The 72,089-nt window shown below is 39.0% G+C and overlaps 4 protein-coding genes across 4 annotated transcripts in view; 3 read left to right on the top strand and 1 right to left on the bottom strand.

The window, feature by feature from the left end:
* Window positions 1–29,289: 29,289 nt before the first annotated feature.
* Window positions 29,290–37,403, bottom strand: LOC120575459 (phosphatidylcholine transfer protein). Its single transcript, XM_039826257.1, has 6 exons — window positions 37,227–37,403; window positions 36,223–36,340; window positions 32,703–32,782; window positions 32,369–32,540; window positions 31,634–31,701; window positions 29,290–30,015 (listed from the first exon to the last, which is right to left on the bottom strand). The coding sequence occupies exons 1-6, from the start codon at window positions 37,353–37,355 to the stop codon at window positions 29,941–29,943; spliced, it is 642 nt and encodes a 213-aa protein (XP_039682191.1). The 5' UTR covers window positions 37,356–37,403; the 3' UTR covers window positions 29,290–29,940.
* A 3,225-nt stretch (window positions 37,404–40,628) lies between these two features.
* On the top strand, window positions 40,629–43,802 carry tmem100a (transmembrane protein 100a). The gene is made up of 2 exons (XM_039826239.1): window positions 40,629–40,873; window positions 42,418–43,802. The coding sequence occupies exon 2, from the start codon at window positions 42,507–42,509 to the stop codon at window positions 42,903–42,905; it is 399 nt and encodes a 132-aa protein (XP_039682173.1). The 5' UTR covers window positions 40,629–40,873; window positions 42,418–42,506; the 3' UTR covers window positions 42,906–43,802.
* A 19,952-nt stretch (window positions 43,803–63,754) lies between these two features.
* Window positions 63,755–64,100, top strand: LOC120574892 (small integral membrane protein 36-like). The gene has a single exon (XM_039825397.1). The coding sequence runs from the start codon at window positions 63,766–63,768 to the stop codon at window positions 64,066–64,068; it is 303 nt and encodes a 100-aa protein (XP_039681331.1). The 5' UTR covers window positions 63,755–63,765; the 3' UTR covers window positions 64,069–64,100.
* mmd (monocyte to macrophage differentiation-associated) overlaps window positions 64,081–72,089 on the top strand; it is a 16,862-nt gene continuing 8,853 nt past the window's right edge. The window contains exon 1 of the mRNA XM_039825392.1: window positions 64,081–64,206. Within this exon, the coding sequence (XP_039681326.1) occupies window positions 64,169–64,206 (38 nt within the window). The 5' untranslated portion in view covers window positions 64,081–64,168. The remainder of the gene's footprint in view (window positions 64,207–72,089) is intronic.

The raw sequence follows: 72,089 nt of genomic DNA, 5'->3' as shown, positions 1-72,089 counted from the left end.
CACCGCCGCCCAGCATGGGGCCCCCACCATCCCTCCACATGACAGCCCAGAAGACAACCTCACGCTGGCTTTACTCACCCTCCTTTGTGCATTTTCAACACAGGGATACCAGACAAATTATGCTTAATGACCGGCGGTGGTTGCCAGAGGAATGGCTGCTTTGTTGCCAGTGCCAAGTGTGTAAATGTTAGAGTGCAACCTTATACAGCCACCATCGGCCCTACTGAGCAGATGCCCTTTCTGTTGCTGGCGTAAATAGTTTCTCTCTTTAGATAATATAATTAAACTTACAAATTAAAAACACAAGACCTCTCCCTCATCTTAACTGATGATTTTGCCTGTTTTGTTTTAGTCCTTCTTCTGTTCCAATTCCATGTAGTTGTTCTTGTGCAGGTCACAATGCTGCCTGTTTGATGTGTTGAGCCTAATTGTTTCATTGTGAAGCACTTTAACTTTGTTTTGAAAAATACTACGTAGTATAAATAAATCTCACTCGCTTATAGAGAGAAAAACAGCAATTAATGCCCAGCCAGGATGGTGGTTGATGGCTCATGAGAAACTGTTTGCAAAACAGAAATCAAAGGGAAATGTGTTGTCTACAACAAAACAGACAGAGCTAGCAGTTTGTTTTGCCTCCATGTACCTTAATATTAAACATTTTGGAAAGGAATGAGATCAGCAGCTACCACTTTTACCACATCTTATTTCCAAGATGAGACTATTTGGTCTGCCTGTGATGTAGACATGTTTTCTCCACTATCAATGTGATTGGTTTGTTGCTATGGAAATATAAATGTGCAAAACACAAATCAACTGAGTGGCAAGTTAAAGTCCCCAGTCAGCAGCCTTCCATGTCAGATATTTTTAGTCGACAAATTATATGCAAAGCAAAAATCGATCTCAGCGAATCTGCATGATTCTCTAAAAGATGAAGCTGGTGATGTTCCGTTTTTCTTATCGTCTACAAATGCCATTAAAGCCCACGACCAAGAGTGAATATATCTTCTAACACAGTGGTTCCCAACCTGGGGTCCGGGCACCCCTTAGGGAGGCGGCAAAGATCACAGGGGGTGCGCAAGTCTTTATCAGGTTTAAGGTTGAGGTAAAAAAAATATATTTGCACATGTTAAACAAATTATGATAATACACTAGAATATATAATGTATAGAAAAGTCTGTATAAAAACTATATATTTTTGTTCTCGCTTAAAATTGGAGGCAGGTTACTTAGTAGGCCAAACCTCCGGGACCTCTTAACCTGGGACCCTTGCTGTCATCAGGTCAGCTGCTAGCTGCTATCATCCACGGCATCACTATTTTATGAAGGAAACATGGTGGAGAAACGTAGAAGTGCTGATAACTCCTTTGCTCAGCTTTTCTTCGACATAAGTGGGGGCGGCCAAGGAAAAAAGGTTGGGAACCATTGTTCTAACAAGTAGTGTGTGTGTATCACAGCCTGCTACAATATATCTTCTTGCTCTGTGCCATAGAGCTCCATTGTTGATAAAAAGACATCAATGAGTTACGCTGTGGCTCTGGGTCACATGTTCCTTCATTACCACGAAAACACACACACACACACACACACACACACACACACACAAGTTTACTTTGACTCAATCCCACATACACCGTCCTGCTGCTGGGAATTCTCACAGAAGCAATAAATTGTAATAATCCACCGCTGAAAATAGTCCCCAACAAATGCACTATTTACTCCTGTTTGAATAACGTCAGCTCCAGTTTTAGGGGATTATGGAGCCTTAGTTTTAAAAGATTAAACATATTTGTGAGCTGTTCTTAAATACCTACAGTATGTCTTCAGTAGAAAGGAACAGGTTGGGAGCCACAGACAGGGTAAGACAGTCAGAAAGTTAGAGTTAAATAAGTTAAAGAACTTATTGCACTATGCTTTCATTGTGTGGAAAAGATATATACTGAACTACTTTAATGATGAATATAATTTTGCATTAGTTGTTTTTCTAGATTTCTTGTTCTTAAACTTCAGATCAAAACGTGTTGCAGAGTTTTTGCTGTGAAGAAAATGTTCCAAGCTCTGATTTATCTCCCGTGGAGTTGAATTACAAATCGACTTTCAGAACAGGAAAATGTTAATTGATTTCTAATCAATGTAACTGAGCCGTGTGGGTAAGGCAAATACTACAAGCTAGGATTTCGACTAATTCCAGGAGTCTGAAAAATGAGGAGTGGCAGAGAGAGGAGACTTTTTAAAAAGCTGGAGTCAGTCTGATTGCTCCCCAGGGAGACATTTCCACCCAAGTGTCCCACAAATGACATGTTTGTATGTAACGTAATATGCTTTCTTTGAGAGGTGACGCTTTAGTGGGAGACACATTCTTCCCAAGGGCCCTGCAGTCAAACACAAAAAATGTGTTGGTTGTTTTACTTCATCTTTCTTTTGTCAAACATAAAACTACTAGTGAGAGCTCATACCTGCTCAGGTTGGCTGATTAAGTTTGATTTATACACCCTGCAGATTCCCGGAATTCCGAGCATAAAAAAGTCACTTCATTTTACGTTCATACTGCATGTAGAATGTGAAGAAACAAATGAACTACTTTCAAAGTCTGTAATTTAACACTTTACTTTAAGTCCTTCCAATTGACAAGCCGTATATAAACAATTATGTAGTTATAAGCAGATAAAAGTGTTTATTAATGTATTGGTCAACAACTTCAACTCTTCGTCAAGCACCCCTCAATGGTGGCTGGTATATAAACAGATGATAAATGAAAATAGAAGGTATAATTATTGAGAGATACTGTACATTAATATACACTTAAAACGTCCCTATAGCTGTGTACAACTACATTATAGTGTGCTTTTCAACCTCAAATCAAATGTTTATATACTTCTTATGAATGCTAAATAGCGGAACTTAAAGTGTTACCCTGATTTTTTTTAAGGGATTCTTGTGGGCAAATTTATTGGACTATGAAATCGAACATCTGTTATGCACACAAGCAAATTAACAAGCAATTAGTACCAATGAGATCTGTTTTAGTTTAAATTAGACCGTCACATAAACACAGAAAGAAAGCAGTTTTCCACTGCTTCAGGCTGTGTGCTGTTTGTTTTCTAAAGCATTTTTCTCACGCAGAATGAAATAAAAAGACGTCTTCCACAGACACCCAACATCCAAAGCCGACACTGGTTGCATTCATGTATTTGATAAAAGTCAAAGTATTTAGTATTTTAACCCATGTTCATTTTTGGCCCTGATGTGGCTGCAAAAGTGCCCAGATGCAGAGAGAAAGGAGCATTGTTGACAGCATCACATTGGTTCTACAACTTATTGTTACCCAAAGACAAAAATAAAGGTAAAGACATGCAGGAGCCCAGCAGGTAACAAGAAATAAAAAGAAACGATACAGCACACAGCAGAGAAGAGTAGTTTGCCTTCACAATTTTCTTCAAAGACATGGGATCCACAAATGTTTTAATTTCATGGACCGCCAAAAAGACAAACACTTAACCATTGGATAAGATCTAGTGTGTGCTGTTTGTTGTTGTTATAAATGTATTGCTGAACTGTAGATGACTGCCCTACTTGAATTCCACATCAAGGACCACCACTACTCTACCCAACTACACTTACATTATTTTATGCATCAGTTTTGTAGGATGCTTGGAAGTTTACATCAATATTTTGTAAATGATTTGAAAACATAATTTCAACCTTTTTGCAAATATGGATCAAAACATCAACCAGTTAGTCTGGCTATCACCAGACCAAGCTCAATCTTTTAAGATTGAACATTAGTCTGGGGAGTCTGCTCTGTATTTTCTACTGCACAAGATCAACGGGCATAGTTCAAATGACTCTGTACGCAACTGGATTGTCCTTCAACCAAACAGACCAATGATCCGGGTGACGTACTTTGCAGAGCGAGGCAGAGCGAAAGCCGGTCGGTATTAAGGCAAACACATCCTTCTTTTGTAGGAATTGTTCCAGGGCAAGTTTCTGTTCCGTTTTCAGAGAAAACTTGCCTTTGAAATCTTTTAAAACTGCAGTGACGGTGGCCGTCATGTTGAATGTAAACAAAAAGCTGCTTGCCTTCACTTCTCTATCGTCATCGTGTTAAAGCCGCCGATAGCGCGCCAGGTGGATAAGCCAGTTTGTGATTGGTTCCCGACAATTTTTAACGGAAGCAGGATAGATAAACTTACAGGTTTCCAGCCTGAGCTGCAGGGCGAAATCAAATCGCCGGCAGATCGGGCTATCAACTAGTATGACTTTGCAGAAACACATCACACAGTATTTAGCATTCACAGGGTTGCATCAGTTTAGATCAGGGGTCAGCAACCTTAGGCACGCATGCCAATCTCAACCAATGGGACACTAGCAATAAGTGTGCAAGAGAGTTATTTTGGAAATGTTCCAAACTGCATGCCAAAATGACCTCTTTCACAGCCATTGGCAGAAGCACAGCCTGTTATTGACGGTAGTTGGATTGACTTTTTTCCCATCTGTATTCGAGAACTGCCCTACTTTGCCTCTGGCTAGTACCCATTGCCTTCTTCACAAAATTGCTTGTTCTGTATTATAAACTTAAAACAAAAAGTAAGGAAATTTGTGTTTGGTGGATTATTTCTCTGTGGTAACAATGCTTTTTGGCAATAAATGTTATACCGATGGAAAGCCTGTTTAGTTCCCTTTCAAAAGGTGCCCCATTTGTAAGGAACATGTATTTGTGGGATGAGCAGCAGCGCATAGTATGTGGGTTGCGCTCATGAAAAATTTGCCAAGTCTTCTCTGCCAATGCCAAACAGCTTATTCTGCAATTGACTCATTTGGTCCCTACACAACCACATGCGCTGACTTGCGACAAATGCTGGTTGAAGAATGGGATGCCATCCCACAGCAGTGTGTGACCAGGCTGGTGACCAGCATGAGGAGGAGGTGCCAGGCTGTTGTGGCTGTGTATGGTTCTTCCACACGCTACTGACACTCCTGTTTGTGAAATGAATAAATTGTTAAATTGACAATATGTCTTGTTTCTTTAAACTTCAATCATCCAATCCACCAAACACCAAACGAGTCAATTGCAGAAAAAGCTGTTTGGCATTGGCAGAGAAGATTTGGCAAATTTTTCATGGGTGCAACCCACATACTCAGCGCTGCTGCTCATCCCACAAATACATGTTCCTTACAAATGGGGCACCATTTGTAAGGGATCTAAACAGGCTTTTCAACGGTATAACCAGGGTGCGAACTACGGGGAGCTAGGGGAGCTTGGCTCCCCTTAATAAGACATGGGCTCCCCTGAAACGGGATTTGTGAAATTTTGGGGGTCTCTAAAAATATTGACAATGTGTCATGTTGACGTGCAATTTCAGTTTTTGTAATGTGATCATCGTGGATTATTATGTGTAAAACTGCAAAAATATCATTCATGCATGTCGGCGATTTGAACCTAATTCACTTCAATAAAGATAACTATACATGCTATTCTGTTATGAGCATCAAGGCGGCGTGGGCGCGGTGGTGCAAATTCAACTCATGTTAACCATAGACAGTATATAAGAAGATGTTAACTCAAAGATTCGTAAAAAAATATAAACGTTGGAGGCCATTAATCGGGCGGCAAAATCCTTGAAATCCATTCTGCAGTAAGCATCATATAGCCATGGCAAAAAGAAAACAAGGCAGTTTAAGTAATTTTGGTTTTACTAAGAAATTGTGTAGCGATGACGTTAATAGCACGACAATTCACCTGCTGCAAGCCCTGTTAGTTAGCACACCTCCCCGGGGTGACAACGCAAGAAGAAGCTGAAGAAATAATGTCCTCTCTGGCTGAAGATGATCCTAACCCTTCTCGCTCCTCTCTCTCCCGTTAAATTGGAACAGCCAGCAGTGGCTGAGAGAACCGGAATATCCCAAACATGGCTGTTTGTTAAGGATGGAAGCTTGGGGGGCGCGTCGCTAAGGTCTAATTGAACGGAGGAGTTCCGGTACTCTTCGGTAGCCTGAGTAACTTTAACCGTTGTTCATGTGAAATCTCAAAGACAGCCTGATGCTTTGTTTATAGACTATTTGTGGCTGGCTGTTTGCTATTTGACCTATCTACTCCTGTCGATAAAGTATAATAGGGTAAATCCTTTAGTGCATACACTTGTAGCTGTTATGTATCTTTGTAAAAGTCATGTGTAAGTCGCAGTTTCACGGACCCCCCACATGGAAAAAAAGTGGGCTCCCCGAAGGCCGGTATAGCTCGAACACTGGGTATAACATTTATTGCCAAAAAGAATTGTTACCACAGAGAAATAATCCACCAAACACAAATTTCCTTACTTTTTGTTTTAAGTTTATATACATTACATACAGAGTGCAATTTGTGAAAAAAGCAGGAGGGGATGTTTTTTAATCATGCACAACAAAACAAAACATACAAGAATGAAATCCCTCTTGCAATACCACCATGGATATAGTGTCACTCGGCCAGACATGCCAAACACTTAAATATGCACTTCAAGATTCAATGGAAAACACAGCGCTTTCACGTCGGACAGCGGAGTTCACTTCGCGGCGAAAACAAAATATTCACCCAGGAAACGCTCGTTCATTCCTAGGGACCTTTTCTTTTTCTTCTTTTCTCTTTTATATATTTATAATGAAATAAAACAGAGAAAATCAGGATATCTTCACATTTGAGAACACTGAATGTTAAGTAAATAATTAATTTGTCATCAAAATTGTTGATTGATATCATTTCAATTAACTAATCGATTAATTCACTAAATTAACTTGGCACTAGGTTTAAGTCCCAAACACACGTGCTGCTGCAGAGGGTTATTCCCTGTGTTTGTCTTCTTTGCCTACTTGTAGCATGTCAAATGTTCTGCAGATAAATGTTGTTCCTTTGGGGAAAATCTAGATTGATAGATGGTCTGCCATGTTGTGGGACGGCAATTTGGCATGAAATGGTGCACTGTCACCAAGGTCCAGTGATCAAAGGAGTCACAGGGGGTCAGAAGGACAGTTCACAGTCTTCACAGCCACACCAGCCCTCCTTCAGAATCAATGGATATTTTTCCATCGTATCCCCCGCAGTGTGAACTCTGGAGGTCTGACTTCTGGCTGCAGACAAACCATTTCTGGAAACACTTTAAGTTCCCCTTTAACACATTGATACGTATCATATAAACAATTAATACATGGATAATAACCCATTAAAATGTTGTTTTAATCAGATATAACAACTATAACTGGACACCTATAACTGGATTCTGGTGTATATACAGATAATGAATGACAATATAATAAACGACAGGTGTTATGATATTAAATATATCTTCACAGGAGAAGTTATAACTGTTGACATTAGTGATCACTTAGTAAGAACTTGATTTAAAGTGATGGTTCGGAGTAATTTCACCCTTTGAATTTCACACATTGGGAGAGTTAGCGTAGAGTAGCGTTATCAGCTGAATAGCTTAGCACAGTGGCTAATGGACCCACATTTGTAACTCGTAAATGACCCCACTAATAATGCCCGAAATGATACCAAACGTCTACACTAGTACAAATAGGTTTTGCACTCATAAAACAATGGATTTGAAAGTTTGTAAGTACACCAGATGTTTATGTAAATAACACTTGCCTGCTGGCTTCTGCTCTCTGCTGTTGTTGTTGCTGCTGTTAGACGAGTGCTTAGGTCCGTCTACAAATTACAACACCGAAAGAGATGCAACAAAAATATTTATTAATTTAACTTTTTTAGTAAGTAAGTGCTGTAGTATAACTAGCAGGAGACAAGTAATAATTGAGGTAAGTTTGGAGACATTACCTTATTTAATCATTAAATTAATAAATATTTTTGTTGTATCTCTTTTCGGTGTAGTAATTTGTAGACGGCCCTAAGCACTGTCTAACTGCCGGCAGCAGCAACAGCTGCAGCAACAGAGAGCAGAAGAGAGCAGGCAAGTGTTCATAAACTTCTGGTGTACTTACAAACTTTCCAATCCATCGTTTTATGAGTACATAACCTATTTGTACTAGTGTTGAAGTTTGGTATCATTTTGGGCATTATTAGTGGGGTCATTTACGAGATACAAACATGGGTCATACCTCTAGCTTTAAGCTATTCAGCTGATAACCTACTAACCAATAAAAAGCTTCGTGAGTGTGAAAGTCATAGGTAGAATAATCGAACCATCACTTTAAGTGTTATAAACTATGTATTCAGCTTATAAATGCCAAATAATTGGATTTAAATTAAAGTATAAATTCTTTTTGCACTGTCTTGAGATCAATTGTTAATTTAACACTGCAATGTCGTCTTCTTTGGATTCTGTGTTGATAAGGTTTGAGTTTCTGTAGGCAGCACTCGAATATCATTGCTCAGTTCAGAATATTTTCCCCAGGAAGACCTACCTGACAGCTGGTATTTACAACTACAAACAAAACCCTAATGAACTGGATACTGGATGAAATCACTACTGTGTGTTATTAGCAAAACAGATATATGCCTATTTTAAACTATTCCTTTCATTTTGTTAGTTTTAAGTTGAGCACACGTCATTAACCTGGCAGAGGGAGGTTGTTCAGTAGCTCCGTCAGATACAAGCTCATTGGGGATCAAAGAAATTCTCGGCCAGCATGGGTGCTGTTTGACTGTGAAAACTCAACGTTGTGTCCCTGACTAGAAGGGATTCACTGTGAGATAGAGACAAAGAGGGGATCAGTGGCCTGCCCGGCTGAGGGCAGGGAGGGAGCGAGGGAGGGGGTTGAAAGCAAACAGCCTACTGCCAGTGTGATATATGTTTAAGCCCACTGGGTGCAGAGCAGAGACACCCAGCTTAAGATCTTTAACTCGTCTCAGCAACTGGGATGGTCGATCCCTTCCGACTCTGTGACTCAAGCTGGTGCTTTATTAAAGAAAAACAGAAGCTGTGCTTAAATGCCCATATGAAGACAAAGACGAGAGCATTGTCTCCGTTTAAAAACCTCTGTAATTTCAGCAAACTTTTTTTTTTTTCATTCTTGGAAACAAATATAAGCTTGTACAACTTGTGTTATTGTACATTTAAAACTAATTAATAATAAATAAAATAACTGTTACCAGGCAACATTCCTCACTGTCTTTAAAAGGGTTAAATTATGTAACTTCTGCTAAGGGTTTTTATTGCTAAAAAGTGATACCTCTAAAAAAAACTATTTTTAGACAAGAAAAGAATGTGCTTACCAAGTTAAAAGGGCATATTGTTCAAATCCATGTGAATTTGTGGACTAAAATACCAAATAATATACTGTAGCAAAGGACTGGGAGTGAAATCAGTATATACCATACTTTAGGACATTTTCTGAAGAATCTGATAAACCATCCATATGTAGTGCATATGTAGGGATATCTAATCTGGTCATACCATTGTTAATGGCATCAAAACTAAGAAATCACTATGATGACATTTTCAAGACAGAATAAATGCTCATTTAGCTGTCAACCAAGAATAATGGCGCTTACCCACTGCTAGTAGCAGCTCTACTCGGCTCGGCTCGACCGCGTCAGCCCGTCCTCCTTTTTCCATAGCAAATTTAGTACTGCCTCATGCGTGAGGCGAGTGCGGCTGGTCACCATAGCGCCGTCGCAGGAAACTGCCGTGACTTAAGGCGACACACACAGAACATTGAAGGTGTGTTGTTTCTGATTCTCGGCTTTTGTGGCTGTTGCCACAGCCAGAAGACACAATTTGTTTCAAAAGAAGCTGGAGGCAGCAAAAAAAAACACCGCTGGCTAAACAATTTAAAAACGGCGCCGTTTGTTCACTACACCCCCGTCTGTCGCTAGCAATGATGACGCAGTGATTAGTGACCATTCTCTCCGACCAATCAGCAGTCTGCAGGTTTTCATGTCACCTTTTGGGATCGCCTCAGCTCGCTTGGAACCTCGATGGAGGTGATACTAAAAAAAGTACCTGTTGGCAGGTACCAGGGACTTTTTTTCATAATGGAAAACCAAAAAAGGCGAGTGGAGTCGAGCAGGTACCATGTAACGCCATAATATCTCCTTGGGTAAAAAATGACTCAATTCCTCCAGAAATCCACCTCACAATAGGCTGATTCAGGTTCAATGTTCTTTATTCAATCAGTGACTATGTTTAATGCACAAAATATCCTATTTGTGCCCTTACTCTGAAAAAGACAATATTGCAGCTGTGCAAAATCAGATTTCTTCAAAGTTTTCCACCGGTGGTGGACTTTTTTTTGACTGTGTGAACACAGCCTCCCTCTTTTATTCCTTCAACCACCTTCTTGAAAAGGTGGGCATTGCGATATTTGCACATATCCAAGAACCGGTTGATTAAATAATGTTTAAAGATAGGTGTGTTTGTCCTTCCCACCAGAAATGTGGGATTTTCTTTGGGGGTGCATTTCTACCCCAGCCTTGTAAACTCTTGGCTAGCTGGTTTGCATACAACGCACACAGCTGACCGTGAACAGGCAAAAGGCCTTACACTGTCGCAAACTGCTGTAAAAACCCCAATTAAGAGACATATTCTGAATGAGTTATATAGTACATGTCCAAAGAATGCTCTTAAAACCTGAATAATGTTGGCATATCCCACGTCTTAATCACAAAATGCTAAATTCGGAAAAAGGCCTTATTGGAATATCCAAACGGAATGTGTTGTTTACAGTATTGTATTGCCATATTTGGAATAAAAGTGGAATTTTAGTGTGCCCGTAAACATAGTCACTGCAAACTTTTGTATATACTAATACCACTACTAAAACGATTTACAGACAGGGAAAGTTTAGGGGTTCATTATTCAAATGCTTGTGGTAAAGATTTTGTAAATGTATAATCTGTGGGTTTGATATTTCATCAATCAATTTTTTTTATGGTGTCATAACTGAGAAATTGCTATGAATAAAATACTTTTTCAAGATAAATACAGATTTGTGGCTCCATTAAGTAAGGAATGCCTCTGGAGGTTTTGGGAAATGCATAATGTATGGGCTATATATTTATAATTATTGGATTATATCAGCTTTTTTGGTGTCATAAAAGAAACTGCTATCATGACCAAACACAGGCCCATTCAGCTGTCAACCAGGAAAAATCTTTTGGTCAAAATTGGACTGAATTCCTCCACAAATTCACTTCACAATAGGTTGATGCAATTTAAATTTTCCCTAGTGAGTCAGCGTTAACTGATGAGGAAACTGGAGCGTTTAAAATTGACTGAAACAATGATTCGTCTTTAGGATAAATATGACATGAATCCACCATCATCTGTCCATCTGTTTTTTATATTCAGCCCGACACTGCTCTGCTCTGCGCAGCTGCTCTGACCCATTCTTAACTGTGCCGTGAAAATCCATCATACCGTCTATGAACATTTATTGCCATAATTCAGCTTCCCAGACACTGAAGTATGAAAATAGTGGCTCGGAGACAGAGGCCCGGTACCCGACCCTGACTCACAGTTACAATTCTCTACCTTTTCCTCTTATTTAAATGTCAGTCAGACGCCAACTGTGGTCTGCAAGTAAAGAGGGGGGGTGGGGGGAGACTGCTATTTGCCATGCTGTAACAATTAATTAGAAGTCCCTCAAATTACCTGAGGAGTCCAGAGACAGTCAACTGAGAAGCTCCCACAAAGTAGACCAACTTAGACCACCCAGATCTCTTAGAGAGCACTGCTGCTGTTTATATCAATCATTTTTAAAATAATAGCAAAAAATAATAATATTGTTTTGTATAAGGGGAAGCTTGCAGCTCAAAAACGCAAATCAAAAATCTGAGGAGTTTTCTTTTCTTTTTTAAATAACAAAAGGTACTGGATCTTCTGGCCTTTGCAGAGTTTGCAGAATGGCAGCTTGACAGACCGCAGTTATTCTACACAGCTGATTTATTTAATATTGTTCCCCATTTCATAGAATTCTTTGCAGCAACAAACAGCCTGATCTGGTGAGGACAGACAGGAAAGTGTTGACGGTGAAAACTGAGGAGTCTGTGGTCAGGTTGTTTTTAGTGTCTTTGGGATTCTGACTGGCCGGGGAGCCGGCTTCTGTACTGTCTGATACGGCTTCTACTGTGCTTTCCTTCCTTTTAACACGGTGAGGCAAAATCTGCACTCACTCTTAGACTTTAACCAATCTGGGATTTGGATGGCTGATACATAAGCAACACTCTGGTCGTCATTGAGCTAAATAGTAAAATTGACTTTTGAATGTCAATCTTGGAGGTTCAGCTCTAAAATATTGAGTTACTTCCAACTCTAACAATTAAAACTATAATATTGGTTACAGGATTAATTTTGTGGGGTTTTTTTGCCACCTATTTAAAAAAAAGAAAAGGAGGAGGTTCTCTATCTTGTTTATGTGAAGACTGTAGTGAAGGTTTATTTCTTGTTGAGAAAGGGACGCTGAAAAGAGAGCAATGTTTTGGGTTTAAACTATATAATATTGTATTTTTTACTCATTTATTTATACGACGTTAACCACTACATTTTAGCGAAAGGAAGTGCTGAGTCGTAACCAGTGACTGTAGGTTGTAACCACATTTCAAACATGTCAACATGATGGGAAGTCCTCTGTATTTGGCCAGATTTAAAAGATTTTCCTTAATTAATTCCGTAATTAATTCCACAATTTCTAAAGGTAAAATGTCTTAATATAAACCAATAACAAACAGAACCAGATGGCATTCCTATGAGAGTGATGTCTATCCATGGCTGTGTGATTATAGGACAGTGTAACTGGTTGAGAATCTGATGAGGGTCTGGGGAGCCGACAGTGAATGATGTGCTGCCGGTCATTCAGACACTGAGATTGGCGTCTCCAAAGGCTTAAGGAGAAGAAGAAGCACGCTGGGGTTAGACTAAACAAAGCCCTGTCCACCCCGGCCTCTCTGGGGACTACAAAGGGCAAAGTTCCTCCTCTCAATCCACTTTCAATCCTGACCAGGCCGCTCAGAGCAGGCGGCAGGTAAAGAGTTCAGATTATACGGTAACACGTATAATCACTGCCGTATATTATAGGAAATGATGAACATCCTGTCACTTCAAAGATGTACTCATCTGTCAGGTCAATGCTCGTTTAAAATAAACACCACAGGTCATTACAGTAATCAATGCAAAAAAAACACACACGTGAGGTGATTCTTTGGCTGTTTTTGATGTTAACAGACATCACTCAATAAATTCCTATTTAGATTGATGACAAGATTATGAAAGGATTTTGAAAGACACGACTCGTTACGTTTTGAATAATGTTTTAATTTACAGCTGAATTTTGATAACTGATTTGGCTCAACTTTGCCTGGTTCCAGCATCTAAAGTGTGAAGTGTGTTTTATATGATTGTAGTTTAAACATCTTGGAGTTTTGGACTGTTGGTCGAACAAAACAAGCAAGTTGAATTTGTCTCGCTGGGCTCTATAAATTTATGGAAATTTTCATCATTTTCAAGAGGATTAAAGTACTCAAAATACTGAAAAAAAAGTGGTCTGGGACTGCCTCCACACGGCTCTCACAAACCCTTCCCCAAGTCGTCAAATACCGACGCTTTGTCACGGCCCTCCGAGTCTGATACTGAAGAACAAGGCACTCATATGCACTAACATGCATGTGCAGCCGGACGGGCTATCAAAACAAAGAGAAGAGAAACTCAGATTACAACCCACACAGAGGGAGTGTGACTTCATTCTCTACTCAGGACGCCATTACTCCCATTATAGCTTGACAAAGCAAATATTGGTTTACTGCTATATTAACGTTCTGAATGTCGAATACAGCCCCTTTAACTGGTTAGCAAAAAAAACATCTAATTAATAATGAAATTAATCATTAGTTGCAGTCATATTACAATTTCAAATATGTTACATTTTAACCAGTGGCAAATTTTTGCTCCAAACTTCACATAACATCAACTGAATTAATTTTTAAAAAGGTACGTCGGAATCATGATATTGTGACATAACCGGTTGTGAAAGAAAATTATCTTTAATCGTTTGATATTTTTCACATGAAGGATCATAGGGCTGGGTACTGAACCTTAATACATATGTCTATAGCACTGCGTATTGATTTATCTTGTTCTCTGATCAGATAAGTCCTGATTTAACTCAAAACTGCAAATTTAAGACTGAATGTTTGGACATGAAACATTTGAGAACGCTAGTATCTTTTGTTAAATAAAAAAGGGTTTTGTAGAAGAATTTGTTTTTTAATTTGTCAAGGTAAGGTAGTGAAATTACTAATTTTTTCTATGTCAAAACTCAGGCATCTTGTGAGCACAATTATCAAAAAATGTCAAATGATACTCAGCCCTAGGTATATATCTCGAGAATTATTGTCTAGAGTGAGAGCCAGAAAGGAATGAAGAAATATGCATGGGGAGATAAAAGGCTGGTTTTGATCTATGATACAGCATGCAACAGTGGACATGGGAGGGCTGATGTTATCACCTAAGAAAAAGGGGGGCCTTAACTACTCTCCATCCAAAGTCTATTTAAATTTTCTTTAAACAACCTCAGATTTGAGCTCAACTCATTCCATATTTCTTGTGAAGATTGGTATTCCAAGGTCAAGCATTTTCCTCTCACAATATTTATACAGTTCAGCCTGCTTGTGATTGTGTATATATCCTTATTTTCAAGAGTGTGTGTGCCACTAACAGTTTAGAGCTGCAGAGCTAAAACAAACTACAACATGTGGACTCATCCCATGTAATAACCGTGGCTCCAGACTCATCCAGACAAGCCTGAATGGCAAGCTCTGTGAGAATCCAGTCAGCAGCTTGAATTCCTTGTGAGACGGCTTAATAACTGTAGAATTAAACTAATTACAAACACAAAGTTAACGGCGGCAGAGCGGATACGTGCCAAGCTGAGAGTCTGGACCGCGGCCTATCTCCTAACTCCAAAAGCATGCAAACAAAATAACCAGATTAAATTGAGGTGGATTGAATAATTTATGTACACAAGTGTTATTTTGTTAACTCGGTTTTGCTTGTGGATGCAGGAGGTTACTGTTCCAACGTGAAATCAATCAAAACAAAATGTGGAGAAATGATTCTACTCTGGACCTGACGCTGACCCCAGACGCAAGTGTGCAATGCAGTTGATTAGGACGCATATTTCCAGGAGAAAGTGAAAGAGGCAGAATTTCTGTTGCCGTGGCTGCAGCCATTAAACACTTTCGATTCCTGCCGGCATGTGTGGATTCAAGGGCAAAGCCGTAATGAGCAGTGGCATTAATGATACTGCAAGATGTGCTCCCGCTACAGCCCGGATTACTGCAGTTAACTGGGTCTGTAATGGGGTACTTTTTCAAGCGCGTGTCTGAAACGAGCCGACGAAGAGCAGGATTGAATCATATCTAAGTGCATTACTGGAAAGTAGCGAGAGGACGTGTAGTCATTACTGCTCATTACTGCCGTTGTATAGAGAGATCGGGTCAGGCGAGGTCTTCCAACAGGTTAAGAACACAAATATGCAGCCTCAGGTTGCAATTCTGACATTTGCTTTTAATTAATAAAGCCTTGCATTATGCACTTTCAGAAGCTGACTAAAAAGGGATTTCAAAATTTCTAATTATATCGTTTACCAGTGATTTGATAGTGTGGAATGAACACCCTCGGAATGAAAATAACAGTAATATTGTCACAGCCATTGTGTGTCCTCCCCAGACTCCCACTTTGTTTGTGAAAGGCGACGATATAAGGGGTGACTGTCCTTTGATTCTGGGAATCCGTAAATCTGTCTGCAGGCTACAATGAGACATCTCATTTGAGGTATTTGTGTATTTTGGGTTTATTGGTCCCAAAATGCCCCCTATCCATCTCTGACCAACACAGCATTTTTTTTTTACTAGGGAATACACTGTTGAGAAGTTTATAGAAGAGCACTTAAGTTCACAGACGGGTTTACTGCTGGCTCCGTATGCTTGGTGTGAAATAACAAACATTTCTCTTAAAACCGTTTCACTGCTCAATAGAAAGTGTGGGGTTACTGAAACCCACATAGCAGTGGAGACATATAGATTCATATCTACACACATCATAAAACACTTTTTCTTCATTGGTGTCTTCGCAAAGTCATTCTTGGTTAATTTGATAATTACGGTGTAAAATGCAGCATGCAACAAACCACGGACTAAAGTGCCACCTAAGGCTGAAAAGGGCATTTAAAGAAAATGAGGTACAAAAGTTATATTACCAACATATGATTATATGTCAAAACAGTAAGAGCACATCAATACGTAGATTGTAAAAGGATAACAATCCACTGAACAGCTGCTGCAGTTGGAAAGGATCCTGCTTTGTTATTTTTATCATCTTTATCTCTAAATATGAGATAAGGAGAATTAGTCAGTGTTGACATTTCATGCCTAGATATTGACTAAGACCGTTGGTTAAAGCGTAACTCTCGCCAAAATGCAATTTACTGTCTTTTTGTGAATTTACACGAGTCAAACTTTCGTTTAAAAGCATATTTAGGACTGAAGCGTCACTTTTCGGTCAAATGGCCTGAGCTATTTTTAAAACACTAAGAAGGCTCAACACAACATGAAACTATGCTTGAAGTATCACCAGGGGCTCTACACCTTAACGAAAGCATTGACAACGTTGTTTGTGTACCCAGAGTTTACTGAAAAGAAAGGCTTTGAACAACAGCTCTTGTTGTTTCCGGCCGCTACCACCTCAGCAGTCAAAATGAGTTGATATCTGAATGCGAATGAACAGACTCCATATGAGGCTCCTTTTTCAACTACAAGGTCAATACTGTTTTTCAATAATGACAAAACAACAAATAATCCGTGCATTTATATGGAACTAAGCTTTAGGAGCTTTCCATCTTTACTCTACTCCCTGTTATGTTGCATTCGGAAATCAACAGTTTTTGACTAATAAAATGGCTGCGGGCGGAAACAACAAGAGCTACGGTGAGTTGTTCAAAACCTTTTTTAGTAAACTCTGGGTACACAAACAACGTTGTCAATGCTTTCGCAAAGTTTCATGTTGTGTTGAGCCTTCTTAAAAATAGCTATTTTGAGGCTAGCATAAAAGTGCCTCTAACACTCCCATTCAAAAGGCCATTTGACCAAAAAACGAAAATACGGTAAATCTTAAAAGAGGCGCTTCCGTCCTAAATATGCTTTTAAACGAAAGTTTGACGCGTGTACATTCACAAAAAGACCCTAGGTTGCATTTTGGCGAGAGTTAAGCTTTAATAGGGGCCAAACGGGGCAGTGACTTACATTTACCCAATGTAAGGTACTTGTAGTATTTGGTTATTATGCCACACATTCCTGAAACAAATAAGTATCTTAACTCTGAGTAACCTTTACAGCAGCATTTCATTTTTTCCTTCCAATTTTTGTTTTTCATTCTTTTAAACGGCCTGTCCATATGTCTGATCATTTCTATGGAGTAAAATGAGTCTGATGTTGTGCTCATCAACAGATAAAAAAAATGGATGGATGGATGGATGGATGGATGGATGGATGGATGGATGGAGGAAATAACAACTGAGCCAATCAGAACATTTTAGCCAGAATTAAGAAAGGGTGCCAGGGCCAGAAAAAACATAACAGAGAAATTGGCCACAAAAATGGCAGGAAAGCATGGATGAGATTGTCAGGTTGTCATAAGTCAACTTACACACAACAACAACAACAATATCTTTCTTCAATCAACATGACATACGTTATGTTAACTGCTCCTAGCATTAGCTACTGCAACTTCCATTTTAACTGAAAATGGCGTAGATGGGTAATAATAATATATATAATATGTCAGTCACACATCTGATAGTTTAGGGCAACATACTCAGTTTCTGCTAATATGCCCAGGATGTCTGACTTAATAATAAATGTCTGGAATTGGAAAATTTCCACCTTTGGCTTCCCCACTGATTGTATTTAAAAAAAGACACTGTGGCAGACAGCCAGACAGATTACAGAGCTGATTGCAACATTTGATTGTCTCCTTTGTCCATAAACAAAAAGGTTAATGCATCAGAATAATTTGAAAGATGCTATACTCACTAAATACAAAGGGCTTTGATAGCTTCAGTACAGGAATGTGCTACATAATTAAACCTGCCTACTAAACGTATGACTTCTCAATAAAACTACACCGGTCATGGGTTGAAAATTGTTTCATTTTTCACAGAGAAAAACTTCACTTTGTTTTACTGCAGGTCTAGTATTTCTCTGCTGTTTCTTGAGGAGTATTAGTGTGATTTAGTCTAATCCAAATAATCACTGAAGGTAAAGCTGTGCTCCAAGAAAAGCACTTGGATGGTGCCAGAGCAAATCATGCTATTTATCATTCCACGGTAAACATGCCCCTGCATTACATGCATTTTTAACCAACACCCTTATTTTCTGGGTGCTTTACACCTTCTGCCATTTAAATAAGACATTTAGCATATCAGCACGCACTTTGGTTTTATGTGCATGGTTAAGCAAAAATCATCTGCAGGAGGGATAATAACATAATTTGAGGTGTGGGATGCTGGAAGTTTCATTTAGTCAAGAGTGATGAATCAACTCAGTCAGGAGCCAATCGCACTAAATCACACACCTAGTCATCATGGAGAAATTATACTGACATTTTCAAGCTAGTGTTAGTAAGTTATGCCGCTCCATGTTCCTCTTCTGAGGAGGAAATGGGGCATGCCGCACTTTGGCCTATCACGAAGAAGAACTGTCCTCTGATGACAAAGAGCGGAAAACTGACAAAGCTGAGAGAGAAAGCACAGATCCTTCCTCTCAGTATCCCAAAAGAAGCGCTTCACCTACTTTATGCACAGCCATTCATGCTGCTTTGTTTCAAGCTGCTTGGCTGACTGTGGGTCTGGCCTGCTGATTGCAGTGATAGACATGGAGGAATCTGGCGCTGGCTGCCAGAAACCACAGAGGCAAAAGGAGAGGACCCTCAGTCTGCCGTCGGGCTGTGCCGGTAGGGAGAGGTAAACACAACTGGTCCCTCCTTGGTATGCAGGGCTTATGTTGGCCCAGAGAGGAGCTGCGACTCAGAGGAGGTGCCAGTCTGGGGTATGCTCAGTAGAAAACCCAATTATATTTAATGAACGCAACAACAAAAAACACCCAGGAAAACAAATAGCTGGCATTAACCGTGCAGTCTGAGAAACGCAGCCCATGAGCATTACTGTCATGCAATCAAAACCATACTAGCACAGACAAGCAGCAGAGTTTAAATTTAGAAATACATTCACTGTAAGTGTACCGTAAAGATATGGTCGTCTTAATTGCAGTGTATCTGCCTCGCACTGTTTTTTGCTTGCTTTCTTATATTAATAAAGAGCCTTTCTACAGGATAGACAAGTATGTGGATGATAAAGTCCTAATAAGTAGCCTACATTCTAATCCTGATTCAAGTATCACAAAACAGCTTTTAACGTCATTGTTATCATTTATTTGATTAGTCTGTAAGAGTGTCGTGCATCCACACTAAGCTGGCTAAATTTGAAAAGCAGTCATTTTCTCTTTGTCCACTTTCGGCCGTGTTTTATTAGTGTAGATAAAGGGAATCAGAGCTTTTGAAAAACAAAGACATAAGCCTGGTCATTAACTCTTTTACATAAATGTAAATATAGCTGAGTGGAGTTTTATTTCATTTATTTTTTACACTGTATTTTGTCAGACAACTTTGAGATCATGAAAGATGATTGGAGTCCCTGGCTAAACACGTATGACCCAAGATCAAATCACTATTTTCTGCTTGATCAGTGTTCAGACAGAACATACACACGTTTGCCTGTGTTAAATCACAGCATATGTGTTCACAGAACAAGAAGAAACAGAATCAGTAGAGTATTTAGAGTATGCGGGTCGCATGGTGGTTTTGTTGTTTGTCATCCTACACAGAGCATACAGATGAAGAGAGAGAGTTAACCATTTTCCTGTTGTTCTTGTGTTAAATGTGGAGGGAGATCTTTACAACAAAAAAACACCTGTAAAAGCTAGTTTGGGTGCATGTGGTTTTTGCGTTCTCTAAGAATTAAAGAGTGAAAATCAAACTGTATCTTTAACTCATTAAACAGGTACAAAACTGTTTTGTTTGATTGCTTTACAATGGACTAAGATCTTTATTGAGATCTTACAGCATTAAGATGGTCGCTACAGAAGTGTAAATTACGCGTTATTATGGATCCCACGTAACTTCTAGGCAAGTCCCGCACTACGAAGCAGGCCGATTGCTTGGGGTTAGGCATTGACCTCGAGCGGTTAAGGTTAGGATAGCCAATTGGTCAGGGGATAGGACCTGAACAAATCGGGTTACGTTACCTTGCGTAAGCATGGACACCTGGGCCAATAGTAGCGTGTGAACGCTATTGAAGGGCGGGTCTTACCTAGAAGTTGCATGGGTTCCATAATAACGCCTAAATGACAGGTAGTGGATATTTATAAAGTAATTTAGTTATTTGTTTAATGTTTCTCAAAAAAAGGAGAAATATAAAGTAAAGAAAGAAAAGAATAACAGCATGACCTTCTTGTAGTTTCCTAAATGCTCACATAGATCATATCTAAATTACACCGCCTGAAGACAACTAGCTCTTATAAAAAGGAAACCACTCACCCACTTAAGCTTCGTACAGTTTGATGAATTATCATTCTCTGACTTCAAAATGTTCAGCGTTTGATTTACTCGACTGATTTACTCGAGAGAAATACAGCTGTGCTACAGTTACTAACGTTGACATCGAGCTGTATTAGGTTGGCTGCATTCAAAACTGTAGCTTAAAGATTAATGTAAGGCAGACATCTGAACATTATCAGCTGGTATCTTTCCAAGTTTTTCTCTTGGTTAGAATAACATTTATTACATTACATGCGTCTACAGACAGGCTGAATGTGTAGAACTGATTTCTCTATAGTGGTGCTGGAGGGGTTGAAGGTTTTATAGTATGATTTTTTTTTTAAAAACACTGAAGAACTGAGCCAAAAATTTTGCCAATAAAACATACTAAAACAATGTTTATAACACTACAGTTCAGTCTTTCGCTAAAAGAGAACATGGGCAGTTACAACTACTGTTAAATGTACTTCATATGAATGTACCTATGACTAGAGATGCATGAACACAAGTTATGGAAATCTGACATCTAATATTCCTAGGTTTGTTTACTTATCCGTTCATTTGAAAATTTCCGAATCAGGAAACATTATTTTATTTAGTTCTTCTGAAGCATTAAGCATGTTTGTATTGCCCAAACTGATGCCTCAAAAAAGTGTTTTATATCAGTACAAAAACTCCGGTATCATACTGGGAGTGGTCTGAAATCAAATTCAAAACATGCAGCCCTACCGGTGACCGAATTTCTTTGGATACAAGGCGAGCCAAAAGCAACAAGATTTTTACTCTGCTGAATTACGGAAAGTGTTGTTAGACATTGCACTGAACAGTTTATTGATCACTTGATTGACTGTACAGCTAGGGTAAGAGACAAAATATTCAAATAAAAACAGTGCAGACACACAAACACATGTGGCTAAGTTCTTTTACCCTGGCTCTCACCATCAGTGTTTTTATGTTGGTGCAGGGTAGTGCAGGGTACAGCCCTGATGGATATAAGGGGGCTAAGTCTGGCAATCTTTGTAGCTTTTCTGAAACCAACAGTCCATCAAGCACACCCACTCTGCGCACCTATTGGCCAGGTGTGCAGAGGTGAGAAAGAAGGCAGGATTTGAACTTCTGTTTTTTTCTTGTCACAACTACTACATCAATTTTGTGTTTACAACAGAGTGCAACACCATCAATGGCTTTGGTAGATTCTCTAGAAGTGTGCACTGTTGCCCTGACATGAACAATTATCAGGTCTCCCCCTCTCTTTGAGAGCAGCTACAACACGTTTGCCTTCAGATGTAGTCAGACAACACGTCATACAAACTACTTTCTTTGAAGCATACCCTTGCCTTAATGGTAGGGTTAAACAATAACATTTAAAAAGAAAAAAAACGCTAACTGATCAATTTATGACAAATGTACCCAATTACTTAAGTTAACTGATGTACTTACACTATAACACTTGTGGTTTGGATGCAAGAATGTCAGCCATCAGTGTCCTGACATCACAGGAAATAACAGGGTTTTCTTTCATTCTGTGATGGAGAAGAAAAAAAAGAAATGTAAGCACTGAAATTGGTATTTCCAGTTCCCCCCCCTCTATAAAATGGGCTCATGCCTAATGGGGTAGAAGGCCTTCCACCAAAATATAGCTGATTTGCACAGCAGAGTGAAGAAGAAGAAGAAGAAAACACATTAAAAGCCTATTCAGGGTCAAGGATTCCCTTGAGTACACCAATATCTCTAATAGCAATCTATTAAAAATCATTTTAAAAAAACACGTAGAAAAATAGGCTTCCAAGCGGAGCCATTACTTTGTTACCTCTGGCAGACAGCGAGGCACCTGGGAAATCTGAGCTGACGTTAAGGGGGAGCAGCAGTCCAGCAGAAAAACTATATCACTTTCTTAAGCTAATTAGCCCTGTATATTACCAATCAAAAGAACCTCACTCTTAAACACAACGGCCAGCCAAGAAATATATTTCTCTTCCATTTGTGAAAGACTGGCAGTGGAAAGACTCCAGGACTGAATATTATTCACCCAAGGCATTCCAGGGGATAAAATGTTGCATTAAAGTGGGATTTAAGGGTCTGATTTTTGTCACTGCTACCACTGTTATTCCCAAACAAACGGATGAGAACTTTGTTGAAACTAGAGCTCACCCTCTCAGATCAAATCAGTCAGTTGACATCAAAACCTGAAATTAAGTAAGTACATCATCACTGCTACATTAATAACTCACTGCCTAAAAGTATATACGTATATAGGTACTGTATACTTATAAATAGATTAGGCCTGCTGACAATGGCGTTACTCTGACATTAATACTACAAAAAGTAGACAAATACAGAGTCATTACATTTTCTTTTTCAATAGGATACATGCTGATAAAGTCAGAGCAGTATACTTATCTTATCTGCCATTTTACTTTACACTTTGTAGTTTTCACGTTGTTGAAAGAGGTGTAGAATTATATCTTTATACGATAATAAAACAGCATGTTCTATTATACTTCTCGTACTTACGGAACTCCCAAAAACAGTCTTTATTTATATTATCCGATATATGTACAGTAAGTAGTCTCATTTCTTACAGTATATTCTTGGATCAATTGTAAGATACAGATTGTTTTTCCCCGCTGACGCATGCTGCATCTAACTTTATTATGTTATGTTATTGCATTTGCCATCTTCCTATTAATATATTGTGACATCTTTCTGATAGTGTGTATTTTTACGCTGATAATACAGCATGTACCTTGTTAATGGTGAATCTTTTTCAATAGCAGAGTACTTACTGGCCTAATATGGCCTTTCTCTGTCTCTATCTATCTCTCAATCCTTTGCTATGCCCTTAACTTAAAAGTGAACTGTTTACAAATGAGGCTAGAAGTGTGACTGTTATGGTTTGCATTTGTTTAAATCTCGGAATTAAATGTTGCTAATTTTCCCAGATATTCCAGGCCTGCGTTAAAGCAATGTCTACAACAAAAAAAGAAATGTAGAAGCTGTTGTTGATACTTAATGCATTGAAGAGTTTGATGTTCATCGTAGAGTACAGTGCACTGTTCTCAGTAAACCATACACAAGACTTTAAACAGTCAGTGTACAACTTCCACCAGCAGAGGGGGTAAAAACATCACAACTGCCTACATTTCCAGCTGGAGTTTGACATTTGGTGCAAATGCATCCTCATACAGAGTGGCTTGTATTGTATTTTATTTTCTTGTATGTAAAACAGAAAAATATTACTAATGCTGCCTGGAAAAAGTAAATTGTTGAAACCGAAACCCAAATTATCTTCTTCTAGGATGTCCAAATTGGACCTGCATATTATACTTTACTTTTGTTTTTTGAGAATACTACTAAGCTGTCTGTAAAATGTAACGCAGCTGACTTTTTTGTGCATAACATAAGCAGTTTTAATAAACTAATGCAGAATACTACAGTATAGGATTCCGTAAATAAATAAAATATTTATTATTAGGCTTCCCCTTACATAAGGATGATTTCCAATTTTTACATGTTCATTTTGCATGCACAATTTAATACTTGGTCAAGTCTTCATCACCATCTTTATTATCTTCATCTCTAACCAGATACTATACAATCCTTCCTTTCACTGAACAAGCTAAAGTTAAAAATGATATCAAATTAAGCTAAAAATATTTCTATTTCATCTCTATCAATCTAGTCCCCTTCCAGTTTCTGGTTTTTGTTACCCCATCTCTAACATCAGACCTAAAAAACAAAAGCAAAAGCACCTTTCTTCTCGTCTTCTTTTGTTTGCGAAGTTAATGCAAATTTATTTAAATCTGCAAACAATGTCCTCGGTTTTGTTTTAACCAAAAGACCATCAACGGTCTAGAGGTCTAGATACTGGACTGCTGGTAGGTGGACAATTTTGGACACGATCAACTGCAACTTTAAGTTTGCTTTGATCGTGCTTGGTCTCCATTGTTCTTTAGAATGACAGGAACAGAGTCAATGTAAAGATCCAGTCACTCCATTATGGTAGACAGACAAAAAAGGGGGGGGGGGAGTTTAAAACATAATAGACCACCAAAACCATCACTACACCACCAGCAAAGTGACCTCATAGGAAACAACGACCATCTTCTCCCCTCAGGAAACATCTGGGCCAACACGTCAGTCTCACAACTGATCAGCAGAGAGAAAAAACAGGGCAGGGGTGAGAGGGCGTGTCACAGCCTGGTTTCACTTTTTCAACTCGGGGCAACAAGGAAATGACTCTGTAATTCATGGTTTCCACTGAGAAGTCCTCTGAGGCAGCAAAGAAGTGGGCTTACACCGTACTGTATATCAGGACTTTTCTTGAAAATTATCCCCCGCTGATGGATATTATACGGTTTATTAACATATTGTGATCAATACTACTACACACGTCCAGGAACACTGAACTTTACGCAAATATAGGTATACATTCTCATCCAATTCCAAGTAGACAATTAATTGGTTATCAACTGCTCACTGCTTTTCTCCATTATATATCATTATATATTAAACTGAACTAGGACTTTTGGTCTAACAGAACAAGCAATTTGAAGACGTCACCATGGGCCCTGGGAAAGTTATGATTCTGACGTTTAATAGACCAAACACTTCATATATATATATATATATATATATATATTCATCATATATGATTAATTGACAAAGAAAATTATTGTAAATTACAGCTGTAGATGAATATGGAAAGTAACTGACAGATCAATCAATACTGAAGATAATCATTAGTGGCAGGCCAAATTACTATCCATTTTTATATAATTATTCTTAGTGTTAGTTTTACTGCTACTACATCTAATATTACTGGGTGGAGAAGTATTCAGATGCTTAAGAAAAAGACAACAAAGTAAAAGGCCTGGATTTGACAGTGAAATGGAATGTATACATTATATGGCCAAAAGTATGTGGAAAACCCAGGTTCACAATTTTTGCTGTGGGGCTATTTTTCCTGGTTTGGGTTTCAAAGTCTTATGGAAAGCCTTCCCAGAAGAGAGGAGACTGTTCTAGCGGCACATTAATGCCAATGGTTTTGGAAAGAGTCATTCAGCTATCACATATGGCTGCAATAATGTTCATGTGTTCATCTCTGTGTCACCAGAATGCAGTGATAAAAAGTCGGTTTCAAATCTGGTGAATGTTTCAGACTCACCAGTGCACTTCTGGCTCATCATACAGCTGCAGCAGCCACACCAACAACACTAGGCACCAAATCTTCTCAGGATCTGCTTCCATACTGTGTTTTTTCGACACAAAAGACACTATCACAGGATCTCCTGATGGGGAAAGAAGTTACATCCACATCTGGCTCTGATTCTATATTTCACACCTAAGTTTAGACATTTCATGGGAGGGCTGGCACACCTGGGAGATCACTTGTAATGAATAAACATATCTGTAGTTTGGAATTGGCAACATTTGGCCTATAAGTAAAACCACACATTAAGGGAGCAAACAGGCTTCTAAGCCCAGATGCCCACAGTATTCAGATTCAGAAAACGTTATAGTCATGACAGAAAATCGTCCTAGATGTGGCCTCAACATACAATGCAAAAACAAAACTCAGACAGTAAACATACAATAGCTTATAAAAAATAAGTTACACAGGATAAAAATACAATGTACATGTGTGCAAAGTGATATAGTGTTTGTGTGCGTGTGTGGGTTATTATTTCATCATAGTCCCCATCTAAAAGGTAAACTGGTTCACATTCAGTGTTGTATATTCATTATTTTGTCATGCAGAATAACAAGCACACATGTTTTGGCTGATGTCTTCATTAGTGTGGAGGACTCCAATCGTCACAGTCAACAAATAAATATCCAACTCATAAGCAAAGTATAAATGCATTCTTGTAAATTAACATATAATATAATGGCTGCCACCCCAGAACCTAATGTTAAATGTTAAGTTTTACATCTTCCAAAAAGTTTATCAAGCAGTAAGATAACATACCTGTTCATATTCTAACTTTATTAGCTCAACAAAATGTGGTATTAAATCATTAAAATATAAACAACAATGGTTGGGAAATTTAGGGAAACTTAGTCAAGCTAACTATGTTTACATATTTTGTTGGAAAGTCAGCCTGGTTATCATTAGTAGTCAGCTTTAGAGATAGCCTCCCTACTTTTAATGCTAGCCTGTCTGATTAGCCTTGGCCAGACAGTGTATTTTATCGCAACTTTGTGACTATTTTTGTCACAAACAGCCACAAACACATGGTGTAGTCAGGTAGCTAGCATGCCACAAAGTTACAGGCTTAACAGTGAGCAGTAAGATAGCTAGCATGCTAAAGTTTAGGTTTTTACAGCTAGTAAAAGCCCTGAAAATGAATCACTCCTATCCCCAAAACAAAGAAAAAGACCATACAACCATATATAAAGCCTACCTAAATCTCTACTCTACAGTAGTCCATGAAATAACTAAACATAGCCTAATAAAGCCTATACTTAGCCTACCTGCAGCAGCACCTCCACCTGGTCAGGAAATGTGTGCCTTGACAGGCTCGCGCACAAAAGAGGCTGTCTTTACACGTGCCTGTGCGCGAAGGACACGGTAGGCCTACCTGTTGATAACTAGGCTACCATGATTAAGACTTTTCTAGTGTAGTGTCTAAGTATATAGTATAATAATAGTATAAGTTAATGTTGAGAATTCAGTGTTTATCTAAGATATGGATGAAGTTAATTATTGAAATGTGTAATTATTTAAGTTGTCCGGGAGGAGGGGTCGTGTTTGACGTAAACATAAATTTGCTCCCTGTGGATGTGCTACTTGCGGTTCTGCACGTGCGTGGGAGCATTATTTGATAGGGAATAGTGTTCGATCAAAATATGCTACACCTGAAATCTTAATATTATAATAGCATATCGAAATATGCTCCACATATTCTTACAGTACACTTACCCATGTTTGTAATCAAAAACATAAAGATACTGACGGAAATACACAGAAACACGCATAGGGTAGCATTTTAGGACAAGGCAGCATAAATTGTTAGAACACTTTTAAAGGGTTTTAAAGGACTCCAGAAAGTGTTAAGTTATTCTGAGATAATGAGCAAATAAACTGAAAGATTTGATAAGTATTTATGAGAAAATTAGACTTTCTTAAAGCCTTAAAGTCTAACTCAAATATTTTTTTTCTGCTACAGCATACAGATCTGCTTTATAAATTGCACTTCCTGTACTCAAAAAAAACATGACAAATAAGTAAGGAAAAAATAAAGAATAAAAAATAAAATGAACAGTAAACCTATAACAAACTTACATGTCCGAAAAATAGTTGGCAGAGGTATACACTTTCATGATCCTACCCCTTCTCCATAACTCAAACAATTAACTTAATATTTATACAATAAACAAACAACCATCCCACTTCTATTACGTACAAACCAAATACCCACCCAGTGTTAATCAGATATGACTTAAATAATTACCTCACATTCATCCCATAAGTCTTAAAAATTATTTTTCTGTACATCGTCTCAAATTGATTTATATTTAGACTTTGCTGAAGTTATATTCCAAATTCACACAACAAATTGTACACATACATGTACACACTAATATTGGTAATTAATGTTTTAATTAACTCTCCCTCTAAAATTATAACCCCTTGTTTGTCTGGGAACAATTTTTGTTTGTTACCTGAATTGTTTGTACTTAGCACAGACCCCAAATAATGAACCTGAAAAGAACTACATTAATTTGGGACATCCCTCCTGTTGTGCAGCTCAAGTCTTTTCTACCAGATACTGTGGTTAATGCTGTCACCTTACTTAAGAATTATGCATATTCGACAGGTTTGTGTTGGAGTCTTGCCTGACATGATGTTAATTGTTGTCTATTAATGCTATACGCATATTTCAAAAGTGGCTGTTGATATACTGTGTTGCTGGCATTTTGTTTCTGCAGCTGGTTTTTAAATGCGATTCAAATAAGGTTTCAATTTACTATTAATTTTCCATTGTTTTGTTAAACCCATTTACATAAGGGTAGACTAAATAACAGAAACCAATCTGTGTAATACAGTTCCACAGCACTTCAAACTACAGCCTCCAAAATGATCATACCTATCTAAAACAGTGTGAACACACACTAAACATAACATTATAAAGAGAATGTGTTGTATTAGACTACATTCGTTTTAGCTAGCTGAACTGAGTGTATCAAGTTTATTCACAACGTCAAACACTGCAATGTTTACTGTAGCAGTAGCAATAAGTGTTTGCTGAGGTTACCATGGTAGCATCCCATCTGTGGGACATTACAGTGCACACCCATTGACCTTTTGAAAGCCATCATTTTACTTGTAAAGCGTCATTGTGTGTGAGAAAAGTTCAGACAGTTTACAGTGCTACATTTAAAATGAAAGTTTATTAATTTCAATAACACAGCGATATTACACAGTAATAGGCTTTTCATGACCAGATTAAACCATTTTCACCTGTATTAACAGGATCACTGAAATCAGTACAGCCTAAAATCAATACAGTTATATCTCAGATACTGTATCTTTGATTGTATGCACCCATAATAAATCAACATATATATATATTATATATATATAACACAATATGTATATTGTAAGATATATATATAAGTCTGACGCCTTAATTGGTTTAGTTTTTAAGAAACGGCTCTGTTGTTAACGTGCGTCTTGTCGGAGCGGGAATATATATATATATATATATATATATATATATATAATCATAACATGGCCTTTACATAAGTAATGAACCCTTGGAAATGACAAGAAAATCACAAGAAGCAAACATTCCTCCAGAAGTACAGATTTGTCATTTTCACTTCATTATAATTAATGAATGATTCCAATGTTACCAAAATTAAAGTACATAAATCAAATGACTGTATGTTGCATCTGTCATATTTACAGTACAGTAAACACATTTAAAACAATGAAATCCTATGAAAGAAGCTTTAGTTTGAACTAATCATTGTTTCACCATATAGGCCGAAAAGTAATACAGTGTTTTGTATAAACAATTTATTTAAAAAAAGGCTTAAATAGCCAATGAAAGCTCCGAAATCCTGGGGGGACTTGAAGCTTACAGTGATTGCACAGAAAAGACAATACAGTATTGATTAATACAGTACAATGAAACAGAATTGATTTCACACCAGCCTAGTAATGAGAACAGCCGGTCATGCACGTCATGCCTGAGTCAACAGCCTGCTACAATGACAAGTATAGCAGCCCACACCGTGCCACATTCACCGCATTCAGAAAAGTCAAATTTGATCCCACAGCGTCAGAGTACCTCCCAAAACTAAAACAAGGAACGTAAAACTGAGCCCTTGTGCATGAGCCAATTGCAGTTCATTTCTTCTGGCAGAAGTTGCTGTAATTGCTGCAGGCCTTCTGCATGTCTGTTAAGAAACCTGGAACCCCAGTCTGTTAAAGACAAACACACAAAAAGCGTCTATCAGTGAGCGTCATGAACACATGTGCCAAGAAGACCCACCCATGTGGGGCAACAAAGAGTGGAGCTTGTTGACATCACCCTGCAACACATCTGCTAACAATAATGATGGAAAACCATAAGGCAGGCAGCTCTGCAAGGCCTGTGAGTGAACCCTTCTAACACCCTCTTTAAAGACATCATCAAAGATCTGTTTGAGTAGGTCAACAGCCAACATGTGCACATTTTGAAGATTGCGACGCGCTGCAGGGAAATGGTTTCTTCACGGCTTCCACATGTCAATGAAAGTTTTACTTTTGATAAAATATATATATATTATTTTTATATAAAGTCTCAATATGCTATATCGTACATCCATTTCAAGGCTTCTTTTGTAACAAGGCTGTCCTCTAACAACACCAGTACCATTAAATGCTGTTTTATCTTTTGGCAAGAAACTCTTTGATTTTCACAAATGCGTAAATCCACACTTAAGAGTACAACCACACTAACACAGCTACATTTAAAAGCACATCTGTGTTAAAAAAATGCTCACAAGAGTGGATATTTCTAAAAAATGTCAGTCTGATGTTTTATGTTGATATTGGAAAACCGACATTTCAAATTCCTATTTTCGCCGAGTTCAGTTGTCTGACAAGAGAATTAGAAACAAATGTAAATGAAAACGACTGAATTGTGAGTTCGGCTGTTGTGCAAGAGGTTGGCTGTGATGTGTTGTTCGATGACAGAAGGAGAGCAAGGAAGAAGAAATGCAGCTGTTTTCCTATTGTTGTGGAGTTGCGTATCAATACACAGCCACCTCCTCAATATTTTACACTCCTTTCCCTTGCGTAAAGCAGAATAATCCCCATAGAAATCTCTATCTCTGTTGAGAAATATCTCCAAACAAAGCTGGTTTACATAAACTAAACCCACTAAATCATGCCAAAGTTTCATGGGAGATTTGCTTGTTAATTCCAAAACATGAGAATAAAACAATTTACAGACTAAAGTCTGCACTTTAGATGTTTAAGTGAAAGCCAGTCATGTTAAGTTACACTTTATGGATCTCAATAAGGGCATTCTGTAACTGTTCAGCGAGGTCAGTGCCCCCTTAAGCTAGCAGTAGTCTCGCATTGCCAGACCTTCTTCCACGGCGCTGCGGAGAAGGGTCTGGCTAGTTGACACAGCATTCCAGGATGGGAGAAAAACGTGCTCTGGTTTATTGGCATTTCTTTAAACCAATCACAATCACCGAGTGGAGCAACGGTGCCTCTGCAAAATAGCCTCGGGAAGGAACTTGTTTTGGTGGAACGTGTGTAAGTTCAAAAGTTGTTTTAGTCGTGCAACAGAAAACTCAGATTGGACAGATAGTCTAGCTAGCTGTCTGGATTTACCCTGCAGAGATTTGAGGAGCAGTTAACCATAGTCCTCATAAATCCACCGGAGTTTAGAATGCCAACACAAAGAAAGCAGAAGGTAACGGACATCTGGCCGAAAATGAGAGACATCTGGCAGAATTTCCGGCGGCACCGGAGCAATCCCGGAAATTAATCGTCATTGATACAGACTAATATTGCAGTAAAATGAAAGAAACATGCATGCACTCACGCTCGCTGCCCAGTTCACCAGCCAGGTAGGAATCATGCCACCAGGGTTGTCAAAGTAATTCATGAAAACTGAAACAAAACACATGTTCATTTGTGATATAAGGGCTGCAGCAAATAATTTTTTCATTAATCAATCAATATTTGTTTTTCAGTTAATAGTGTGATATAAGAAATGTAAAAGAAAATGCTTTTTTACAAGTTTCCCGAGCTCATGTTAACAGTCCAAAATCCAAACCGAGGGTCGGGTGATAGTTGTATCAGGACAATATAGTAACATTATGTTATTGTATGTATATTATTGTTTAAATTAACAATTTCAAGCAAATCAAACAAATCTTATAATAGTTTTTTCCTATGTTATGCTTAACACTGGAACAAAGTTTCGATCTATTGAACATTAACTTGATTATTTTCCATGTTTTTGCACATATGTGCCTTATCCTAATGTATATTAACATTGGAAAAATATTAAAATGAATATCACAATATTAGTTTCAGCCATATTTCCCAGCCCTATCCAAACATATTCAATTTACAATAATAAAAAACAAAAAAATGCCAAACGTTCACTGGAACTTTGCTGGATAAATGGCTTAAACATCTCATGGATTGTCCAGTTAGACTGTCAAGCAAATTAATCAGCTTTTTCTTTTTTAAGATTATTTTTTGGCATCTTAGACCCTTATTCGATAGGACAGCTTAGACATGAGCTGCCAAGCGACCCGTCACGTGTTACCTTTAGTTCCACAGCCTCCATCGCTCTCCAAGGCGACGCTCTGTTTGTAGTCTTTGACCCGCAGCACGCCGCTCTTTTCTGCACACGGTGTCTGTGGCGCACTTCTGGCCAGGATAACCCAGATCTTCCTGCCATCCACTTCAAGGTCTCTCCGCTCCCTCACGTACACATACTGAGGTTCAAGCTGTTAGGGAAGACACTCTCTCAATTTGCTCTCAATTATAGCCTGACTTCAACTCTATAAACCGTACTTGATGCTCAAAGAGAAAAAGCTTTAGTGTTCACATTTGTTTGTCTGCGTTACTGACTGTATCTGTGTGGACCAGAAGGATACGTCTCTGTTTGACAGAGGAAACGGGTATTTTACTTCCCAGTAGATTGCAGTCTGTCCATTGAAGTCCTTCTCATAGAGCTCTGAATAAAAAGAAATAACAGTGACATGAAGTAAAAAAGCAGCTAAACATCAGTGGAGGGATACTTAATATACTTGAAAGGGATTTAAAAAAAATAATGCTCTATAACCTCTGAGGATACTCTGTTATTTGTTGTTTTTTTCATCTCTTATGATTAGGAAAGGAAAAGAAATGCTGGTAAAGTTCAAGGCATACACTCGAAATACTGCCCATGACCAAATTATGCAATTGCCGCATAAGTAATAGTAAACAAGTGTCCCCCCCGCCCTATGCAAAAGTTTTTAAAGTACAGTACAGTTTCTCATGCTCTGCATAAAATGACATCCACTAGCCTAGTAAGTGGGGGGAAAATCTCAGTCATTACAAGCTGCCTGCAACCAAAGACATGCTTTCTTACTCTTTATAATACTAACGCAACATTTTAAAGACAATCATCAAATTAATATGTAGCTTTAAAAGGTGCCCTGCCACACAAAAACGTTTTTACTTGCATTTTTTAAAATGCAAGTAAAATATGTGTTATGTTATGTCGTGAATGTGAAAATGAACTGCTACCTCCTCGGTCACCTCTAGCCACTGAAAAGAAATAAGCGGAGAAATCAGGCCAATTACAAAAGCTGGTCAGTCTGACGTGGTGTTGCCTGAGCTCATTACTATTCATGAGCTTGCCCAGTTGCGCTGGGTAAAGGATGCTGATAGCCAGGTTCTCATTGGCTAGCTGTTAGCCAATCAGAGTCAAGCAGCTAAACTCGTTGAATATTAATGAGAACTGGCACAAATCGAGCTGAGTTTTTCTGCAGGCTTTCTACTGTATACCACGCTAGAATGGCTTGAAACAAGGTAACCAAGGCATTTTTTCCACAAAAAATGTTACAGAGTCCATGGTAGAACTTCAGACATTACCACAAAGTAATGAAATACGTGTGGCAGGGCACCTTTAAAAAGTAAGGGTTGGTCCAGATCTGTGGTCAGTTTCACAAAACTATTTCAGACTGGCCTGTAGTGTGAGACAAGTCTTCATTTTGCTCTTAGATTAGTCTAAAGCAAGTTAGACATTTTCCCAAAAATAAAGCATAGAGTTAGCTACCCTCTCCAGAACTAAGAGCCATGTTTCCATGGTAACAGTTGGTAATACCTGCTGACCAGTGGCATCAAATGACAAAAAAATTATGTGAAAAAAATGTGGCTCATAATTTGTGGTTTGTTAACAATGTTGTCCAGCGAGCAGTCTTGTATAAGGTACTTGAAAGCAATACTTGAGAAAAAGTACAAGTATCTTCCCAGAAAATCACTTTGGTAGAAGTTAAAGTCTACTTTTAGAATATTATTTGAGTAAAAGTCTTAAAGTATCTGATGTTTACTGTACTTAAATATCAAAAGTAATTTTCTGATATTAAATGTACTTAATTATGAGAAGTAAAAGTAAAACAAACTTTGATTATGAACTTTTATTTTATTTTGTAGTAACGAGTAACTAAGCTGCTTAGGGGAAATGTAGTGGAGTAAAAGTAAAAGTTTCCGGAAATATGAATAACGAAGTTTAGTACAGATACAGTACGTGAGAATTCTACTTAAAGTGCTCATATTATGCTCATTTTCAGGTTCATAATTGTATTTAGAGGTTATATCAGAATAGGTTTACATGGTTTAATTTTCAAAAAACACCATATTTTTACTGTACTACACACTGCTGCAGCGCTTCTTTTCACCCTGTGTGTTGAGCTCTCTGTTTTAGCTACAGAGTGAGACATCTCACTTCTGTTCCATCTTTATTGGGAGTCGCACATGTGCAGTAGCTAGGTTAGGACTACTAGCCAGTCAGAAGCAGAGTATGAGGGCGTGCCACGCTAGCAGTTAGGCGAGCATTATAACGTGTGTTACCAAGTGACGCAAGTTTGTCACAGAAGTAAATGCTGGACTACAATAGAGCTGTTTGGAGCAGTTTCTGAACAGTGTTTTCTGTTGGAGATGGTAAGTCCCTTTGGGGTGGACTTTGTCATTGTAACTTTCAGAAGGTAAACATTTTCTGCTGGAGTGAGGTGGTTTGAAGTAGCTTTTCAGTCAGCCATGTTTTTAGTTTAAAAAAAACTAAATCCTACTTAAGATATAGTCAAAAACTAGACTTGTGAAGCAGATTAATTATCTATCTGAAGTCTCACTTTAAGTTAAATCTGAGCCAAAGTCTATCTTTGAGAAACCAGCCATTGTTTACTTTACTTCCTTGCCTTGCCTATGATTGTTGTAGTTTTTTTTCTTCGACCGGTTTACTGTTTACTGCTAGTCGTTATATTTACTGTTCGAATCAAGGCTAACATGTTGCTAATAAAACATTTTGTTCGGTTCTATTCTGCTCACACATTATTTCAGAAACTTACCTGACGTCTACTAACCTGTCGTCATTTACTCATTTAGCTAGTCAAATGTTCTTAGCAAAATGTTTCATACTTTGAGATATGTTGTGTTATTTTTGTACAGCATACTTTACAGTGACAAGATTCACATACATTTAGACATTTATCAAGTTTAAGGTCAGATATGTCGGCTGTATAGTTTCCCCTTTTACTCTACACCCTAAAGAGTTCATAATATGTATTGGCTGCTGGTCTACATATTCTCAGAGAGCAATACACCATAGCAAATACAAGAAGACTCTGCTACCACCACAGACAACCAGACTAACCCAAAAAACACCACTTTGGAAGAAAAAGCTACTTTAACTACTAATAAAATCCTGTTACGTCAGACAGTTCTAGGGCTGCACCATATGAGGAAAGTATGCGATATGCGATATCGTTGTTGAATATCACGATAAAGATATTACTTGCGATAAATAAACAGATATTCAGTTCTGCATTTCTGCTGCTTTCAGTATTCTTCTTAAATAGAACAAATTTCTTGTTGATTTTTAAACAAAGGAAAGGAAATTATTTTTAACATTCTTCTACTGAACAAATTGAACATTAAAAGGCACCACTAAAAAAAGAACAGTAACATTTTAAAAAGCAGTTTTCTACTGATATGTTCTTTCAACTAACATAACATAATGTCGCAGCCTTTCGCGATATGTATATTGCGCCAGTTGATATCGTGATGACAATAAAAAAAACGATATATTGTGCAGCTCTAGACAATTCTAACTATTATATGTGATTCAAACTGGATTTTTGTTCCTAACAGACTAGGCAGCTACAACACAGACAACATGTTACCTGCAGGTTACTGTAGAGGTGCATAAAGACAAAGATAACAAATTAAAAATGTTATTTCACTGTAAAAAAACATGACTAAATGCAGAGCACTATTTCAAGATCTTGTCCGCAACTAACTAGAGAACAGAACAAATGACATTATTGTGAATATGAAGGGAAAGTTACATTGGATGGAAAGAACAATTACTGTGTGAACCTTGCCTTACTGTTTTTTTTTTGTTTTGTTTTTTACCTTTGACATATGTATCCCAATGTTTCCGATACGCCAAGTCCATGTAGACATCTGCACACAGCTCTGCAGTGCAGGTGCTGAGCACACCAAAGACTTTGTACTCATAAAGTCCAGTTTCCTGAAAACAGCACATGAAAGTTCTCTCCACCAAAAGCAGACCACATGCCACACCCACAAACTAATCCCCATACCACACAACTCTGATTAGAGCAAGTCTGCGTAACAACCTCTCTCACTCTATGTATTGGATTTGATTGAAAAGTGCAGAAACATGTCTGAGGACGCTTCTCTCACACTTGCAATGCAATGAACCTGACAATTTCATTCATATATATATATTCATATATATTCATATATATTACAAAATATATATATATATATATATATATATATATATATATATATATATATAGCACATTGCAAAACTGAATTTACTTGCCAAGCTTTCATGTATCACCCAAGATATAGAATTTAAGAGCAGTGAGGGAATGGAGATAATTCATATAAGCTATGGAGTTTTAGATTACAGTACATTTTTTTTGTTTTATTTTGATTTAAAAGCTATTGCCTTGATGTGTCAGGTGTGTGCCGGGTTGAAGAGTGGATCTTTCTGATTTCATAAATGTATTGAATCAGGTTCGACGAGGTAAGCATACGTGCCTAATGGAGAGGCAATATTAAATTGCCCAATTTGTAAACGGAGTTTGGTATGACCGGTCGAGCCGGTTTTTGAGTCCAACAGCACACGCTCAATTTCCGGATATTTCCCATGTTGACCGCTAGGAAATCCATGCTGGTGTTTTTATTAATGTGGTCAAAAAAAAAAAAAGAATCCCAATAAAGATAATAATCTAACATCATTTTTCCTACAGAAGGACTGGCATGATACCGATGATAGCATGCATGATACAGGCTCTGCAGAGGAAACGCATACCGCTCCATTCAGTTAGTCAGTCACTAGCCGCCTTCTTGCAGTAAAAACAGCAGTTTTCTCTTTTTTATACCTTGTCCTGAAGCCGGTAGATTTTGACTCCCATCGTCTCGGTGAAGAGCTTCCATCCTTCCTCCAGCTGCGGCTCATCCAGCTCCCTCCACGCGCTCCTGAACTCTTCATCCGTAAACTGCAGCGACATGACGGCTCCTCTCACAACACTTGACCTGTCACAAGGCACAGAGCGTCAAACACCAGGCTTCCGGTCACAACTTTCAAAATAAAAGAGTTCACGATTGATGCAAGCACAGTGCTGTATTTCTTTATATTTTATCAATAAGCCTATCAGTCAAAGATGGGAAGCAAATACTTAGTAGTACTTTCTTGTGAATAAAGTCAAGAAACTAGCCTTATGTGATACCTATTTGATATTCTACTCAATTATATGGTATATTGTTGTGCTATACTACATAGGCCTATATGTTATATCTTACACTATGTTATACTAGCCTACATACATTTGTTGAACACAAGAAGGTAGAGATAAGAGATAAGTAGCCAACCTGTATAAAATAACATGACACCAGGGGTTGGTTTCCCTTCTTCCTCCCAAATGTTTTGAGTCACCAGCCGTCACTGTACATACTATGTTATATTGCTGTACTAAACTTATACTATACTATGTATGTTATATTGTTGTACTCTACTGTGTATTATGTTATACTATGCTACTATATTACTACACTACTACACCTTATCTTATGTCTCATGTCACATACTACGGTATATCATTGTCATACATGTAGTCTACCATATTATATTGTGTTAATATTTTAGATAGAGTGTTTGCATAGACTTGTTGACTCTGCTGTTATTAATCACACCACTTTCACTTTACCATGTCATTTGTCTCCAAATGCTCTTGTATAGTTTCTATTTTTGTTCTATTCTATTTTAGTTTATGTACCTCTAATTATCTATCTCTGTTTCTTGCTATGGTTATCTTGTAATGGGAAAATTACATTTAAGCCTAATTCCTTATATTTTTATGTTTAATTTGTACTTTACTTCTCTCACAAATGCTGAAAGAGTTGATCTCATTTCCCACATGCAGATTCTAACTGCTGAGACTTCCAGTCTGGAACATAATGTGAGCACTGTTTGTCTGAACAGATAGGGGCTACAAGGTCACCCCAAAACTATCGTACAGGGAGGAGGAGGCGAAATGGCTCCGAGATGTCTCTTGTGTTTTTTCTGATTGTCTTCATGTGTATGAGATTGCCTGTAAGAACTGTAGCGTCATAATAATCCAAGTGTGTGTGTGCTGTCACTCTGAAGATGCATAAAAGCCTGGTGTTCTTGTTCACTCATTTGAGAAACTGACTCCACACTGGGCTGCGGCCTTTTGTGAAATCATGTTGCTCCTATATTTGCAAATATATCTTTTTTAATAAAATACAAAAACCCAACTTGGTTCTAGTCTCAGTCTGTCTTATTTGTTTCAATTTACTAAACTCTGAAATTCCCCCCCCCCTGCTGCAAAAGAAACTTCCACTACAATCTGTATTTATTTTTTTGTCCTTAGGCTGCCACAACAACCGAATTTCCCTGCTGGGGATCAATAAAGGTGTATTTTATCTTATCTTATCTTATCTTACTAAATTATACACTTCATGCTTTTTTGTAATATATAGCCAACGTTTGAACAACTATTTGCCCTGTAACCTTTGAGTCGAATATACACTACAGAAAGCAGTCTTGTGAATCTTTGCTAAAGTAAGTAGAACATACTGTGGCCATATTTGTTTGCATGGTGTGAGAGTAGAAACATGTCATATGGACACAAACTACACCCACTCCTGCAGTCAAATCCATCAGTCCTTACTGTTACTACAGTAAGGTTAGAGAAATGAAAAAGAAAAGACCTAAAATCCTTAGTGCGTGATTAATATGTTGGATTTGAAATAAAATGATGAACTTGTCTAGCAGATGACTGGCTGTAATGACTGTGTGCTGGTCAGCTGAGCGGAGTGATTATCCTGAATATTAGAAACTTGTTTCATTAGGATTGGGGAAGGAGATGACAAACATTAATTCCTGTTCACACTTGTTTGTGTGAGATAATCAGTGTTATGCAACAGAGAGAAAATCCCGCAACAGAAGGGAGGGAACAACCACGGTGTATGCAATGTAGTTACAGTGTGTAAAACAGGTGTGTGTGTGTGTGTGTGTGTGTGTGTGTGTGTATGTGTGTGTGCGTGTGTGTATGTGAGTGTGTGTGTGTGTGTGTGTGTGTGGCTGTGTCTTAGACAGTAAATCAGAGTGTGCCTAGACCGTAAATCAATGAGCGTTGTCGGTCATTTATGTAATCCCTGATCCCTGAGTGTGTCACACACACACACGTCTCACATACTGGGAGAATGTGGTCAGCCTGAAAATACAGATATCATGAACTGTGTTTGACAGCAAGTTATTTTCTTTCACATTTGTTCAACATTTGTCTCTTGAAAAAAAAATCTGGTTACATTCCATTCCACACTGATTCTCGCTGCACTGACCTCTGCCGGTTGAAAAGTATAAGCCGAGCATTTTTACTTCACGTGTGGCCTGTTGACATGTAAAGGATCCAGTGTTTTTGAAGCTTGGCTCAATATAGAGACTAAAGGTGCTTTCATACAGCACCTCCATTGTAAATGGTAAATAGTATCTGTGTGTGGGTTCACCAACTCTATGAAGGTGCAATACTGAATCGCAGGACTGACCCTTTAATCAGAATCAGAATACTTTATTGATCCCCTCAGGGAAAGTGTTAAGTTGCAGTTTCTCACAGTCAAATTTAAGGTACAAAAATAAGTTTGTGTGTCATTATGTAGTTTTGTCTTTTCCTTTATTCAAGCTTCAAGATGTCAATTGTCGGTTGTACAAGTACAGTCGTGCCAAATACTTTTGCTGGAAGGCTCCATTAAAGAAAAAGAAAAAAAACATACTCAGGCATATCAAATATGATATAATAAACTATAAGAACAACATAGATAGTTATAGGGCACACGCAGTGAATAATGCACGTGTGTTCACTTTTATGCTGTATATTTGTTATATTGGTGAAGGTGTTTCTAAATGATCTTGCATTTCGTTTAGTTGCAAACTTGTGATGAGAAAAATTGAAATAAAAAAAGTAATATTATATAATGATACTGTGAGTTAATTTCTATACTGTGCAAAGAATGAGTTTCTACTGTCCCTCATATCTATAATGTCCTATAAAATTTGGACTTCCAGTGACCATCTGAACAGTAACGGAAATAAATTGATTTTGATTTCAAAATAATTGTATCCAAGGAATTGAAAGTAACTGCAACAAATGCTCGCAGCAACAAGAAAAAAAAAGGGAGATTTATTTTGAAACGCATAACCGGAAAGTGTATTTCCCCCTATTGTTTTCAACTTCACGCTCCAGTCATCGATACTTGAAATAGTTGCTCTTAATGGGGATGGCAGTCCGAGGAGCAGCGCTGAACCCGAGGACTTCACAGGGGGACGCTTCGCTTCTCATGAATGGGAGTCAGGTTCCAGCCCGGAAAGACAAGCTTGCTTATTCTAGAGTTCAACACAGAAGAAAATCTACATTTACTTTTAATTAGGTGAATGTGACTGAATATTTTATGAGGGGGGTTTCCTCAGAGACTTTGGAGACTGTGCGACATGGAAAGCGGCTGTGAGGTAACTAGCCTTTATTCTTTCTATACTGAGCCTTGTCGAGCATGTCAAGTCTGTTTACCTCACTACAATTAACAAGCAGTAGTTTGGGTTTAAAGGTAATTCATTCAGTTATTCAGGCTCCGTATGACGTCAGTTTATATGACGGTGGTGCAGATTAATAATGCTGGAAATGTAAAGGATTTATCAAAAAGAATAACTTTATCCGGGTCGTTAATTACAGAAGCCTAAACAAACACTGGACATGCATGTAACACACCTGTCAAACAGACTTATTATTGTCTGTAATGTGGACTGTTAGAGTTGAAGAAACTTTAAGGTCTTTTTTTTTTTATCAAACTGTTCACATCTTGGACCCTTCCCCCCTCCTTTAATGCTTCTGTTTCTCTAAATGTTCACAGGAACACATTTCACTTAATTTCTAAGTAGAGGGAATAGCTGTCTATACACTTTGAGCCTGTTTCTTCTTAGATTGTTTTGCTTTAATAGTATTTAAAATCATAAAGATGCAAAACTCTCCAAACTGGTAAACATCTTACAGCCACTTATTTTCGTTATCGATTAATCGTTTGGTCAATAAAATGACAGAAAATAATGAAAACGGCACGTTATAATTTCCCAAAGTTGTATTCAAATTGCTTGTTTAAACCAAAAGAGATTCAGTTCATGACAAAGAAAAGCATCAAACACTCCCATTTGATGAGCTGCAGAGCGCGAATGTTTGGCATTTTTGCTGGAAAAATAGCTAAACAATAAATTGGCTATTTATTATTATTATTATTATTATTATTATTATTATTATTATTATTATTATTATTATCATCTTTGCTCTGTCAGGAATAAAATCAGAATCAAAATGGAATCAGCCAATTAAAAACACACCTTGTGTAATATTTTCCACCCAGGTTGCTTTAACCCCCGCATTTCCCCCAAAATACAGCCGACATAACCTCAGTGATAGCTATGGCCATGACCCACCGACGGGGCCTGCCCCCCAGTTTGGGAACCATCCACTGGTCTGGAGCATGTCAGACTTCTGAACTGCCTTTGAAAATGCTGTTATTTTAACAAAAAAAAAAAAAAAAGATTAAATAACAGGAGTTTTATAAACCCTGACAATGATGGAAAGTCTAACTGACACTGTACTTCCAATTTATTATCACTCCGTGTCTTAATCACAGCTCTCCACGCAGATGACGCGAGGGGAGGAAGAATGAGCGCTTGTGAAATTGCTGGTGATTTTCGAAGCTCCTTGCATTTCACTTGCTCTCCAGGGAATGTCTCAGCTCGTGCAGGGCTGAGTGGTCCTGCGTCATTCAGACAACTCCTCCGACTGGGTCAGGAGGCGGCTGGTAGGGATTGTGCAAGGCTGCTTTGAATCAGCGTGTGGCGGTCAGAAAGTGCTGTTGCATTGTGAAATGCGGTGTTTTGATTTCTAACAAAAAGCATCTGCAAGCTCTCTTTTGGAAAGTCCAGCGTGCCCCGGTGTTGTGCAACAAGTTTGACTCTTTGCATCTGAATGAATGGTTTTCTTTTTCTCCACACAGGCTGGGAGACCCTAGCGAGGGAAAGAGGTAAAAGGGCAACAGCGAGGAACCATCTGTGGTTGGTTAACAGAAGGCTCCCTGATCCTGCGATGCCAGAAGAAGCTAATGAGGACGGCATGAGAACGCCAGCGACCCCAGAGAAGGCCAACGGCCCCGAGCGCCCCGCAGCCGCCACGGTGAACATCCCCCTGGTCAATGAAGTCCAGCTGACAGCAGCCACCGGCGGGGCCGAGCTGTCCTGCTACCGCTGCACCGTCCCGTTTGGCGTGGTGGTCCTCATCGCCGGCATCGTGGTCACCGCCGTGGCTTACAGCTTCAACTCGCACGGCTCCACCATCTCTTACTTCGGCCTGGTGCTCCTCTCGGCCGGACTGGTGCTCTTGGCGTCCAGCGTCGTCTGCTGGAAGATGAGACTGGAGCGGAAGAAGGAGAGGCGACGGGAAAGCCAGACGGCCCTGGTCGCCAACCAGAGGAGTATTTTCACTTGAACTATAGCACTTGGACACACATCCTGGTCTTCTGACTCTGAAAAAGTAAAAAAAAAAGGCCAAATTTTGAGATTTTGGAGAACTAGCTGCGGACAGATGTTGTCCAGCATGTGTTGGATTTCCGACCTGTAAAAGGCTTTGAGCGCAGCCTCTCAAGGCCCAGAACTTAAAAAGCTTTGAACACATTGTAAGGGATTTATTTGTCAAACAGACGTCGGGCATCTGGCGAGCTGGGAACGCAGCCAGAAGGAATGTATCATAATTAAAATGAATTACCACTGTGCGAAGCGACGAGGAGGAAGTCTCCCATTAATCTGCTGTTGGATGTGGCGGCGTTGATTGTAATGGCAGGGATTGTGGTTTGAAAGGCCCAGGAGAGGAGAGGGAAACTGAAAAACCCAGGGCGATGATTCACGCCTCATTTACGTCACTTCAACTTGGACATATTTGTTTATGAAGTCCCAGCATTCATCTCGCAGGGACTGATTAGGAACGGCCTGTTATGGAAGTATGGTACTTGATATGAGGGTTTTCTTTCAAATCTGCCAATATATTCTTGTCAGCATATCAGATGGCACATGATATTAGGGAGAATATTTAACCCTAAATACATACTCTCTTAAAGCACTTTGATTACCATAATCATCATATTCAGTATTAAACTATCTATTAACACATAATGTAAGTGGTACAGCCAGAATTGTGAGTAGGTTTGCCTGTTTTGGCAAATTGGGAACATCAAAATGAATTTTTGGGTGATGATCACTTATTGTCCAGTGTACTTCTATACTGTAAAGAATATTAAATGTAGCATATGTTTCGTTTCAATGTAATCATTTGCATGTATTACCTGTTACCAGGACGTCATGTGGTTTAATAAACTCATTGATACACAAACATGCAATAGTTTCACAGTTGGGGAAAAAATGAGTTTGAATGTTTATTAGAACCTGATGATGGATACTGGATTATTGGAGTGAGATGAGAAGATCAATACCGCTCGAAGAGATGAGATTGATATCGATGTTCTTTTTAAAAATGTGATGAAGATACTGTATATGTACCTATATCTGTTAAATACATACTTTTTTTAAAAAAGATATACGCATAGATGAATGAAAATGAGGATTTTAAGGATGCCTTAAGTTACATTTTTTTTTTTTAAGAATTGTGACAAAAATATATTGAGCGGAACATTTCAAAGTTGAAAAACAAACTTGTTAGTGCCCTCAGACGGACAAACCCCTATTTAAGACACAATATCTAATCAAACCTTTAGTATATTATACCTTGTAGCACATAAATATACTTATATCCTTCCCTTTACATCCAGAGTTCTCGCGAGAGCACAATTTGAATTTGCTCAGCGAGTCACTCTGGCGTTCAGTAATGATGCTCATTAACTATGCCCTTGTAGCCGAGCTGCACCAATCACATCGGTGTATCTGATATAGGCGGGCCAGAGGTGAGCTAAACAGATGACGACAGCGCTGCGACGTCCAAGTCATTAGTGAACATTGCAAGATGGCTACGGATGAACACCAGTTGTTTGAAACGGCTTTGCAATTTGCTTTTGCGTACAATGAACGAGTTAGACTTGGCTTTTTATCTAAAAGAGGAACTGAAGACGGCGCTCGAATCGTTCCTTTGCAAGAAGGACGTTTTTGCTATTTTGCCGACCGGATACGGCAAGAGTTTAATCTACCAGTTAGCTCCGCTGGTAGCTAAGCGTATAGGTACGCTCTGGATACGTCACCCCGTAATTGATGTGATTGGTCCTAGTGTTAATGCCAGACCCTTAATCTTTCGGATTTGGGTCTGGATTTCCATGCTACTTATATCCTATAATTTCGGAGAAATCTACAGACGCAAATAGTGAGGTTCAGTCAAATAAATGCCTAAATGTGCATTTTGATTGTTTGCTTTCCACTCATCTGAAAGAATACATGTTATAGAAGCAAAATGGCCTCAAAAAAAATCTCACAATTTGACCAGTGCATGAAAAAACAATGTTTTTGCCTGTCATGTTATTAATTAACATAATTTATTTTACCATTTTGCACATCTACTAAATAACCATCCGCTCACTTCTCTGCTGGGTCCTCCAAATAATTATTAAACATATAAATTCTCTGTGGTAAAAGGAAGTTGAACTCTCCTGTTTGACCCTGTTCGGTTTAAAATAGCCTGGATGTGGATGTATATTTATAGGCAGCATTTGTGTTGCTATGCATCCCTGTGACACCAGACACTACAACAAAATGTTTTTCTTGCGTCAGAGGAGAACCTACAACACACTTTGTCACTTTTGGGAGATCACCACCACACATGCAATCAGCTATGTACAGTATGGACCCTGAGACCAGATCGGTAACACATTTATGGGAGGCGTCTCCCGCCTGCTTGTCATGTCAGGTTAGATGAAGGCAGTCTGAAGCTGGAAAACAAGTGACCTGATATGAAGTTTGACAGGTGCTCTCCGCCAGCGTCTTTAGCCTCTTTACACACTGCCGGCACCTCATGCAGGGGCTGTGTGCGTCACGTTTTGTGCCTCACGTGGTTGTCATTCCACTCAGGGCCACGCTGCCAGGTTAGTTTATCAATAAATGACAAGTGGTACTTTTTATTAGTTACAGCACAACAGAGACATACTCTATTACATGTAAAACGTACGCTTTAAGTAAAAGTAAAAGCAAGTATTAACATAGTAGAACACTCTTGAAGTATCAAAAGTAAAAGAAAGTAAGCCGCTTTTCACGCAGGCACTGCAACCCTGAACTTATCTTGACATTTCCCGGCAAAGTTGTGTGTGAGAGCGCAAATGTCAGACTTTACTTTACCAGCTCCCTAAGGAGATAAGAAAGATATGGAGGGAGACAAGGAATCCAATTAGGAAAGATGGGACAGAAGGAGGGAATAAAGCAAATAAATACGGGAGAGGGAGGAAGAGAATAAAGTAATCAAGGACAGGAAGGAAGGAAAGAAGGAGTCAAACAGAAGAAAGAAGGAAAAGAATAATGCCAGATGGAAGGAAGCAAAGAAAGTAGAACAGAAGAAATACATCAGGAAACATGGGAAGGAACTGAATGGTAAAAGAAAGAAATCAAGGAATACAGGAAAAGTGTCCAGAAAGAAAAACAAATTAGAAAACAACATGAAGGAGAGAATGATAAATAAATAAAAGAAAAAAGGACAGAAGAGGTGAATACAGATGTAATTTTGTAAGAACAGATTGTTTAAAAAAAATAATTCTTGGATGTTAAATCTGAATTTGCAAAGCAGGTACAATGTACTGACTTCAGCCTCCAGTTGAATGTAGTAGATTCAAAAGTACAATAATTCCCTCTGAAATGCAGTGGTGGAAAAGTAGAAAGTCTCTTCAGATGGAAAGTACTAGAACCTCAAGTAACAGTACAGAACAACAAAGCAAAAGCCTAACAAGCTGAAGTTTGAAATTCCAGACTTCAACACAACCGATCGCACATTGTTTAAATCCAACACAATTAAACATAATGAGCTCAGCATTACAGGGATCCTGGTCCAGTCAGTCTAATAAAACAGCCTGAGGCAGACCTGACCTGACAGCTATCCGACCATGCTGACTGGATTGAAGTTAGAACAACCGGGAACACAGAGAAGCCAAATGTTTTCTTTGACCTGGTTCAGGTCGTCTGATTGTTAACATTATTCTGCAGCGCTCTGTTGCTAGAGAAGAAACAAATACTGTGTTGATAAGATCTGTTCCAAGAATGAGCTCGGAGCGCTGTATTTTGAGAGAAAAGACTCAACTTTGTGGGTGTCAGGAGACAGAGACGGAGACGGGAGATCAAAAGTAAACTCAGGAGATTTTAGGCAATCCCTTTTATCAGATTGCATTGTGACTGCACTGCTTCATTTGAAAGTCTTGATTTTGCTTGAGAATCCGCAGGTGTCTTGTTTTCTCCATTTTCCATGTTTGTAGTGTTTCAATGCTGTATACGTAGACAGATTGGTGCTTAACCCTCGCGCATCTCTTTAAATGGTTGCTCTGATGTCTACAAATGTCTGTGTCACTTTCCACTTTAACTGAGTTTAATCTTTTAACTAAATTCAGTCCTGATCATAAACTATTCATTAATTTTCACAATTTTAGCGATTTACAGCTATGGTGCATAGTTTCTGTCTCCCCCATGAGGAATTCTAAGTAATTACAAAGCGCGGGAAAGTCACTGGACGACACAATCTTCTGAACATAGCCATACTGAGAAATCCAGAGAGAGTTGTGTGGAGTTGATAATCTTAATTAGCTTTGAGGCAACTCATTTGGCAATGGCTGTAATGGAATGTAACAGACGTTTTTTAACATCAAAAAGTTACGCACTAAAGCTTTGAATGTCAGTTTGTTGTGGCAAACGTGTGAAATGACTAATCTGGTGGAGTTGTTACTCTTTGCACTTCGGTGTTATTACAATTCGTACCCAGGGGAACATGAATGTTTATACCAAATGTAAATATAGACATTTCACTCAAAACCACAAGTGGGAACTTTCTCTTGGAGCTAGAGGAAAAGTCGCCAAAGTCGTAACGATTACTCTGGGGGCCATGAATGTCTGCAAAAAATGTGTAATCATCCATCCAATAGTTGTTGAGATATTTCACTCCGGTCCAAATTGCTGGACTGGTGACAAAACATCGGGCTGTGGATCTGCTCTGAGGTCTGAACAACAGCTGTGCAGTTGTGGGTGTCTCTGCTGATGGACGGGACACGGCCCACTGGAAGGAAGTCAAACTCCGAGCTGGGGAGAAAGGTGAGCCAAACTGTGTGTTTGAAACTCTTCTCACGCACCAGTTCAACTCCTTCCTGCCCAGAGAGGTGTGCCTGCTCCATGATCACTTTCTTTGTTATGAACCATAGCATCAGATAATGTGGGGAATATGATTGATGCCATTAAGAAAGTCATCCTGAATAATTTAACTAATAAGACTTGCCTTGCATGTTTGCAATTATTTGGGTTTTACTTTCTGTACTTATTTCTGTCATTGCGTGCTACTGCAACACCTGAATTCCGACTATGGGAATTAATAAATATGATCCTATGTTAAACCTATAGCCATTTAATAACACCTTATACATTTATTATTCTAGAAAGTCTGCTAAAAAAACAAAAACACGACAAACAATCCACAGTGCCGAATGCAAACGTACTTGAATTGAGGTTGCAGCAGAAGAAATATTTATACTGTAAGATTTAGGCAACAAACATGCTAACATTTGCTAATTAGCACTTAACACAAAGCACAGCTGAGGCTTGTGGAAATGTCATTAGTTTATCAGGTTTAAAATTTAGCTATAAAATTTAGGAGATTGATTGCATTCACCCTGAGGGGGGACATGGAGCTTTGTGCCAAATATCAAGACAATCCATCCAATGGTTATTAATTTAGCCTGGACCAACATAATCATCGCTAGAGTCATGCTGCTAGCAACCTAGCTTGTTTAAAACATACTGATGCCTGAGGCAACTAGACAAAGAAAACTCAGGTGTCTAAGAAACCTTCAGTCCATTGTGGATCGTTGTCCGTCTGATAATACCATCTTCTTGTTCAAGGCTTATGATGGCTTTATGAAACTTTTTTTTGCCACAAGGCATTCATGTAAGAGAGCAAAACCGCTCCATTCAACATAATAAGAGCCAGTAGTGTTTTACAGTGTGACAGTGGCGGTCACTGACTCTGCACGATATGCTCTCTCTTTGATTCTTTCATGTGCTGCCAGTGGTTCTTGGAGTGTCTGAAGTGTTGGCTGTCCTAAGTCCCAGAGGTGCTGCCGGCTCGGTTCGCCCTTATTCCACCACATAATAAAGAGAAAGCTCTTCCTGACCAGTTCCGCCCATTTTTACAGTAAATCCCACTTCAACAGGGCTACGGTATTATCTCCAATACAACACCACAATAAAACATTCTCCTTCAAAGCTTCACATGAACTCTTACAAAAACCACAAGGCTTACATACCAGACATAATACCCTTTGTTTCCTAAAATGAAGAAAATAAGTAAATAATCATCTTTAGGTCTATTTATTTCACTTACTTAAACAGTAATTGTTGAGGACAACTGGAAAACATAACATGAACTGACCTAACGGCTACTGAAAACAAGACTAAATCATTACCTCACCAATAACTAGTCAGTAGTCTCTCTGTAGCATTTCAAATCGTTTTAGTTTCACAGCACAATTACTGTTCTGGTTCAATCTCAGTGTTTTCATCCACTTCGTCTCCAGCAGCAGCAGGCTGCTGTTTTTTTTGTATTCAGACAAAGGTGAAGAAAGTGGAACAGCTAACAACTAAAGAGCTAGATGTTTTACTCAGGAGTTGGTGGAGACCAAAGCAGAGCTAAATAGAGAGTAGGTACTGGACAATGTTTCTCTTTGTCTGCTGGATGTGTCAATACACAGTTATATGCTAAAACTTTAAGCTTTAATGTTACAATTTGAAGTTCTTTGTTTCTTTGGCGGCAACTATGGTGATAAGCAGTAATTGCAGGTGTATTTTTGGCTCTCACTTCCCAGAGATTCAAACAGTGTCGGCTGTCTGCCTTCTTCAGATCGTTGAATTTGTTTCTTTTTCTTTGGCTTTGCACCTGTTTTTGAAGTTTCGTCCTCTGTAGTCATCGCTTATATTCTTTTTTAGTTCGGCCATAAACAGTTTTCTCACAATGATAGCACACACCGGAAAAAAAACTGTCCGCCGCTTAACACAAAAGCTCCGCCTACCCTCTCTGGCGGACCAATCATTGCTGGGTGATGGAAAACGCATCAATAACTACGCCGCTTGTGGTTTTACCCAGGAACGTCGCCACAGAAACCCAGTTCCCGATACTGCAAATGCAAGGACTTTCATCAGTGGGCCATAGGCTCAGTCACCAATATGTTAGCTCATTCAGTGATAGATAGTGACTTAACAGACGTTTATTTAAATGAAAATCTTCTAGAGTATTATCTAAACAAGCTGGAAAGTTGCTGGTATGTTAACTTATTTTTCTACAAACTGGCCAAAGAAATAAATTAATGCAGCTTTAAAATTGTATGTGCAACTGTAATTTTTGCAGCTGGAACACAACTTTCCATCTGTTCAATACTGGCTTTAATTTATCCATTTAAAAAAAGTGCCTTCATTGTTTTAGCAGGGATTTTACTGACAAACTAAATGGCTGAGGTATATATATATTCACTCTTTACTGACTACACAGAAAGCAAGAAAATGGACATTTAATTGTAAAAACATCACAGATTCTGCTGTCTGATATCATTTCAGTGAATTCTACTCGTTATTAAAGTTGCTGAGAATCACACCCATGATCATTGTGCTCATAAACTGCTTAGACTTGGTGTAGGTGCTTTTAATCTTTTTACTTTCTTGTCCCTTTCCTATTGTTTCTTGACTTCCTAATTGCCAGACCCTCCTCCACAGTGCTGCGGAGGAGGGTCTGGTCTAGTCCACACAGCATTCCGGGATGGGAGAAAAACGTGCTCTGGTTTATTGGCATTTCTTTAAACATGTGTCAAACTCAAGGCCAGTGGGCCAAATCTGGCCCCTTGCCTTGCCTTGCAGAAGTGAAATGTCATCAATATAGACTACTTCCTAATTAAACCCAGTAGTGTTAAACTGTTGATAATTGTCCTTTTTATTTTTCTCCTTGAGAGCAGGGATGTAGAAAGGTGTATAAAGCCACCTAGAAGCACATTTGACCCATCTCTGATTTACAGATGACAGTTTTCAGCACTAAAATGTCACATCAAGTATAAACATGATTTGTTTTAAGCAAGAGGGAGAGAACACAGAAAGATAGATTTTTGTATATAAAAGCTGTTGGACATCATCCAACCATTTTATTCAGTGCTACACCACATCTGAATCCTATGATTTCAAGTTTGTGGTCAACAGCTGAGGAGGATGAAGTACCCAACAGAACAAAACACAAAGTTAACTCCCATGATGTCAATCCCATCATACAACAAGAATGATTATGTCCATATGTGTGTTTTTTATTTTTTTTAATTTAAAGGCAGGTTTGGCTTTTCTCCGGGACTGTGATTAGTACCAACTTCACATGCGTGGCAAAATGGGGAAATTGCATACAGGACTTATGTGTCCTCCCACTGTACAAGAGTGATAAGAGACTGCAGATGGCTGAGAGGCATCTGTGAATAACTAAAAAGCCTTTTTGTTCTAATCTAAATTAGTTAAAGAAAGATTTGCTCCTGCTTTGCTGACATTTCTCAACTATTAATGTCTGACGAGAGAACGTTAAACAGTTGAAAACTGTTTAATGTTCAGTGGTCACATATAATGTTAAAATGAGTGGTTTCAAGTTCCAAAGGAAGATGACTGTGCCATTATAACAATAATCTTTATTTATAGAGCAATTTTCAAAAATTCATGTTACAAAGAGCTTCACAAAGGCAGCAAAAAAAAAATACATTTTGTGTCTAAAAACCAATCGAAAAGATTTTTTTTTAAAGAAAATACAAGACAGTTTAAAGGAACTCATGTAAAATCAGGAAAGCCTGTCCGCAATATAGGCAATGTCTTCAGATACAAGTCAGTTCCAGCATGAACTTCTTTAATCTCCCTCGTCCACTACTGAAACAGTAATGAACATCACATGCAGCCATGAGAACAATCCAGTACAGTATGTCCTCGTATAAAACTAGTCACTGCCAGATCTCAGAGAAGCTCTGATCAGGACATGCTTCCTATCGATGCCTCCCCCAGACGTTCCATATGCTCCAGAAATATTGTGCAATGTTCAGCCACTGTGTGAAGGACAGTAGGGCAACAACGTACAGGTGTCGCTGCTCCTCAACCACGCTTCTTATCCATAGATAGACTGAATAAAAGAAGTTGACGTCACCAACCCGTCCTCACTCCCATCTCGTAAAATACAGCGTCAGATCCGACGCAAAAAGCATCCTTCAGCATATATATGGAACGCACCGGGCAGAGCAGCAGCGCGACTGCGGCGCGACTGTGGCGCGACTGCGGCGCGACTGCGGCGCGGCACGACTGCAGTCGGCGCGACTGCAGCACTGTAAGATGACATAGTATCAAGAGTGACGGAAGCAAGTAGTATGAAAGACCGAAATACCGCGTAGGGACGTTGGTTGGGGTGGTGGATGGGTCAAACAACACAGGACTTTGACCCAGGAGACCGGGGTTTGTGTCCCGTCCTCGTGCCGTGCGTCAGTCAGTACATACCGACCCAGAGCGTCAAAAGTGACGTCAACAGTCCCGACGCTAAAGGAGACTTTTAGCGTGAATAAAAAACGCCAAAGACACATGACCAAGCCAAAGACACATGACCAAGCCAAAGACACATGACCAAGCCAAAGACACATGACCAAGCCAAAGACACATGACCAAGCCAAAGACACATGACCAAGCCAAAGACACATGACCAAGCGTCCGTATTTTACGCGACGGGAGAGTGAGAATGTGTTGGCGTCACCCACTGGTTTGTGGACAACCATTGTGAAACCTTGAGTTTGGCATTTTGGCCACCACCATCATCTTTTGGAGCCAGAGGTGAAAGGATGGAGCTGTGGAGGAGCGCTAAGCTAAACGCTAAGTTACCAGCTATAGCTGGCTAGCTAGCTTGGATAGCAAGACAGTTTTAGGCGACTGTCACTGTCACTTTATTCTGACATTTTATAAATCAAACAAGTCTTTGATTAATTGAGAAACCAAAATAATTGTAAATTGGCTTGTGCATTTTCTAAACTCCTTTCTCGACCTGTGCTCTTATCATTTTCCTTCTGTAGTTTTTTTCTTTTAGTAAATGTTTACTGTTGACTGTGGCTACAGTTTTCCTCATGATCAGGCAGATTATAAAAGACAGGAAGGGAGGCAGGAGAGCCACAGCATCTGATGTCATTGGATATTTAAGAATATGTACCCTTTAGTCTTGGATAAGTGAGTCGTGCAGTCTTTTCTGTATCTTATTTTGTGTTTCAAGGGCAATCTTGGTTTCCCCTCCATCTGTAAATAAAGTAAATCATTTGAATGGCTCAGGGAGGAAATGATGTGTGTCTGACGTGCCCACCGAGGTCATTTAACAAACACAATAATGTCATGGGAAGTAGCTTCTTCACAGCTCTTGGTTTCCTTTTTATCTGAACAGCTGAGCTACTTTGTGGAGCTGAAACGTTCCCTGGCCATAAACCTCTAGCCTGGCTGCGCCCTCCTACGTACTTCTGCTCAATTTTCATTTTCCTTCACTACTCTGTCTGGGTATATTGTTGGGTTTTCTCTGGCCAAATATTTGGCGGTCCAATCAGTAAACAGAGGGAGTGGCTGAGAACGATGATGTTGAGGATGTGCGCTAGAAAGATGCGAGCGAAGCCATTCGGTCCGTTGTGGCATCAACGCTGCCACAAAAATTTGGGTTATTTCTTGTGCTCAATTGTATTTTCTAAATACAAATTTCTGGGTTTTCATTGCAGGAAGCAGTCAGCTTGTAGTACAGTAACTCGAGCCAGAAGAACAAACATGGTGAAGCTGCATTATTCTCTGCTGCACAAATGGATGGATTAGTCAATGGGCCCCTGGACACAGACATGCAAAATGCCCCACCATTTTTTGTCTTTTTGTCGTCCTTTTCTTTGTGGTCACTTTGAATCTCTTTGTGGCCAGTACGTTGCTCCTCCGTTCAGTAATCCATGCATGGGTGCACACTTGATGGAACCAACTACCTGCTGTTCTTGAATGCATCTCAACTTTAGCCACGTTCTATCCAGAACTAAAATATTTCATATTGTTCTGTGTCCTCAAATTATTAACCTTCTCTCCTCCACTTTTACATCCTTTTTTTTTTTTTATTTGGGGACAACCTATTTTTGCACTGTAATGGCACTGAAAGTGTATTTTCCTTGTCTATTCCATTTTTTTTCCTTTCTTTTTCTCTTCATTAGCCAGCTCGTGGCGTGGCTCTATGGGCTCAATGTCAGTCTGTTGCTCCACTACTGTGATCAAGACTGAAATATCTCAACAACTATTGGATGGGTTGCCATAAAAAAAGAGTGGGACATACTGTATGTTCATGTTCCCCTTTAGAAAACATTGTAATAACTTTGGTAATTTCCTGACTTTTCCTCTAGTGTATTATCAGGTCACAGTTTAACTTTGTCCTGAAAAACCTAATTTCCCTCAGCTGTAGCTGTATTTCGTGTTTAGCGTTCAGCAAATGTTAACATTATAATATCACACAAAATGAAGACTGTAAACCTACCAAACACATGCTGAGACCACTGCTGTGCCTGATTTATCAGAAACTGAGTGACAGTGTGAACATAGCTCATGTTCTGTTCCGCTTTCTCCATCATTTCTAACTGTTGTGGGCCCCATAAAGCAGCAGGTCACCACTCTGGTCAATAAGAGAACCAGACCCCACAGCCCCCCTTTATCCTCCTGAGTGAGTGTAACCATTGCACTGTGAGCCCCGGTGGGGGAGGTGCGTTTTGACGAGATCTTGGGGTGCTGTGGACATTCCTCTGAGCGCTGCCTGGGAAGGAGCATACAAGCTGTTGTGATGACGTACATGAGACAATGGCGAGGAGTCAGTTTAACAGCTCCCTGCTGATTTAAACTGGGTGTGAATGTGGGCTGCAGACATTTAAACCGAAACAAAGCTGGAAGAAAACACACAACTCCTGTCATCAATCAGGGAAATATATTCTTCTGGAACTTATGAGGGCAAAGAGAATCCTTTGCACTGAATGAAGAATCTAAACTGAATTAAAATGTGAATGTATTCATGTTGAGTTTGTAGACTTTTGTTTGGTTTTCTTGTTCTTCATGTTCTGAGAATGTACCAGTAGGAGTCTTTCCTATTCAGTTTTAAAGTTACTTGAATGCTGTGTGTTGATAGGAAGGCAGATGTGTCTCAGAGACAGCTGTTTACATCTGTAAAAAGTGCCAAATTACATCAGATATGGACTGATTATTAACCCTATCAGTCCCACTGAAACACTGGTGTTGCATTATCTCTCTTTATGAGACAAATACTTTATTTTTATTCCCTTTTTTTCTCTCTCCAAAACTATTTCTACGCAGCTTAATTGATGCATGGCATACAAAGTCAAAAATCCAAACCAATAATACAATATGAAATTGTTACATGTATCAGTATGATAAAGCAAACATAAAAAAGAGGAAATGAAGGTACAGTAGATATGGGGTTTTAAAGGCCTGTGCAATCCTCTGAATGAAGCACATGCAGCTGGTGGCCGGTCCTTGATGAGAGGAAACCATGAACTCTGGGAGGAGCAGGTTCCCACACCCAGAAGAAGAGACGCACAACGCTCTAACACAAACAGTCCACCACTCAGGAAGGAAAGGGCTCTCTTTGGGCCTTTATCAGATCTGCAAGATCCTCGGCCCGTCCGTCACCCGCTGCTGAGACCCCACCCTCCTCCAGTCTTCTTCTTCTGCGTGAGATGAAGTCACTCAGTGCACGTCGTCATCAGACTCGGGGGGGTGTTTTTGATAGAGAAGGAAAGTTGAACTGATTTGGTAGTTTGGCAGACACCTAATTCCTAGTTATATTTTGATGAGGGGCTTGATGCCATCGACATTGTATGTTAAAGGGAAAGTCTGGTATCTGTCCACCTGGGTCTTTCTTCACAGATGTGATCATATAGAATAATAATAAAAACTAATAACAGATACTCTAAAATATTCAAAGATACCCTTCAGCCCTGGCTGAGTCCTTTTATGGCATTCCATTAAAGTAAAAAGCAAATTTTGGTTAAGATATATATGTTATATACATTTTAGTTTGTTGACCATTCAGCCTCTTTTTTTCTTAATGTTAAACAGTTATATGTTGTTTCTTGTATTTATGGTTTGTTTATTTCATATTAATGTTTAATATGTTTATGTGTGCACCAACCACCGAGGCAAATTTCGTGTACTTCTGAGTCGGATTTCTAATCCGCCTGCAGCTGAAAGTTTGTGATGGAGCTTTGGGGTTCCAAGCAGCGCAGCAGGAGCTTCCCTCAGCTGTCTCCTGGTGCTGTAACGGCACCTCCCTGCTGACCTCATGGAACGTCTTGGCAGTAACTCAAACAGTCTGAAGACACAACGGAGACCAAGGATCACATTCACCACCCTCCTCTCAGAGCCCTCTGACCTGCAGGCAACTTCAGACTCAACTAAATATTCCCCTTTGTCCCAGTAATGGACACTGGGTCAAAAGAACATGAATGGTGTTCCGTTCTGTTGTGTAACTGTGACTGAGAAGCACTCCTCTCTTTAAGTTTCATTCTTTCAAGTCTGTAATCTTAGCTTTTTCTTCAGTGTGACTTATATTATATATATACCCTCAGGGTGTGTTTTAATAACTGACTTTTTAAACTTCTAATTCCTCCAATACTTTGATTTATGACCAAATGCCTCTAAAGGATTTGCATTAGAAACATGTTCTTACTGATGCGGCAGGGTCAGTGTATCTTTTGGTCATTCAATTTTCATTTCATAAACAGGTATTAAAAAACAAAAAAGGAATGGTTTGATTTCTGTTTTAAAATACAAAATTTGAAATTTGAAATACAAGGCGTTTTTTCCTTTTCATGGTCAAAAGGGGATGAGAGAAATTTATAATTTTCTATTTCGTATAACAAAATATAGAATTACTAGAAAACAGAAATGTTTTTTTCTGCATTCTGAGACCGGATGTTGCATTTCCAAGGCAACAGTGCCAGTGTACCAGTGTTGCTTTCAGCACAGGCTAAAATGACTTTGGATTCCTACTCTGATGTGATTTTAGATATGGCAAAAAAAGGCCTGTCATGTGCAGAAATCTCTGTGCGCATATCACAGGCAAGTGGGGGTGCAAGAGGATTTTCTGCAAGAAATGCTCTGAAAAAATACATATAAAAAGATAATACAAGCATTTTGTGAGAAAAAAGGAGTGAATCTCCCACAAATTGCAACAGAAAATCTGACAAATGTTTATAACTCATAAAAAGTCTCCTGTATAACATATAAGTTCAAGTCCAAGTTGAAAAATACTGAAACAACATTATTTATGCAAATTAGTACATATTTAATTAGACAATGCCTCATTAATTTGCATAATTAAACATACACATTCAGAATACTTGTAATACAAGAAATTATTGTCTTCATGTAAATAATCAACTGGGGAAGTTTAATGGAGATATCTGTTAGTTCAAATATTTTCCCTGTTCACCTGTAGTGTCTCTTTAACATAGGCTGCAATGGGAAACTGGCATTACTGATTTCTGTATTTTTCAATACTTTCCACCACTTGGATTTCTTAGGACTTTTTATGTTATAGAGAAGACTTTTATGAGACTAGATCAGTTGAAAGAGTTTATGTTGCAATTTGTGTGGGGTCATGTTGCATAATGCCGGTACTAAGAGACAGTCGGAGGGAGGCAGGGAGAGGGAAATAAATAAATGGGAAATTTTGAAATAAAAGTCTGCTAAAGCATCATCAGAGTAGGGTTCCAAAGCATTGACTGTAAATATTCATATTAACAGTCTATGTTCCAAAGTCAGCACATGCTAAAATGACAACATCCGGTCTCTGAATATGAAAAAACAGGCCTTTTTTCGTTTCTATTTGAGTGATTTTATTTTTTGTTATATGAAATAGAAAATTAATATCAAAGCACATTTTTAAAGGGGTGATAGAATGATTATATAGGGTATTTTACACTGTTCCTTAAGGTCTCCTAATAGGGTATGTAACATTGGTTGGGCTGAAAATTGCCCGAATGCTATTTTATTAGGCCCTTAACTACCCTGTGAATATGGCTCTATTTGGAACAAGAGCTTTTCTTCCAAATATGGTATGCTCATTAATATTCCGAATGAGCTACGTGCTGATTGGTTTGAGCAAACTACATAGAAACACATGGGAGACTCTCATATTTCAGACACTGCAAAGTTATTCATTGTTTATCGGGCTATTCCATTACAAAATTCACTTCTGAAACTTTTTTATGCGAGAAATCAACTATAAAAGCTGCAATCCAGCAGCAGGCTCTATCAATGAGACTCGCGGACAAGCGGCGTTTATTTCCCCAATCGTTTGTTTAAGTAACTCAACACATTATAATTACACACATTAAAAGATTAACTGAAACCTGTGGTAAGAGATTGCTGGCGTAACAAGCTCGCTGACCGCGCTCTCACTCACACACACCGGGCATTTAGCTAGCAGGAAGAGGGGAGTTGCAGGCCCTGGAGCTCTGTCAGGGCAGGGGCATTTGGTTGTCATCAGCCCAAGAGACGGTGACTTTGCGCGGGTATGGAGTGCTGTGGGCTGCCAGTCGTGACGGAGCTCCAAGTACCTCACAGCAGGCCGGGGTCTGTGAAGGAAGGCAGGCAGGCCGGGCGGCGAGGCAGCTACACAGGCAGCACCGGCGCTGAACTCCGACACACAGTCGGACAAAATTTGCAATTAGCCATCAATTTTCGTAAAGCGGCCCATATTTGAGCTTTACATAGTTGATTTCTCGCATAAAAAAAGTTTCAGAAGTGAATTTTGTAATGGAATAGCAGAGATCTGCGTGACCTAGCTAGATTCAGAAGACTACCTGATCTCAGGTCAGTTGTGTAGCCTATGTAAATGTTGGGGCGTGACCGTTCTCTTAATACACCCATGGGCTGACAAAGGTTCCGGTTTTTGGGAGGGTGACGTCAACTTCCAGCTTTGTTGAGATTCGCCCGTTTTCAGCGGCAGTTTCAAAATATGAGATTTTCATAGTAAAGGGGTGTCAATGGGATTTTGAGCTTCTATGTATGTCCTATTTACCCACTGAACTGTCGTTATTCAACTATGACAGGGTAAAATCGGTTTTGCATTCTATCACCCCATGAAAAGGAGAAAAGAAATTGTATTTCAATTTCAAATTTTGGATTTTAAAACGACCATTCGTTTTTTGTTTTTTTAATACCCGTTTATGAAATGAAAATTGAATGAGCAAAAGATAAACTGAACCAACAGCGTTTTGATATTGTCAAAGTGTAGTTGTTTTTTTATGTTCTTTATAACTTACATTTTGTGTAAGCTATAGAAAAAAAAGGTAATCAATCCAATATTTCTCTGTCACAGGAGTTATTCATCAGATTTTTTTATTCCACTTACTATGAGACTAAAGCACTGCAAAACACAGATGTTTCCCTGTGTAAGTTCACATCAAATGGCCACAGCGGGTTGAACATGGATTGCTTCTTTCTCCTCATTTGTTTTTGGGATGGTTGATAGTGGGAGAGCAGGGGTGAGGTCACGGTGTGTCTGATCGAGGGGGCGATCACTGCAGGGAGACTCAGCTTCACGCTGTGAAAATGAGCAAACAACCTGTTGGGGCTTCATGCCTGAGAGACAGCGGCAGAATATAAAGCAGATACAAAACCCTTAACATCCTCGCCTCACGGTCTCAAGCTGAAGCTAAAAGCTCCTGCAGAATTTGTCAACACATGATTTCCCATCTCTCCCGCTGTCTGTCTCCAGGTCCCAGCGAGGTTGCTGGACTCCCTGGCACCAGAGTCTGGCGCTGGGGAAGATCTATCTCCAAGATATGAGCAGGAGAAACTCCACCCAAGAGGCCTGGTATACACAAAGACAAACCTATTACATCCTCTGAGCTAATCATTCCCCGAGACCACAACAACACAAACATCCCCAGGACAGAAACACCACTCTTCCTCTGACACACTGCTGTTTTTAGAGCTCTAAATCTTTGGTTAAACTGACACAAACTATGTCTTTTCTTTGTCTTTAAGAGTGGTACTTCTTCTTTGAAGTCTTGCAAGATTCTTTTCTATTTTTGTATTCATACATGTCACATCTAAAAAAAGAGGGTCTATAACATTTGCATTGATTTAAATTGTCTGCATGACCAGTATGACTTTTTGTTTAAATGCAGGAATGTAAGGATGGTGAAACATTGAAACAAGTAACTGTCAGAGGGCTTACACTTTAAGCCTTTGTTCAAGCAGTTTATGTTTCAATTAGTTCCTGCTGGAAACCATTGTTTTGTCATTATTACATTATGTATGTTGCTTTTACTCCGCATCAGGTTAGTAATCGGAATCAGAAAATGCCATATTTTGTGGTTTTCCTATGTAATAAGCTTTGTAAGGAAGCAAATAGTGTGAAAAACCAATCCACGATTTTAAGCGTTAATTAATAATGTGTTCAAAGTTAATAGACATTTCCTGGAATCCAATAGTGCTAAATTGTCAGATATTTAATCATGTTAATTCCAACTATTATGCCTTGTGGTGTCGAATAAGCAAATTTAAGATCCACGATCCAGGCACAACCATGATCCATGGCAAGCTGTGAGGCTAGAAAGCACAAACACTCAGGGAAGTTAGTAACATGCATAAATGGGACATGAATGCATACAGATGGAGAGGGTAGAAGGAGAGAGAAGCTCAGTGTATCATGGGAATTTCCCCGACAGTCTAAACCTATAGCAGCATAACTAGAGGCTGGTCCAAGGCAAACCTGAGCCAGCCCTAACTAACCCCACAGTCACATTAGCTACAAGAGACAGAGACAAAGCGACAGGCTACCATTCATTTTCAACAGGACTGGCCGTTTGCCAGCGACAAGCGACGAGCTCGCCGCTGCCATGAGCAAGGCGGGGCCAAAATAGACAAGAAGTCTATTTTATGCAAATGCTGAGCGATGCGACAAAGCGACAGCCAATCGGAGCGTGAGGGCAGCGTGACGTATGTCAGTGGCTCGAGTCGAAGAAAATAATTCAAGATGGCGGATTACTTTTAATACGTGCTTGAAGGTAGCACCGGAGAATTTTTTTTTTTTTTTATTAAAATAGGGTCAGTTTCAGCAAATATGACAAAGTTAGTTTTATAAGGCTTACCTACTGCACCTTTAATAGGACTTAGAGCAGTTCAATGTGGTCCCTTTAATGCCAATTAAATGTCCCAGTCTCTGTAATAGGATGTGCTAGTCTAACCAGAAGTACAGAGTCCTTTTTCTGATGCAATTAGGATGTCATCTGTAACTTTCACCATATCATTTTGTCCTGTCTTGTACCTATGTTTTGTTTGAAGAAAACTCTATGGCCTAAACATGATGCAATGAAGATTTAACAAAAAAAAGTGACATTTATGAACTGGAGACATCTGTCCCCCTGGAATCAGTTAATCCAGACTGATGTATTATAAAGCCTTTTTAATTATCCCTGTTGTTACATGAAAGGCAATCAATTATGATGAGCAGATAGTGACGCATGTTATGAAAATAAAAAGTGGAAATGCTGCAGTCATCACTGACTCCACCATGTGGAATGCACTTTGACTTCTCCAGATGCTGACGTCTGGAGTGGGTCATCATTTTTCACTGACAGATGATATGTCAGTGAGGTCCCAGGTCGCATATGTTAGCCTGACAACCCCCCACCCCCCTTACCCAGTTCTCATCCTGAAGCCAGAACGGCGGTTCTGTGTGGAGGTCAGACAAGATCGGGGTCAAGCCTTACGCTTCGAACATCACTTTCCTGAACATGTAGAGGGATTATTAACATGGAGAGAAGAGTGAGGTCACTCTGTGCTCTGCAGATGTAATGTGTACATCTGCTGCCCACTGTTATACACAGGAGGCAGGAAACATCACGACTGACAGTTTGTTCTGCAGGAGAGCTTGAGCAGATTAGTGCTTGATTACATGCTCTCCCTGTTTATGTTATGAATAATTTTTTTTGTTGGGGAAAAAAACCAGTGTGCTGCCCTGTCGATTCTGTTCCCTATGGTGCAGCTGTTGAAGTTTTAGTCTTTGGATTTAGTCTTTGGATTTGAGTTGCAAAAGATTCAACCCCTATAAGAAATAATTTTTTTTCTGGTAACATATTGTAGATTGTATATTGCACCTGCAGAATACCACTGTATGCACATACAGTGTTAATACATAATTACATACCTATTTTGTGTGGAAAAACTGTGTTCAAACTAACAACTGCATTTTAAAAATTGTAGTCAAGACCTGACAGTTTCCAAAATAGTAAATAAGTTTCTTATTTTTATATTTATTTGTTTCTCTTGCTTCTATATATTTTGTAGAGCCATCTGGTGGTCATACTTTGCATTTGTTACCTGTGAGTTCACTGGCTCCTTGCTCAGGTATCTGCAATGATCAGGTGTTTGTATCTACGAAAGAGGAACCTGTGTGCTGAGGGCTACAGCCTGAAGAAGGCTGTTTGTGGGTTATTACACAGCTCTATTTTTAAGGCACAAACAATTTCAATATGAAAGAGCCATTTAAATAAAGGCTTTTAAACCTTTTGCCAGAAGAGTGCCTTGGAACTTTAATAAATAAATCACTTGTGAATCACAGTTAATTTTCTTTTCTAAGATTGCTATTTCACCTACTATACCCACTATATATATATATATATATATATATATATATATATATATATATATATATATATATATTATATATACACACACACACACTTTTTTTTTAGCCAAGTTTCCACTTCCTTTGTGCATTGCATTGCAGGACAATAGCATCCATCACCAGGACACTCACACACCAAGTGTATTTTTTTTAAAGTACACTTTTTCTTTTAAAAGTATACTTAATTTGTATTAATACCTGCTTAGAATCAGTGTGCATTATAGAACTGGGACACAGCCTTAATTTTGCACCATAAAAAGGTGCTTAAAAGGTAAAACATTTAAAAAACAAAAGGGAGGACATGCACAGAAAACATTGTGTAATGAAGTTGACTTTTTGTCCATGTCAGTTTGTTAGTGTGAGTTATTGCTTTATTTGTGCTCTGTGTGTTTCCCCCCTTCGGTCTCCTGAAGACTTTGTCTGGGTCATAGTTCAGCCTGCATCTCTGCTTCTTCAGTCTACTCCCACTGCTAACATTGCTAAATGCTGCCCTCTGCTGTCCATCACTCTCACAGTAATCCCAAACACATGCACTACAACAAGAAGTACAGATGCAACTGAGATACTAAAGTGTCACCTTCTCACAAACACAGGTTTTTAATACCTGCAAGCCCCCCTTCGATCATGGCGTGCTTCGTCATGCGTCACCAGAGATGATAAACCAAAGGAGTTTGCTGTCCACCGTGATAATCCCGTCTCTGATTCCTGATACTGTAATATGTCCAGATTGCATGTTCAACTAAATAATTTTAATTAATAATAATAATAATAATAATAATAATAATAATAATAATAATAAATAATAATAATAATAATTTATGTCTTTCAAATGTTATTGTCTTGTGGTTGATAAAGTCTTGTGCTGGCATCAGTGGCTTTTTTAGTCGCGCTCTGTGGCCTCTATTTAGCCAGATGGCTTCCTCCGTCAATCCCCACTCACAATCAAGATTAGGATTACACCACACACACAAAAACATGCACTCAGATACGTCACATGCACAATAATTAATGTTCACTTGCTAGCAGATGATATAACACAGAGTCTGTCCCAGTTGCAGTTACAACTGAAGCTTAAGTTATTAAAGGGAGCCATTGATCGCAAAAAAAAATTCAAGGTTGGCGGAGTGGCGCGGATTAAAGTATTTTTACCACAAAGCCACGTATCGACGGTGCTCATCTGAAACAGAGAGGTGAGAGACAGAAGCGAGGCAGGGAGGATGAAGGGAGGGAGGGAGGGGGGACAGTAGGGAGACAGATAGAAGAGGATAGAGAGGAAGAAAGCCCTGCGGTCACCAGGCTTGTTTAGTGTTTCTCAGTCTGTGGCAGCCGTCGGTACCTTCCACCTTCCCTTCCTCTGAGACCTGCGACGTGCTTGTTCTTCGAGGGCCTCAGGGCCGCCCAGCATGAAGCAGGAACCATGGGCTTTTTGGAAAACTACCAGGAGATCGACCCTGTCACTTTGAACCTTTGCATCCTCATTGCCAGCTACGTTATCTTGCTCCTGGTCTTCCTGATATCGTGTATCATGTATGACTGCCGGGGCAAAGATCCCACCAAGGAGTACGCCCCGGACCCGGTGCCGGCTCAGTCTCCCGTCAGGCTGGTGGTGTTGCAGAGCTCTCCAGCCCCGGTGGGACGGTGGGACGCGGCCAACATGATCACAACCTACCACGAGCCAACGCACTCGGACTTCAGGGAGAAGAAGAGCACGATGGTCTGAACGAGACTCAGCAGACTCACCTTTGTATATACCTGACTCTTTTTTTGTATTTCTTTTTTTTTTTTTTTATATATATCTCTCCTTGTTTCTCGCTGGGACAATGCTAGGATTTGACCTACACAGGACCAGACTTGCACGGTAAGGGAGAGTGACATGTGCTGAAGTCTGTGTTGTGTATGCATGTGAAATCCCTCTTTATCTGAAAGAGCTGAAGCCAAAGCCTGCAGTCTGCGCTGGAGAGGAAATGTCACAACTGATAAAGCACAAGGAATAAAGAGGTCATTTCTGTTGTAGGATTAGGGTTAAGGTTAAGAAAACACAGACAAGTGTTATTGAGGAGAAACGTAGGGTTAGATTAACATCTTTGACTCTTTTTAGATTTTAAATGAGGCACTTTAAGACAAAAAAAGTACTTTTAAAACAGAAAAATACTTGTTGCTCCTTGATGTCTTTGGACTTTGTTCCTCTCCAACACATCGATGAAACTAACTAACCTACTTTAACTACCCTATCAAAATCAAAGGTGCATTGCTCTTGATTAGCTGCCAAATAGGGATTAGTGTTCAACATTTGGTTAAATCTGGATAGACGGTAACCTCTTACATAACTCGAGGAAGTGTGATGTGCACGGATGTGGTTGTCAAAGCGTCAGAGAGATGGGTGAAAGCTCTTCGATCAAGCGACAAAGGTCCTGACCTGCAACGTCTATACATTCTTATTTTCAGATGTGCGTCTTTGACCACCCCACGCACACAACAGGTCGATGTTAAGCCTTTGACCGATTCAGTGCTCCACTTACCTGCCACTATACAGGGACAACTATGGCTGAAAGTTGACCTGCTGTTTATCTGGAACAGTTCGACGGGGATAATGAGCAGATAAGCAACGTAAAGAAAAGCTTAAGCTTTGAAAGCTTTTCCTTTGTGTCACATATCGCTCATATCACTCAAGTGCAGTAATGGTGAATCACATCTGTGGAAACATGCAAACAAAGTTTTGTGTAAACAAGAATGAATCACATGATAGCTGTGTTTGATAAGTAAACGGAGTACAGTTGACACAAAGTTGCAGTACTGTTGGTTTACACGGCCGTTCTCTCAGTTCAGGGTGAATGAACTCACCATTAAAGGCCTAGACCATACGTACACAGATCTTTTTTAGAAACGCAGCTTTTCTCTTTTGGCTTTTCATCCACACACAAACTGCGTTTTAGGTCACTGAAAAAGGATCTTTTAAAAACTCCATCCAGGGTGAAGTTTTTCAGAAACTCTGTTGACGTGTGCGCTGTTATCTCATTTTTGACGCGTCACAAATGAGGCGACATTTCGTGCAGTGGCGGATGTGACCAACTGTTTTTTATCCCCAACAGGACTTTTTAAATGTCAAATGTTTACACATGAATGGACAGTTACCCATTATTATACAGAGGAACAGAGGAGTCTGAATGCTTTGGAGCGAGGATGTGTCATTGCAGCCAGGGAGCCTTCCGGTAAAAGCTTTTTCAAGGCTTCTGATTGGCCAACATGGCTTTAGGGTTAGGGCTTTTAGGGTTAGGGTATTTGGACAGAGGTTTTGTTTTTAAACAGTGCTTGTGTGGATGAGATTTCTTTTTTAGAACAAAGGGTTGGGGTTACACATATTTAAGATTACCCATGTACGTGTGGACTAGGCCTAAGTCTTGATAAGAACTTGTTATGATCGATTTCTCCTCTAATACACTCAGTATTTATTATTTCAATGGCATCTGCAGTGACTTCATTTTGATTATATTCGGAATCTGCTTTTATGCTCCTTCCGGCTCTGTCCAAACAGCTTTCCAGGTCAGTCATTGTAAAGGATCTTCCGTGCAGCGCTATGCAGTAATCAGACTGATTGGCTGGCCTGTCAGAGCAGTCAGAGGGTCTGAAATCAAAGCAGGGGCTTCTTCCAAGCAGCAGATTAAATGAGTTATCTGGATACATGTGTTGAGTGAAACCCCAAAGCCTGTCAAATCAGAAACAAAAGGAAACAGGAAAAAAAAAAAAAACTGCCAGGTTTTACTCAAGAAAGTCATGGAGATAAGTCATTGAACAGGCCTCTTGGAAAAGACCTCAGATTGGAGTTTCATTCAGACAAACATTAAATGGAGTCAAAATAAACCCTGTTGGTTGACTTTAAACTCAGTGGAAGTTATAAAAGATAGAAAGCTGGAGGCCACAATAGGGAGTGTACGATATTTTATATCATATACTGTGTATGTATTTGATGTGAATGTCTCAAGTTTCAAACACTTTGCTAATAAATCAAATATAGAGCATTTGATTTTTTTTTTTTTTTTACATAGTTTGTCTTTGTATTCAGATTTTCAGCAAAAAAAACGGTGGTTCTTTGACTCTGCCCACTCAGGTTTGCGGATCTATACTAATGTTTTTAGCCTCCAGGAACAAATGTATGAATAATGTTATTATCCAAATCAGAGATCATAAGGATAGGGAGATGCAGGAAACAGAATTTTTGCTGGTTAATAAAGAAACGATGTGACCTAGCAGTATGTGATTATTCAACACACTGTGATTACAGCTTTCAGTTTGAGGCTGCCAGCACTCAACAGAAATAGATCTCATAGATCTGAGAACTCTCACAGTGAACATGGACAGAAACCTGGAGCTCAGTGTAATCCTGCTACTTCAAAGAAATGGGCAGAAAATGGATCTCATTCATAGAATAGGTCAATGGTATTCTTTGTAAAAGAAAAAAAAAAGATGGTAAATACAGTAATTAAGACAAATCACATCTTATCATCTTTGAATGTATCTGCATTTTATATGTTTATACAGACCATGACATTGCTGCTACCTCTTGGTTTAGGATCCTTTCTCATTTTAATTTCTCACACATTATGCAATTGTAGTAAAGACTGACCAAACAGTCACAGTAATTATCCGCTTACCTCCGTCCCAACCCTGCCACTTGGTATCTAACCAGCCAGAGGAATTCTTCTTTGAAAGAATGGAACATGTACCATATTTAGCTTAACACCATGTGAAAAACTAAGAGAATGACCCAATGTCTAGGACCTGTTTGTGTAGCTAAAAATTGGCTGCTATTAGTATGTGACAATGATAGTACTGCAAACAAAGTATGGAAACATAATTATCTTTCATTTCTGCTATGAAATAACACCATTACTTTCACGACTTCCTGCACACAAGTAAATGCAACATAACATCCTTAGTTTTTACGATTACACCCTCATCACTCAGAAGCACTTGCACTGCTGTAGGTGCAGGGAAGCTTTTTCTCTGAAATTTGAAGTCCAATCGTTTACTGAAACATATCATCATACTTTCCTAACCCTTATGTTGTCCTTCGGGTCACCGGGACCCATCCAGTTTATTTGACGTTTTGTATTGGCGTGGCGTTGAGCAATGTTGAGGACAACACAAGGTTAATAAAGAATTAGACCTGTATCTTGGCTTGTCAACACAACTGACCCTGTAAAAGATACCAAACAATGGGCCTCATTTATGAATGTTTATTTTTATTTCTCTTTAAACATTTTCAAAATAAAGAATTATAAATTTTTCTCTTTGAACATTTTCATAATAAAGAAATATATTTAAAAATAAACTGTTACATTCACCAATATGACGAATGAGACGCAGTTTGATCTATTATTTATTGGCAATTATGTCTACATATTTAAATATTATTTTGGGATTATTACTTGGGAAATGTTTGATTGCTATTATGATTTTCATCGTTGCTGTCACTATCATATTGGATTTCAATTTGCATGTGGGTATACATGTTCTGACAGAGGCACTTCTGGAATATTCTTTAAAAAGCGATCAAATTTAAATACAGGGAAAGGTTTTAAAAAAAATAAAAAATAATGGCAGCTTTTGATTTTCTCTGCAGTACTCAACCAGATATGAACACACTGCTATAATAGAAAATAAATGATCCTGATAGTGAAATAGTTTGACAAAGCATCAAAGCAGTGGACTTCTGTGTGAGACTCTGAGGTGTAACATGAGTACAGGAAGGCAGCCATGTCTCAGCGCACTCCGTAATCCTCAGCCAGAGGCACCAGTGTGCTTTCCAATATAGAGCACACTATAGGCTCAGCTTGTTAGCCGCAAGATTACTTGCTCCTGCTGACCTGAACACGCTGTTTAGTTTGTGGGACATACACATAGTGTCCAAATCGCAAAATGTATAATTCATTTAACTTGCACAAGGTTCTTTTCACTTTGTAGTTTGAGTGGACATATTTTGCTGTCAATACTTAATTGATTTTTTTATAAATTGATTTTTCTAATCTTTGTTGTTAAATTTTCTGAAATTCTGTAGCACCTTCTGTTGAAGCCATTTTTTTTTTTTTTTTTTTTTAGAAGTAGGCCTATTGACGTTGAGTTTTTTTTTTTCTTTTATAGTTGACTGGAGGTGAATTGGGTTTCATGCATTCTAGCATGACACAGTAAACCAATTATAAAGCAGTTCCTCCCTGTGTCACACGTGTACATAAAGCCTCTTTTGTTCTAAGTTCGTCCCCCCTACTCTGTATATCTGTCCTACAAGGCCAGTAGAAGATGCAATATACTACAACCCATACATTTGCTTCAGTCCTCCTCCAAACAGGTGTCTCCATAGTTTGGAGTATTTACCTGTAGAGCATTCTGTTTGTTTGTGTTCTCAGTGTGAAATTGTTTATGATATCTAAGCAGCTCAGGGGTAAAGATTAGGACGCTGAACTCCACGTCAGCGGGTGACAATGAGGTTAAGCCAAACAACAAAAGCATGTCTGACCTATGACCACTGACTTATCGGCTGATGAGATATTAGTTTCAGAAATTGTTGCATCCAAACTTTATCACTCCAACCAACAATACAATATATGGCGGACATGGGGAACTTTTTCTTTGTAGTGATCATAAGAAACTTTCTGGTGAGCAGGAGATACTTTTCTTGTGAGCACACGAAAGTATCTCATGCGCAAGAGAAACCAATCTGAGTCAGAATGGCTGCCGAGGAGGATGTATTCATCTTCCTAAAAAAGGAAACAAAATGTACCTGATATTGTCATCAGCAAACAATGGGGATAAAGATGATAAGGTTACTTTTAACCAATTTCATGCTGTGAATGCGAAATATAACTTTAGTCAGATAACGCTAACAGTACTTTGAGAGCATAATTTGGCTAGCCTTAGATTTGTTTCTCATGAGTGCGAGATACTTTTACGTGCTCATGAAGAAAATGATCTCTTCTTGTGCATCAGAAAATATATCGTGCTCACGAGAAAGTTTCTTGTGTGCATCAGAAAGTTTGGCGTGCATGCCAAACTTTGCTTCTTGTGAGCACAAGATAAAAATAAATATTCCCCATGTCTATTCAGGGGTTCCATACAAATGCTCACCATAAAGTAAAAATAATTTTTATAAAAAAAACAACAACAAAAAACCCACATTCAATAACCCTAACCCAAATGTGAGGATTTGTTGGAGGTCAAATTATGAATCATTAATAAAGAAGAGCTCACTCTTCTTTAACTGAAACACTAAATTTACTCCAATGGATGAAATGAAATGCTGGTGATACATGAATATGCATGCATAATTGACAGACCGGTTCTGTTGTTATAGGCTATAGTTGCATCTGCTGTTCCATATTTTTCCATAAGATTTCAAGTCCCAAATGGGTAAAGGGAGGAATGCAGGTCACACAACAGAAAAAGGGTAACTGCAAAAAAAAAAAAGAATAAAAAAAATAAAAAAATAAAAAAAATAAAAAAGGCTGCACCATCACAGCAGGGAGACAGCCTGCCAACTGAGCAGCTGGCTGATATTTATGTGCTGTGGCTTGATGAGGTACAGGTGTGGCTTGATGAGGCAACGAGGGACAGGTGTGCAGGGAGGCGCATGTGGATCTGGAAAGCTCCGTGATGAATGCAGAAGGATAGGAGGGTTGGCATGAGAAAGATTCCCATGTTTACAACTTGCAATTGTTTACATCATTGGACAACTGAAAGCAGTTGTATGAGTTGGTTTTGTAAAGGTAAAAATATTGTACAGGGTAAAAATAGAACTATATTCATTAGATCAGGGTTTGATGGTACACCCATACAGCTGTTTCCACTTTTTTTTTTATCTAACTAGACCCCTTCTGAGGACTGTGTGAGTGTGCACAAACTCAGTTTGATTGACAGGTCCCCCAATCCTCATACTAGCTTTGTTGCACCTGTGAAGGCAGAAACATTACTTGTTATTGTGTTTTTTTATTTATGTTTTTTTTTTATATACTCGTTATTGTTCTAAATTGGTTCATGGAATTTGGTGACCTCAAATATTTCCCTTATCATTTATGGATAACTATCTAATTTTGTTTTATTTCTAGATGACCTAACATGTCCACACATCAATAATTGTTTTTTCTTTTCCTAAAAGAAATCTAAGAAATGCAAGAAAGTGTGGTGAAATAGGAAAGGCATGCTTGAATTTGTCCCTCATATAAGCTTCAATGGCAGGATTTAAAAATTGTCAGGACTTCTTTATTGGTCTTGAGACATGAGCTTGCCAGACCACCGTAGCCGCTTATTTCTGCCTGATGTAAACGACTTGAGGCTGCATTGGCTGCTGCTAGGATAACATACCCAAATCTATGACCAACCTGTTGCAGTCGTGTTGCATTGTGGGTAATGTAGAAACGGCTTTGATGGTTGTGGCAAGAAGGGATACAGCTATTGTGTTTAGCCGAGAAAAAGTGAGCGTCATGCGGCAACAGCTATGTTTAGGCACCAAAATGAATAGTTAAGTTTAGGAAAAAGATCATGGTTTTGGCTTTAAACACTCCCGAGGAACGAACATGCTTTTCCTGGGTGAAAGTATTCAAATTATATTATATTATATTAGATTTTGCGTAACTTCCGGCTGGAGCTGTATCCCTTTTAGCCATAACCGGTTTTAATAAGGAATGCATCGAAAAAAAAAGACTAAATCTTTGGTTCTCTTGTTCCGATTTTTATTCTTTTTTCAGTCCATCATGAGTCAGACAACATAGGAGTGCTAAATCAGTGCAGGGCCGTTTTATTCTCAGTCTGTATGATGCCCACATAGTCCTGTGAAGAGGTACAATCAGGCAAAGAAAGTAAAAACACCTGGACCATGAATGTGTAAGGGCTTTAGTGTATTACATTCTAAACTTAAACCAAATAATGTATTCTGATCTCAATCAAAAATATAAACCATAACCCAAATCCTCCACATATTACCACTGAAAAATATTTCCTTCAAGTCTTGCTGCTAATCTCAACATAAAGAGACAGGGGTAGTAGCTGTTAACTGATACAGCTGCGTGATTTGAGAGTGTGCAGGTTAAACACCAGAGACAGTAATCCACCACCAAAACAGAGGAGGTTAACAGCAAGAATCAGACACAGACAGGGATTGTTAACAGCCAGGACAGAATGAAAGATATCCTGAGCTGCTGTGACACGCTGCCAACCTGCAGCTCTCAGGTCTGTATCACATTAGAGGTGTTAGCGTAGCAGCGTGTGGAAAAAGCAGACTGAAGCCAGAAACATAGAGACACTGTGCCCTGATGTATGGCCTCTGGCACTGACCCATTGTCTGTGCTAATGTCCCTTTTAAAACCCCACTACACAATGAGCTCTCTCTTTGTCTGGATCAATCCCATTCTCTGATCTCCCTGGTACAGTAACTTCTACGTGTACAACAAAGGCCCCGATACCTTTATTTAAAATAATTAATAATATTTTTTTAATTAACAATAAAAATTCTTCCATGAATTTCTGATACATAAGAGACCTATCTTTGTAGGTCACTGTTTCTTATTCAAGAGACAGTGGTAATCTGTATCTGCTGAAACATAAAACATTCTTTATGTGCCTTTAGGATAGGTTGGATGTAGAAAACATTTGGAAAAGAAAACATAGCCTACTCAACTGGTTACTAGCTTGTTGTGTGCAGCAACCGAGTGCAAAGCATGAACGTCATTAAGCCTGATGATTGCACTTTGGTCT

Source organism: Perca fluviatilis, chromosome 15 (assembly GCF_010015445.1).
Source record: "Perca fluviatilis chromosome 15, GENO_Pfluv_1.0, whole genome shotgun sequence".
NCBI classification, from domain to species: Eukaryota; Metazoa; Chordata; class Actinopteri; order Perciformes; family Percidae; genus Perca; species Perca fluviatilis.
Note: the sequence above shows the minus strand (reverse complement) of the source record. Positions and strands in the feature narration are given on the sequence as shown.

Coding starts and splice junctions, on each gene's coding strand:
- LOC120575459 (XM_039826257.1), bottom strand. CDS start 37,355: ATGTCGCTGCAGTTTACGGATGAAGAGTTCAGGAGCGCGTGGAGGGAG. Junction 36,341..37,226: donor TCTACCGGCTTCAGGACAAG/GTATAAAAAAGA, acceptor TGCTGTTTTCAG/GAAACTGGACTTTATGAGTA. Junction 32,783..36,222: donor TTGGGATACATATGTCAAAG/GTAAAAAACAAA, acceptor CTTTTTATTCAG/AGCTCTATGAGAAGGACTTC.
- tmem100a (XM_039826239.1), top strand. CDS start 42,507: ATGCCAGAAGAAGCTAATGAGGACGGCATGAGAACGCCAGCGACCCCA.
- LOC120574892 (XM_039825397.1), top strand. CDS start 63,766: ATGGGCTTTTTGGAAAACTACCAGGAGATCGACCCTGTCACTTTGAAC.